General features: G+C 37.7%; 1 protein-coding gene across 2 annotated transcripts; it reads left to right on the plus strand.

The window, feature by feature from the left end:
- Nucleotides 1-7,271: 7,271 nt before the first annotated feature.
- On the plus strand, nt 7,272-35,670 carry LOC137246611 (uncharacterized). 2 transcript variants are annotated; one of them, XM_067777668.1, is made up of 3 exons: nt 7,272-10,211; nt 12,982-13,253; nt 33,642-35,670. In XM_067777668.1, exon 1 carries the CDS (start codon nt 7,984-7,986, stop codon nt 9,118-9,120), a length of 1,137 nt encoding a protein of 378 aa, XP_067633769.1. In that variant the 5' UTR covers nt 7,272-7,983; the 3' UTR covers nt 9,121-10,211; nt 12,982-13,253; nt 33,642-35,670. The 2 variants fall into 2 exon arrangements, with proteins under 2 accessions (XP_067633769.1, XP_067633771.1); XM_067777670.1 differs by having other exon boundaries at nt 7,272-10,176.
- Nucleotides 35,671-72,089: the final 36,419 nt, after the last annotated feature.

Below are 72,089 nucleotides of genomic sequence, written 5' to 3' on the forward strand. Positions count from 1 at the left end.
TTCGCCAGCTAAAAAGGACTACTCCAGTCCTAAGTCCTTTAGGCCTATAAGCCTGACATCCTTTGCTCTCAAAGCAATGGAGAAGATTGTAGACCATGAGATTAGATCAAAGGCTCTCGTTAGAGTGCCACTACATAAAGATCAGCATGCATACAGAACAGGCAGGTCGACAGAAACTGCACTATATCAGCTGTCCACAGAAATCCAAAGTGCGTTCGAGTGCGGGGAGATAACTCTATGCGCATTTTTGGACATAGAGGGGGCTTTCGACAACACGACACACGAAAGTGTGAATCGGGTACTCGAGAGAAGAGAGATACAGCGTCCAATCCGTATGTGGATAAACGCCTTATTGCGTACGAGGATTGCCGAAACCTCAAGTGGGGACGGTACAGTAGAGATTAAAACAACGAAAGGATATCCACAATGGGGCGTCCTGTCACCCCTGCTGTGGAGCCTGGTAGTAGATGAACTTCTACAGAGGCTCTCAGACAACGGAATCCGATGTCAGGGGTACGCGGATGATATTGTTATCATTGTAAGGGGCAAATTTGAGAGCACCCTTTGCGACATAATGCAAAGGGCATTGAGGTTAACGAAAGAATGATGTACTGAGGTAGGGCTAAGCATCAACCCTAACAAGACATCCATTGTGCCCTTCACCAGGAAAAGGAAACTGGAAGGGATTAGGCAAATCACAATGGATGGAGTACAGATGGAGTACACGTCTGACGTGAAATACTTGGGAGTCACGATTGACTCTAAGCTCTTATGGAAGAAACACGTCGACAGCACCATATCAAAGGCCACAAGAGCAATAATGGTGTGCAGACGTATTGCAGGAAGATCCTGGGGATGCAGCCCAAATATCCTAAGATGGATGTGCACTATGATAGTGAGACCTATCATAGTGTACGGAGCAGTTGCATGGGCATCAAGAACAACCATGGTGACCGTACAAAAATCGCTCACCAAGCTTCAACGCTTAGCGTGTTTCTGCATTACGGGAGCCATGCGAACATGCCCGACGGCAGCAATAGAAGTGCTGCTTGAGTTAACGCCTCTACATATAATAATTGTGCACGCAGCCAGGAGTACTTTAGTAAACATAGCTAAAGAGGGATGTGGAAGAGGCAAAGTGATACAGTCACGGAGCATGGCGAAGCTGCAGGAGCAGATTCCACTTATCCAACTTCCCAGAGATGATACGAGGAAGATAATTAAGTTTGAGAAGCGCCTCAAAATAGAGCTGGGGAACAAATGTACGTGGGACACCTCCAGGATTGAAGCGCTTTACCAGGAACACACTATAATATGGTACACCGATGGCACGAAGACACCGGAGGGCATAGGAGCGGGAACTGAACCAAAATATCCCTACCACTCGAAAAATATCCGAGCATCTTCCAGTCCGAAGTTGTCGCCATAAGCGGGGGTGCAGAGATAAATTTACAGCGGGGATATACCAACGAGAAAATCGCTATACTCAGCGACAGTCAGGCTGCACTCAATGCATTAGCTTCGGTTGAGATTAAATCATCAACAGTCCTTGAGTGCGTGGAGAGGTTAAACAATCTAGGAGTCAATAACACCATCCGTCTGGCATGGGTACCTGGACACAGAGGAGTGGATGGTAACGAGCGAGCGGACGAGCTTGCCAAGTTGGCAGCGGCCGGAAAGCCAGTAGGACCCGAGCCTATGGTGCCAATATGGTCACATACAATAAGGGAGGGCTTTATACAAAAGGAGGCGTGCCTCAGAGAACAACACTGGCGCGAAAGTCCAGGACTACGGCAGGCAAAGGCACTAATAGGAGGGTACAACTCGAAGCGATATAAGGCTATGATTAACCTCCCAAAAAGTAGCCTTAGGATTGTAACAGGTATACTCACAGGTCACTGTAGGCTAAAGAGCCATATGCATAAATTGGGCATATCAGCTAGTAGTCTGTGTCGATTCTGTGATGTCGAAGATGAGTCTGCAGAACACATCCTGAAGGAATGTGTGGCAGTCGCGAGACGAAGACTTAGAATCCTAGGATCATCCAAGCTAGAAAATAGTCACATACACTCTCTGAAGCCGGGAACCATTCTGTATTTTCTCAGAGAACTCGGCTTGGATGAAGTGTTGTAAAGAGAATTGAGGGCACAATAGACCAATAGGTCGCAGTGCTTAACCTCACAACATCTATCTATCTATCTATCTACCTTCGCCACCAGAAAGAGTTACTATCGTTTCCTACGCCGATGAGTGCACAATAATGGCCGCAGGCCCAGGCCCACAGATCGATGAGCTTTGTAACAGAATAAACGGCTACCTCCCTGATCTCTCCAGTTTTTTGGCCTCGCGAAACCTGGCATTATCACCGCCTAAATGCTCCGTGACCTTATTTACAACATGGACGTCCCAAAAGTCGACCATTTTGAACATCCTCGTCGATGGCACTACGCTACCGACTCTCCCAAACCCCAAATTCTTAGGTGTGACGTTCGATCAGGATCTACATTTTGGTGAGCATGCAGCCGCAATTGTACGGAAAATCCAGAGCCGTAATAAAATCCTCAAATCTCTTGCTGGCAGTACTTGTGGAAAAGACAAAGAAACGCTCAATGCCACTTACAAAGCAATTGCCCAGCCTATTGCGTGCTACGCGTCCCCTATATGGTCGCCAAGCCTTAAAACTACACACTGGAAGAAGCTACAGGCCTGCCAAAATACTGCTCTCAGAACCGCCACGGGCTGCCTTCTTATGTCTCCCGAACTCCATCTACATAATGAGGCGAGAATACTCCCCATCAGGGAGAGAAATGAGATGCTAACCAAACAGTTCCTGTTGTTGTTAGAGGCGTTGGTTCCACATTACAATTAAAGAGATGGTTGGTGTCATGTGGAGACACATTGCAAGAGGGGCATACATTTTGTATGTCGGGGTTGATTCTGGATATGTAAGAGTTTAACCTGTTACAGTATCCAGAACGAAGTTGAGCCAGAGTGACTCGCGTTTCCCTGGGGAGTATGCGTTCCTCTTTCGCAAGTTTTGGGTACTGTTTCCTGATTACTCCTTAAGTCCCTAGGCGGTATTGGCTCATCAATCAGATGTCTGTTGGGATGCCCAGGTTACTGGGTATTCAACAAGAACTGTTTGGTTAGCATCTCATTTCTCTCCCTGTTGGGGAGTATTTTCGCCTCATTATGTAGATGGTGTTCTGGGGGCATAAGAAGACAGCCCGTGGCGGTTCTGAGCGCAGTATTTTGGCAGGCCTTTAGATTATTCCAGTGGGTTATTTTTAGGCTTGGCGAGCATATAGGGGACGCGTATCATGCAATCGGCTGGCAAATTGCTTTGTAAGTGGTAATGAGCCCTTCTTTGTATTTTCCCAAAGTACTGCCAGCAAGGGATTTGAGGATTTTATTACGGCTCTGGATTTTCGGTACAATTGCGGCTGCATGCTCACAAAAATGTAGATCCTGATCAAACGTCACACCCAAGATGTTGGAGTGTAGGACTATCGGTAGCGTAGTGTCATAGACGTGGTTGTTCAAAATGGCCAACATTTAGGACGTCCATGTTGCAAGTAACTCCATTTAATTTGTTGCAGCTAGCCTGTCATCAGCATGGATTCAGAAAACTCCATAGCACCACCATCGCGGTAAATGCCATTAGCACCCAGATATATTGCGGTTTAAATCAAAACCCCCCCTCACAGAACAGTACTCGTTGCGCTAGACCTATCAAAAGCTTTTGATACGGTCAACCATGGCACGTTACTGCAAGACCAGTAAGGGTCTACCCTTCCCCCATGACCTAAAAGGTGGACCGCAAATTATCTGGGTGGTGGGCAGGCATCGGTGCAATTTAGAAACGAAAAATCAAAACCAAGAAGAATTAAACAAGGGGGTGGTGTCCTATCCCCACTTTTGTTTAACTTCTACATATCAAAGCTACCTTCGCCACCAGAAGGAGTTACTATCGTTTCCTACGCCGATAACTGCACATTAATGGCCACAGGCCCATGCTCACAGATCGATGAGCTTTGTGACAGAATAAACGGCTACCTCCCTGATATCTCCAGTTTTTTCGCCTCGCGAAACCTGGCATTATCACCGACTAAATCCTCCGCGACCTTATTTACAACATGGACGTCCCAAATGTCGACCATTTTGAACATCCACGTCGATGGCGCTACGCTGCCGACTGTCGCACACCCCAAATTCTTGGGTGTGATGTTTGATCAAGATCTACATTTTGGCGAGCATGCAGCCGAAATTGTACTGAAAATCCAGAGCCGTAATAAAATCCTCAAATCTCTTGCTGGCAGTACTTGGGGAAAAGACAAAAAACAGGCGTCGCACCTTTATGCCAGGAATTGCTCGGTGAATCTAGTACTCAAACAACAGTACCCAAAACTTGCGGAAGTGGAACGCACACTCCCCAGGGAAAGGCGAGTCACTCTAGCTCAACTTCGATCTGGATACTGTAACAGGTTAAACTCTTACCTATCCAGAATTAACCGCGACATACAAAATGTATGCCCTACTTGCAATGTGTCCCCAAATGACACCAACCACATCTTTAATTGTAATGTTGAACCAACGCCTCTAACACCCTTCGCATTATGGTCCACCCCTGTTGAAACAGCAAGTGTCCTTGGACTGCCGTTAGAGGATATTGATGAAAATTTGTGATCGGTCGCACCTATTCAATGGAGCGAAGCACTACTACAATAACAAAAAGATAAAAGAGTGATACTGGATGGCATACTGGTTGAAAACGAAACCGATCTGGCTAATTTATTTATTCATTTATTTTAATAGTAATTTGTTGTCTTCAAGACCACCTTTATAAGCCGTGTTTTTTTTACACGTAAACGTCTATATGCTTAAACTTTATATGGACTGCTAAGCGTCAAACTTTAAATACACCTCTGAAATTGCTGCGCATAAAATGTGTACTACTAAATTTCAATACGCATTATACTCAGATGTAACTGAATATGTGTTTTTCTCTCTACACTAATTCTATGTATTCTATGTGTGTCCACAATTCATCGCAACTGATATAGCTATATGTTATACCCTATGGCCATCAGAGGGTTGTTTCTCCGCTTTTCGGTACACCCTGTGGCTGTAGCTACTTATTTAACCACTGCCGCTAGATGGGTCTCCTAAGCTGTATCTAAGTGCGGATAGGCTTTTTTTCACGCGCAAATGTAAACGTATACACGTGTATAAAAAACACGGCTATTATTTTTGTAAAATGTATATTTCACAATTTATATTATATTAAATAATTATACATAGAGTTAAATAATTATACAAAGTTCATAGACCGTATAGCCGACTATTTGAAAACCCATGACGGTTTATCATCAGCGATCCACATATTGAAGGCTTGACGTTTTAGCACATCAGGCCATAAAAACCATATAGGCTGCAACAAAAATCCTCGTCTAAAGAGATAATAGCACCTTATTGGCGCACTCAATTGACGGTGGTAAAGAATATAAACAACAAGGAGTAGAAAACGAGTTATAAATAGAAACATGCAAAGTGCATTGATGGCCTGATGCGTTAAATCGTCAAGCCTTCAATGTGTGGATCGCTGGTGATAAACCGTCATGGGTTTTGAAATAGTCGGCTATACGGTCTATGAACTTTGTTTTTTTTTCTAATTTACTCGTTTTCTATGTATAATTATTTCCTATAATATAACTTGTACAATATACATTTTACAAAAATAATAAAGGTGGTCTTGAAGACAACAAATTAATATTATAATTAATTATTTACAGACCAATAAAACCAAAACATAACATTATATACTTTCAGTCTACGGAAAAAGCACCCTGGAATCCTAACAAAGCAAGAGCTTGAAGGAAAAACCATATGGGCTGCAACAAAAATCCCCGTCTAGAGATAATAGCACCTGATTGGCGCACTCAATTGACGGTGGTAAAGAATATAAACAAGAAAGAGTAGAAAACGAGTTATAAATAGAAACTTGCAAAATGCATTGATGGCCTGATGCGTTAGAACGTCAAGCCTTCAATGTGTGGATCGCTGATGATAAACCGTCATGGGTTTTGAAATAGTTGGCTATACGGTCTATGAACTTTGTTTTTTCTAATTTACTCGTTTTCTATGTATAATTATTTAATATAATATAACTTGTACAATATACATTTTACAAAAATAATAAAGGTGGTCTTGAAGACAACAAATTAATAATGTAGCATAAGTATAATTAGTAGTATAACTATTTACTTTTAGTAGTATAAATGCTCATTCAGTACTATTAGTTGTCAAGGACAACCCTATTAATATAAAAGCACTACAAATCATTCCACAACATATGTTAGTTATGATACACAAAAGCACTGCAATATGGTCCACAATATATGTTAGTTACCATACACATACACACAACATTTAAAATTAGAATACACAAGCTCTTAATAGCAATGTAAAAGCTCAGCACCTGTTGCTATAAAAGAAGCGCTCTCAAGTGGACATCTTTCACTCTGCGATTTTCGTCCACTTGAGAGGTAAGCTAAAATACTAACATATGTGCAATATTAGTTGAACAGTGATAAACTGGTCGCTGGTATTGTTCATCATAAATAATTAATATTAACAGTTATAAACTGGTCGCTAACATTGTTAAATATAAATAAATAATATTAACAATATCTAGTTGAACAGTGACAAACAGGTCGCTAGAATTGTTAACAATAAATTAATAATATTAACAATATCTAGCTAATAACATTTTTAACACGTACTATAACCCTACTTTTGTAATCCTTTTTATTTAAGGTTTTTATGTGTATTATACTACACTGAACTTATACTCCCACAGCCACATCTAAATAAAAATTCATTGTGAACCAAGTTCCTCCACTTTTATTTGGAATAAATAACTTTTATAATTGGCGCCCAGCATCGTGGCAAACCTCTCGAGTAGTTTAAATACATATCGCCGAAGCGATAGAATTGCAAAGCGAACTAATATTAGTAACAATAAAATAGCTAATTTGTCTCCTGAACAGTTTCAAGAGCTTATCAATATTGTAAGCCGATGTAATGAACGTAGTGGTTCGTTAAGCACTTGCACTGCTCGTTATGCATGTGAACGCGATTCCACAAAAGTTGAGGAGTTTATTGCAGCTGTAACTACGTTTAAAGCTGTAGAAAAAATAAGTGATGCTGACGCTATCACTGGTCTTCCCATGATTCTAAGGGGTGACGCAGCAGAATGGTGGCGCGGTGTACAGGCACCTAACACTTTTGAAGATGTGCGTATGTTGCGCGTATCTTTTTTTCCCCCCAAAACCTGACTGGCGAATATATTCCGAAATCGTAGAAGCAAAACAAGCTAAAAATGAACCGACGGACACTTTTGTTCGCAAAAAGCGTGCTCTTTTTTCTCATCTCTCGGATGCTCCGATTGAATCCGTCCAAATCGACCTTTTGTTTGGCATGATTCATTTGCAAATTAGGGACAGGGTGTGTCGTAGGGGCATTAATACATTCGACGATTTTTTAGCCGAAGCTAGAGAAGCAGAAATGACCCTGCGCGAACACAAAATGTCGACCGTGAACGCTGATAAAGCTGTTGCTAACGCAAGTGGTCCGGTACGATGTGCTTTTTGTCGCAAAAAAGGGCATAGCGCAGAAGCGTGTTTCAAAAAGTAAAATGAAGAAATTAAAGTAGCTCAAACACAAGCAATTGCTACCGCAATAGCAACAAAGCTGACTTATGCTTTTTATGGTTGTAACGCACCTGGCGTTAGCCGCGTAAATTGTCCAAAATGTTCAAATAAACCGTCAACTAGCCGTGATTCGGTAAGTTTCAATTCCATAACAGTTCCAGTTGGAAGAGACATTCCGATTGCAAATGTAAGTTTGTTTGGGGTATCTGGACAAGTGTATTTTGATAGTGGCACTCGAACTAGTGTAGCTAGCGTAAAATTAAAGCGCGTAATGGACTTTAAAGGGTGCACATACCGCAAAGTTGAATGCGAAATTACTCTTGCCGACGGAAGTACGAAACTTCAAAAATGCCTGACAACCAATTGCGATATAGTAATAGGTGGGCGTACCTTCAAAATTCAATTTATGATCCTACCAGAATCAGTTGGCAATAAAACGCTAATTGGCACAGATTTCTTGGAACAAGCGGAAATAGTTTTAAATATGGGTCAAAGATACTGGTTCTTTGAAAGTAATCCAACGCAACATTTCGATTTCGCTATCCCATTGCCACTAGAATTAAACATTATTGAAATTATACAAGTAAGCTCAAAAAAACGTAAGCCCGAGGAAGCGGAAGTCAGAGAAGTTGAACAGCAAAAAGTGTATATGTCCGAGTTTGAGTATTATGGTCCTGATTTGCCAAACAATTACTCACCGCGTATTGTTCAAAGCATTTTTAGAGATGCGATTCCACCCAACATGATTACACCTGAAAGGCCAATAAAGCCCAATTTGTTTACTGGTGTTACCTATAACCAAAACATTGCTGATAAGGTAGATATATTTTCTATTGATTTTAAAGTACTGAAGGAAAAAGATGGCTCAGGGTTGGAAGTATCAGAGAAAATTGAACTCGACAATATGCTTCAATCCCACGTAAAAGTTTTTGCCGCTTCGTGTGTACCGACGCCATATACACAACATTTTATTGATACTGGCGAGCACGAGCCGATTGCATCACCAGCGTATAGATTATCATTTTCTAAGTTAAAGGAACTTAAAGCTGAGATTCACAAAATGCTCGAAAATGATGTTATAGAAGAATGTGAGTCAGCGTGGTCATCACCTGTTGTTATGGTGCCTAAAAAAGATGGTGGTACTCGTGTATGTGTGGACTATCGGAAGTTAAATGCTATAACAAAGCCCGACCGATACCCCTTACCCCGTATGGATGACCTATTGCACTATAACCGCACTGCGTTACACGCTTTACGTAACAAAATGCACCCCTGCGTGCAAGTGGCATCGCCGTCAGCTGTGGCTGAACAGCAATGCCAATTGCACTCAGCAGTGGCAACGCAGCGTGGATATACATATAGTTTTTTATACAGCCAGCAACAGTTAGACACGCGAAGAAAATTGTAAGCGAAAAATCTAAAGTGGTAGAAATTAAAATCTGAAAAATAAAGGTAGAAATTATAAACTAAGTGTACCACTAAAAGACTAAAAGCGTGTAGGAGAAAAACAACGTTATAAATAAAAACACTTAAACCTAAAAAAACTAAAAGAACAAACATTTTATTTAAAAAGGAACTGAGAACGAAAAGTAAGTGTGTGTGTGTGTGCACAGCATAATTTTTTGGATGTCCAAAATGGACATCTTAAATGGCGACCGTGACGCCGGGCCTCGGCATTGCGGCCATAGTGGCGAAGAGGCACGAAAAATAAAAAAGAAAAAAAACCAAAAAAATTTAAATCCCAAAAAAAAATGTTTATCAAAAATGAATTAAATTATCAATATTACAAAAATTTTTTCTCCTGAATTAAAATTTATTTACAAAACCACAAAAAAAAAATTACAACAAATATTACACATATACATATATAAAATATTACACATATACGAAAGAAGAAGTTACAAATAAAAATCCAAAAAAATCTACAAAAAAATCATAAAACCAAATAAAAATCCAAAAAAAAATACAAAACTTATAAAAGCCCTACAAAAAAAATATAAACATGCAAAAATTTTACAAAAAAAATTTTAAAATTCCAAAAAAAAACTATACAAAAAAAAACGTTCTTTAAAGAAACTATAAAAATTACAAAAAAATTACAAAATTTAAAAACCATTACAAAAAAATTATAAAATTCAGAAAAATTTTCACAAAAAAAAAATCTTTAAATCCTACAACCTACACAAAAGATATTCTTTCAAAACTTTAAAAATTACAAAAAAAAAAGAAATTTAAAAAAAAAAAAAACCTTTACAAAATATATTCTTTCAAGAACTTTAAAAATTACAAAAATACAAAAATTAGAAAAAATCTCTACCAAAAAATACAAAATCAAAAAAAAAAATTACAAAAAAAATACGAACATTTAAATCAACAACGAAAAATTATTAAAATTAGCAAGGAAAGGCAGTGTTGGTGGTGGATAGCAGTGGCTAGTGAAAAATTATCATAATTTAAAAGACATGTAAAGAACATAATACAAAAACTAATTAAAAACAAGTAAGAACGGGACTGTCTTCGGCTGTGCCGAAGACTTCATACCTTTCATGAATGGGGCTGAACAATAGTCTTATCCCGTTCGTAATCTCCGATTAATTGGATGTATAAGATAAGAAATATACAGTGAACAGATCTGCATACCTTAATGATTTTTTAGATAAATATAAAATAAAAAACAGGTAGGTAATCTGTGTGAGGATGCAAAGCTTCACGTTTTTTGTGGTCTGTATGTAAAAAATATTGGCGGCTACCGTGGTGTGCTGGTAGCGTGCTCCGCCTATCATGCCGTATGCCCTGGGTTCAACTCCCGGGCAAAGCAACATCAAAATTTTAGAAATATGATTTTTCAATTAGAAGAAAATTTTTCTAAGCGGGGTCGCCCCTCGGCAGTGTCTGGCCGATTGTATTTCTGCCATGAAAAGCTCTCAGTGAAAACTCATCTGCCTTGCAGATGCCGTTCGGAGTCGGCATAAAACATGTAGGTCCCGTCCGGCCAATTTGTAGGGAAAAATCAAGAGGAGCACGACGCAAATTGGAAGAGAAGCTCGGCCTTAGATCTCTTCGGAGGTTATCGCGCCTTACATTTATTTTATTATTTTTTATGTAAAAAATATGACTACGAATCACGTATTTCAAAAATATATGACGTAGACGTAACTATTTGATGAAATTTGATGAATTTTGAAGCTTCTAGCCGTAAAAAAGGGGCAAAAATGACAGTTTATATGAAGTATATAATATATATACCACCGATCTCAATGATTTTTTCAGACATCAGTATATGCTATACACGTAAGCATTTGGTGAAATTTGAAGCTTCTAGCTGTTAAAATGGGACCGAAATCGTAAAAAAATATATATATACTATATATACCATCATATATATATTATATATATCACCGATCTCTATGATTTTTTGACACAAGAATACATACTATATACGTAAGCAATCGGTGAAATTTGAAGCTTATAGCTGTTAAAATTGGGTAGAAATTGCGAAAAGTTTCTTATCTGAACAATCGGTTGTATGAGATATATACTATATATACAACCGATCTCTATGATTTTTTCAGACAACAATATATGCTATATACGTAAGCAATCGGTGAAATTTGAAGCTTATAGCTGTTAAAATGGGGTAGAAATTGCGAAAAGTTTCTTATCTGAACAATCGGTTGTATGAGATATATACACTATATACAACCGATCTCTATGATTTTTTCAGACAACAATATATGCTATATACGTAAGCAATTGGTGAAATTTGAAGCTTATAGCTGTTAAAATGGGGTAGAAATTGCGAAAAGTTTCTTATCTGAACAATCGGTTGTATGAGATATATACTATATATACAACCGATCTCTATGATTTTTTCAGACAACAATATATGCTATATACGTAAGCAATTGGTGAAATTTGAAGCTTATAGCTGTTAAAATGGGGTAGAAATTGCGAAAAGTTTCTTATCTGAACAATCGGTTGTATGAGATATATACTATATATACAACCGATCTCTATGATTTTTTCAGACAACAATATATGCTATATACGTAAGTATTCGGTGAAACTTGAAGCTTCTAGCTGTTAAAATGGGGCTAAAATTTGCGAAAATATATATATATATATATATACTATATATATATATACTATATATACCACCATATATATACTATATATACCACCGATCTTTATGATTTTTTCAGACAACAATATATGCTATATACGTAAGCATTCGTTGAAATTTGAAGCCTCTAGCTCTTAAAATAGGGCAGTAACTACGAAAAGTTCCTTATCTGAACAATCGGTTGTGGGGGATATATACTATATATAAGACCGATCTCTATGATTTTTTCAGACAACAATATATGCTATATACGTAAGCAATCGGTGAAATTTGAAGCTTATAGCTGTTAAAATGGGGTAGAAATTGCGAAAAGTTTCTTATCTGAACAATCGGTTGTATGAGATATATACTATATATACAACCGATCTCTATGATTTTTTCAGACAACAATATATGCTATATACGTAAGTATTCGGTGAAATTTGAAGCTTCTAGCTGTTAAAATGGGGCTAAAATTTGCGAAAATATATATATATATATACTATATATATATACTATATATACCACTATATATATACTATATATACCACCGATCTTTATGATTTTTTCAGACAACAATATATGCTATATACCTAAGCATTCGTTGAAATTTGAAGCCTCTAGCTCTTAAAATGGGGCAGTAATTACGAAAAGTTCCTTATCTGAACAATCGGTTGTGGGGGATATATACTATATATACGACCGATCTCATCAATTTTTTCAGGCAACAATATGTGCAATATACGAAAGTATATGGTGAAGTTTGAAGCTTCAATCTGTTAAATTGGGTAAGATATTACAAAAATCCTCCTTTTCTGAAAAATCGGTTGTATGGAGGATATATGCTATAGTGGTCCGATCCGGTCGGTTCCGACAAATGTCTAATCGGACACCCAAATACACCCGCTCACCAAATTTTATCAAGATATCTCAAAAATTGAGGGACTAGTTTGCATACAAACAGACAGACGGACAGACGGACAGACGGACATGGCTAAATCAACTCAGCTCTTCAACCTGATTATTTCGGTATACTTAATGGTGGGTCTATCTATTTTCCTTTAAGGACTTACAATTTTCGGTTTCGTGACGAAATTAATATACCATTTCATTTTCATGAAAGGTATAAAAAACGGAAATAATAAGAAATTGTTTTATTAATAATAGAAAAACTAAACGGCAGCAGAAACAATACATAATTTAACATCTACAGTTAAAACAACAAAAATTAAATTTCAGTAAAACTGTACCAAATTCTTGGTGAAAAAACAAACGGCACTAGCCACGCCACATCAATAACGGCAAACCACCGTACGAACCGAATAGCGGAAAAAATAAGTGACGCCATCTAAATGCAGCAGCATCAGCAGTAGCAGAAATCAAAGGCGGCAGGAGAACAACAAGTACAGCAAGCGGTAAATCTATCCAAGCAGTAACCGGTATGGTGTGCAAAAATTATACATTATTAAAAATAAGCTTAATATTTTCAATTTTCCTAATATTTAATATTTTTCAATTTTCTAAAAACACATTTCATACTATATTCACATTTTCATTTTTGACACTAATTCTTCATACTCATTAAAATGTAACATATTTTATATTATACTCATATCTTTTTCTCTTAAATTTTCAAATATTATTTTTGCAAACTCATTACAAAATACAAATAAAAATGAAATTAATTAAATTAAATTACTCACAATACTTAGTACAAACAAATTTTTCTTGTATTATATTCATACATATTTTTATATGTGTAGGATTATAGGTAGGCACTGCGGGACAGGGTCGGACAAAAACAGAAAAAAACATTTTTTTTTCATAATTGCATTGCTTCAACGTGTTGATTATTAAAACAATTGCCAAAATCAATAAACGCTTTTTTTCTAATTTTAGTCCCACTCTGCCCTACAGTGGGCTCCATAAAGAGAAAAAATAACATGAAAAATATTTTTTTTTGCATAAAACGGTGGTTCCGTAATTAACCAAAAAGATTTTTATTAATCCCGGTGCGTCCGAGGATATTCGTAATACAAATTTGAAAAGATGCGGTGCGCCCGTATCTATAAAAATAAAACCATACAATTTTAATAAAAACGGTGCGTCCGTTATTACTCAAACACATTGAGATCTTTTTAATACAGCGGTGCGTCCGTTATCAACAGCCAAGTCCTTTTATCAAATTAAAATATTTTCCTTTGAAATCAATTTAAATTAAATTACTTCAAGATACATTCAATTTATCATTAAATATTCACTCTTTCATTAAATTGCCGAATAATTCTTTCAATTTCACATCAACATTCAATTCAATTTCAATTTCTATTAAATTTTCGTAAGCAATTTCTACAAATTCGACTTTAGTCAGTTTAAATATTTTTCCTTTGCTTCCTACTACATATGTTCCTTAGAAACCAAAAAGTGGTTCCCAGAATTTCAGAACAAGACTCAGATTCCGAAAATTCCAAAAATTCAGATTCCAATTCCACAAATTTTAATTCCGAAAGTTCCGATTCCGATAATCTTGATTTTAAAAGCCCAGTTTCCGAAGGCTCAACCACATATTCGCCCAATACAATCAAAAACCTTGTTGTTAGACTTTCTTTGTCCGGAGAATTTCACGGATTTGAGGAATTGCCCGAAACAAATATTTCAAATCCTCCTAATTCCGATACAAATATGGCGACTCCTGAAGAAAAAAGAACGTTTATCGGCATATGTGCTGGTATTATGCGTGAAAATTATAGCGGTGAGCCCCTAGGTCTCGAATCTTTTATTACTAAAATTGAGTTAATCGAACAATTTGTCGACGAAAATTTAACTAGCATTTGTATTTCATATATTAAATCCAAACTCGATGGTAAAGCTCGAGAAGCGATACCAACTCAAGTACTTTCAGTTAACGATATAAAAATAGCACTAGGTAACCGTATAAAACCCGACAACTCCAAAGTGGTGGCCGGAAAATTCGCAGCTTTGCAAGTTAATAATAATAATTACACCGATTTTGCAAAACGCGTTGAGGAATTGTCTGATGCTTTAGAGCGTTCGCTCATTATCGAAGGGATTACTCAGACCAAAGCCCGTGAAATGGCCATCGAGCAAACAGTTAACGTTTGCCGATTGAACGCAAAAAAAAACCAGTTTAGTCAAATCAATCCTCGCTTCAACCAATTTTTCTGATTCCAAGGACGTAGTAGCCAAACTGATTGTAGAGCAATCAAATGAAGTAAAAGAACGTCAAGTTTTAGCATTTAGAGCTCGGAACAATAACAATTTTAGAAATTTTCAAAGTAATAACCGAGGTCGAAATTTCCAAAATCAAAATCGTAACTTTAACAATTATAGACAAAATAGACCATCCTTTAGTAACAGTAACTATGGCAACAACTTCAATCGCGGCAATCATAGGCAAAATTTCCGTTCCAGCGGCGGAAATCGGAATCAGCCTAACAATAATAATAATAGCAACAATAGTCGTACTAGCAATAATAGCAGTTCTAACACTTCCAATAATAGAGCTAGAAATGCAAACGTTCGGGCTTTAAACAGGGAAGCCCCTCAGGAGCGAACACTGAGGGAGGACGAGACAAATTACTAACTGATTCAGCACAATTTTTCTTCTAAAAACATTTATTGTCTTAACTTAAATTATTCTGATTTTATACAAATAAATATTACTGGCTCTAACAAACTTTGTACATTTCTAGTCGATACACAAGCCGACATTTCGTTAATTAAAATTTCCTCTCTTAATAAAAATTTGTCAATTAATAACAATGATACAATTAATATTACTGGAGTAACTACAGATACAGTTTCTACATTAGGTACTTTTACAACTAACTTACACTTTTCAAATTTTTATATCAAACATACGTTGCACGTGGTAGACAATGATTTCAACATTCCATCAGATAGAATACTTGGTAAGGATTTCCTAAAAACAAATAAATGCGATATCAGCTATGCAACAAATTGCATTTCCTTCTGGATAGGCAATGAAAAGATCGCACTTCCCATCCATCACGGAATGGAAAGCGATACATTTGTTATTCCACCTCGTTGCGAAGTTTATAGAATTTTCGCCTTGAAAAAAGACTCAGAACCACTTTTCGTGGATTCTCAAGAGATTTCTGACAGCAAAATGTATAGTTGATACTAGTAATCCGATCATTAAAGTAATAAACACCACAAATAGCGTAAAATACGTAAGCAACTGCAACATTCAAACCGAAAAACTTTCTAATTATCACGTTTATAAAATCAATAACCCAGTAAAACAAGATAGTCGTATTAAAGAACTTAAAAGCATTTTAGAAAAACAAATACCGAATTATGCTGAAAATAAGCTTATTAACTTATGTTTACAATATTCCGATATTTTTGCGCTAGACAATGATAAAATGACAATCAACAATTTTTATGAACAAAAACTAAGACTAAACGATACGACGCCAGTATACATTAAAAATTACCGCCTACCGTATTCTCAACGTGAAGAAATCAATAAACAAGTTAATAAATTATTGGAAAACGATCTGATCGAAAATAGTTGTTCGAATTATAATAGTCCCTTGATTTTGGTACAGAAAAAAGACCTAAATGGCCAAAAATCGTATAGAATGTGCGTTGACTTTAGGGCCGTGAATAAAAAGTTAATTGCCGATAAATTTCCTTTGGCACGTGTAGACGATATTTTAGATAACCTTGGCCGAAATTCTTTTCTACATTAGATCTTTTTTCGGGTTTTCACCAAATCCCACTTCACAAAGATTCAAGAGACATAACATCTTTTAGTACTGACCGCGGAGCTTTTCGATGGAAGGTTTTACCATTTGGTCTAAACGTAGCTCCAAATTCATTTTCAAGAATGATGTCAATTGCATTTTCTGGTATTGCACCCAACCAAGCCTTTATGTATGTAGACGATATAATAGTAATTGGATGTAGCGAAGCACATCACCTCAGTAATCTAAAAAAAGTTTTCGAAACCTGTAGAAAGTTCAACTTGCGACTTAACCCAAAAAAGTGTAATTTTCTTAGGCCTGAAGTAATTTTCTTAGGGCATAAATGCTCAGCAAATGGTTTGCTACCAGACGATTCAAAAATTGAAGCAATTAAAAGGTATCCTAAGCCACGCGATAAAGACGCTGTCCGAAGATTCGTGGCATTTGCAAATTATTATAGGAGATTTATCCCAAATTTCGCTTCTTTAGCAGCTCCACTGAATCGTTTGAGTAGAAAGAAGGTTGAATTTAATTGGGATACGGCATGTGAGTTAGCTTTCGAAAAACTAAGAAAAAGTCTGATTTCTCCAAAACTTTTACAATATCCAGATTTCACCAAAGAATTTTTAATTACGGTTGATGCTTCAAAGTTAGGTTGCGGTGCGATACTGAGTCAAAATCATAACGGTAACGACTTGCCAATTTGTTTTGCTTCAAAATCCTTTAGCATATCAGAACAAAATAAAGCAATAATAGAATTAGAACTTTTGGCAATATATTTTGCAATAAAGCAATTTCGTGCATATATTTATGGCACTCACTTCAAAGTTAAATCAGATCATCGTCCACTAGTTTATCTGTTTAATATGAAAGATCCGTCGTCGAAACTTTCCAGAATCCGTTTGGAATTGTCCGAATATAATTTTACCATAGAATATATTAAAGGAAAATCTAACGTAGGTGCAGACGCATTATCGCGAATTTCAATCCAAGAACTTAAAAATTCCAATAATCAAATTTTAGCGGTACAGACGAGGTCTATGACGAAACGTTACGACCAATTACAACAATCGGTTGAAGACATAAACGAAGAAAATGTCAAATTACACGTATTCGACAAGTTTTCATATAATTTTTCCAAGAAAATCCATAAGATAAAAAGCCAAATATGTCATGACAACGACAATGATAAAATCAATTTAAAAATATATGCGCATTTAAAACATAAAAAACTCGAGTTACTTAATATTGTGTGTACTAACAAAATAATGCAATTAGATGAATTACTTTTGAAGCTTGAAAAAGAAGCTGGTAAACACAACGTTAAGAAAGCAGAATGGCAAAAAGATGATCAAATATTTAAATATTTTTCTATTTCAAATTTTAAAAGTACAGGAAATTCAATTTTAAAAAATTTGAAAATATTATTAATAGAACCTGTCGAAACAGTTACAGACAACGACAAAATATTTAAATTAATGGAAATTTACCACAATGACCCGATATCAGGAGGTCACTGCGGAAATAAAAAGCTTTACGCAAAAATACGTACGAAATATTATTGGAAAGGTATGACCCGTGATATTGCCACATACGTCAAAAATTGCAAAAAATGCCTTTTGAATAAAGTCAAGCCAAAAACCAAAGAAAATTTGGTGCTTACACCAACACCCTGCAAACCTTTCGATGTCGTAGTTATAAATACAATAGGACCTTTGCCTGAGTCGAATAATGGAAATAGGTTCGCGGTTACCATTATATGCGACCTAAGCAAATACCTTGTTACAATATCAATCCCTGATAAGACAGCAAAAACAATTGCAACTGCCATTTTTGAAGGCTTCATCTTCATTTATGGAATAATGAAATCAATTAAAACCGATTTAGGAACCGAATATAAAAATGAAATTTTCTCTGAATTAACTAAACTCCTAAAAACCGAACATAATTTTTCTACAGCTTACCATCATGAAACCCTAGGTACAATTGAAAGAAATCATCGGGTATTTAACGAATATTTACGAGCTTTTCTAAATGATAACTTCCCCGAATGGGACGTTTATTTGAAATATTTTACATTTTTGCATAATACAACTCCTAGTACAGTCTTTGATAATGGATTTACTCCATACGAATTAGTATTCGGTAGAAATGTTACCTTACCAAATGAAGTTCAAAAGGAACAAATCGATCCAATTTACAATGTTGAAAATTATGCAAAAGAAGTAAAATATAGACTACAAAAAACGCATAAATTAGCAAAGATTTAATTAATAAACATAAAATTAAAAATAAGGATCTTTATGATAAGAGGGCGCGTCCGTTAGCTATTAATATAAACGATAAGGGAGTAATACAAAAAGAACCTAGAAATAAGCATGAAAGCATTTACCAAGGACCATATATAGTCACAAAAATTGATGGAGTTAATGTTACGGTTTTTGATGAAGTAAATAAAAAGGAAAAAACCGTTCACAAAAACCGAATCAATAAGGTAAATTAAAAATTTTTTTTTTCTCATACAAATTTATAAACTAGCTTGTAACTAATTTTAAATTTTCATTACTTTGTTATTAAAGCATGAAATATCAAATTAAAATTTATATTAATATTAATATACAAAAACAAAAATTTTTTTTAATTTGCATGTAAATAAAATCAAAAATTAATATGCACGCACTATTTGTAATAAATATATAATACAATAATTTAGTGCAATAGAAATTAGAATAAGAATTACATGTAAGTAATTAAATTAATATTAACTAAATTTCATATGTGAAAGGAAAAAAATGTTCTGATTGAACGAATGAGAAAAAAGGGGAGGAACACCCTAATATCATACATTCATTCAACCAAAACAATTTGAAAGTCAGAGAACAAGAGGAATATGACAAATCTGATCAACTTGTCAGATTCTTCTTTTTCTAAGGAAGGGTGGTATAACCGCACTGCGTTACACGCTTTACGTAACAAAATGCACCCCTGCGTGCAAGTGGCATCGCCGTCAGCTGTGGCTGAACAGCAATGCCAATTGCACTCAGCAGTGGCAACGCAGCGTGGATATACAAGTTATAACAGCAGTATTCAGCGGTTGACCCATTTACTCACGTTGCTGAGCATGTGACCGCGCTATGTTGCGTGTTGAAGTTTCGCTGACGCAGCACACGCGCACAACAAGCGGAAGTTAATTGGGACAACGATTGGTGTAGTTGCAGAAATTGTGATGGAACAGCATAATCTAGTTTTAGTTAAGTAAACTATTTTTTATACAATAATTGTTTAGCATAGCATAATTACTTTAACACAAGAACTTAGCTGCTAGGTAAATTACTTGTTCGAGTCAGTTCAATTTGGATAGTGCAAAAGCACAGAATAAATTTTATAACGTTGACGAAATTCTCGTGTTTATTTTAATTCGGTGAACGGACAGTTCACCGCAACTTTAATTTTTTATCGCCTCGCTTGTTGAGAGGCTTAACTGGCGCCCGAGCAGTTCTCGGTGCAGAGTGATAAAAAAGGACCAATTAATAAAAGTCTTTAAATCGAACATAAAAAAGTAAAAGTGAAAGTAAAGTGAAACTAAATTTGATTAAAAAAAAGTGACAATTAACAAAGAGTATTCAAATCAAACACAAAGGGGAAGTAAATTGAAACGGAATAATTAGTAAATCGAGCACGCAGGAAAAACAGCGAGTATTCAAATCAAACACAAAGGGGAAGTAAATTGAAACGAGATAATTAGTAAATCGAGCACGCAGGAAAAACAGCGAAATCATAAAAAACAAGTACCAGAGTGGCAAGAACCAAAACACCAACAGCGGCCGAATGAAATTGTGCTATTTGTGAGTAGATAGCGCAACTGTTAACATCCTTTTTTCTTTTCTGTATATTCCTAGAAACATGAACACTGAGGAAATGAAGAAATCCCTTTTGGAAATGAATGGCGCAGTAAACGCCATTCTCTCGCAACTAAACCGCTTCGAGGAACGCCTAAAGAGTGTCGAAACAAAGAGCAATGTAGAGTCCATTCAGGGACTCAGCCAAAATTTGGTAAGGCTAGAAGAACAACTAGAGGATGTGCGCAGACAATCTGCAGACACCGACCCACAACCAGTAGAGGAGCCACTCGTAAGCCCTCGGACTGAGGGCGAACTGAACGAAATTTCAAAACTTCCAGATTCTGTCAAGGAACTCCAAATATTTGACGGATCACGAGAACACTATTCCTCTTGGATCCACAGCGCAGAAAAAATCGTTAGGGCCATATTAAGGCATATTAGGTATAAGATTAGGGGGGCAGCAGACGCTGCACTGGTATCCCACAATATCCTGGATGCTGATTGGAAAAGTATTAAGGAAATCCTTTCCCTACACTATGCCGATGCTAGAGACATTGAAACGCTCGATCAACAACTAACCCACATGACTCAAGGACGCCAAGAAGTTTCCGAATTTTACGCTCAAATTAACAAGCAACTATCCCTAATGATAAATACTATCAATACGGAAAAATACGAGCATAAGGAAACAGTTAAGGCTTTGGCGGAGACGCACCGAAAAAGGGCACTCGACGTCTTTATAAGAGGTCTAAATGGGGACTTGCCGACGCTGCTCCTCATACAGAAACCAAAATCCTTACCAGAGGCATACTTATCATGCCTCGCATTTATGAACGTGGAAAGCAGAAACGCCATTTATAGAGCCCCACAAACATTCAACAGAAACAACAGAACGTTCACTGATGTTTATCAATCGCGTCATTTACAGCAAGGCAACAGGGATTACCCACCTCAGTACCAATCTAGATATAGGTACACAGCCCCAGCAAACAAAAATCTTATAAATAGAGTCCCAAGCCAGTTAGGACCAAACCCATACCACCCAGGGTCAGGACAATCTCGCGTTAGTAATCAATATTCGCAGAGCTGGCGCAACAACAACAGCCCCTCAGGCGTCACAAGAATGGATGTTGATCCATCTTCCCAAAGCCGGCAATCCAATAGCTCCAATTTCCGAAGAAACGATAGTCTAAAAAGGGGACCTGGTTCTTCAGGGTTTTCAGCAAACAAACAACAAAAATTGTTCCACTTGGTGCCAGTAGATGAAGAGGAGGGCGTAGAAGGCACTATAGAAAGCAATAAGGAACAACACACCGGAGATCAGGTAAATTTTACGGTAGGGGCCTCGTGTCCGGCGTACCGTATTTAGAATACACTACGCAAGGTCAAGGAACACTCAAGTTTTTAGTGGATACGGGGGCAAACAAGAACTATATTAGCGAGCATAGCATAGCATAGCTCAAAATACCATACCGGTGGAGAAGCCTTTCCATGTATTCTCTGCGGGGGGAGAGATAAGAATAGACAGGAAAGTGTGCGGACATTTTTTTAAATTCGTTGGTAAAGATCTACATACCACATTCTTTGTTCTTCCAGGACTCAAATCCTTCGATGGTATCATAGGTGACGATACACTAACAGAGATTAAAGCAGTCTTAGATAGGGAATTAAATCTTCTCATAATAAAACCAGATATTTTTCTGCCCCTTAAGCGGCAAAAGGTACAAGAAGTCAATAGTATCAACGTAGACATTCCCTTTGACCCCAGTATTACTGACTCTATTAGAAAAGGACTGAGAAAGATACTCAACAAATATGAAAACGTGTTCGGTCCAGTCGATCGTAGGATGGAGATCGAAACCAACGTCCGGGCAGAGATAAGAACCGAAACGGAAAACCCCATCTACACTAAAAGCTACCCCTACCCAGTCAACATGCGTAGCGAAGTAGAAAAACAAATTAAGGATCTACTATCAGAAGGCATCATTCGTCCTTCGAAAAGCCCCTACAACTCGCCCATATGGATTGTGCCAAAGAAATCGCAGCCTGATGGTGAGAAAAAATACAGAATGGTCATAGATTTTAAACGTCTAAATGCCGTAACTATTCCTGACACATACCCTATACCAGACATTAATGGCACCATAGCAAGCCTGGGAAATGCAAAATACTTTACTACCTTAGACTTAACCTCCGGGTTCCACCAAATTCCTATGAAGGAAAGCGACATCCCAAAAACCGCATTTTCCACCATGAATGGAAAATACGAATTTTTGCGGCTCCCTTTTGGCCTCAAAAATGCACCCTCTATCTTCCAACGCATGATAGACGACGTGCTCAAAGAATTTATAGGCCGCATTTGCTTCGTATACATTGATGATATCATCATCTTTAGCAAAGATGAAGCTACTCATTTAAAGGATATCGAAGCAATTCTTGCTAGACTCTTAACAGCTGGTCTTAAAGTCAACTTAGAAAAAACACAATTCTTAAGAACAAGCGTGGAGTTTCTAGGATATATTGTGACATCTGAGGGTATACTACCAGACCCAAAAAAAGTGGTCTCAATAAGAAACATGCTCCCTCCCTCCAATTTAAAAGAACTCAAAAGTTGTTTAGGATTAACTTCCTACTACAGGAAATTCATCCGGGATTATGCAAAAATCGCTAAACCACTAACCAACCTAACACGGGGCGAACACGCACAGGTAAGAGCAACACAATCAAGAAAAGTACCAATAATAATGGATGAAGAAGCACGAAAGGCATTCAGTAATCTTAAGGAAATACTGACGACCGCGGAAGTCCTGACATTCCCCAACTTTGAGAAGGCCTTCAATCTAACGACTGATGCGTCGGATTTTGCGATCGGTGCGGTGCTCTCACAAAACCACGATGGCAAAGGCAAGCCTATAGCGTTTATATCACGAAGTTTGACCACCACAGAGGAGGGGTACGCAACAAATGAGAAAGAAATGCTAGCCATCGTCTGGGCCTTAGACAACCTACGAAATTATTTGTACGGTGCAAGGAAGATTCGAATTTTTACCGATCATCAACCGCCAACCTTCTCTTTAAGCAACCGTAATTATAACGCCAAGCTCAAGCGATGGAAATCTAGGATAGAGGAGTATAATTACGAACTCATCTATAAGCCAGGAAAATCGAACGTCGTAGCTGACGCTCTCTCTCGGCTAAAAACTCAGGTAAATCAACTAACAACGACGTCCGAATCTGAATGTGCCAGCGAAAACGCAACCATGGGCTCAACGTCGTACTCGGCAAACGACGGCAGCTCAACCTGCGACACCGTTCATAGCGCGGATCGGGATAACTCGGATTTAATTCCATTCGTCGAGGTACCTCTGAACGTGTTCAGGAATCAAATTGTGTTTGGGGGTAGGTTACAAATATGCGAAGAACCTCATCCTGGTTACCTGCGACACTATGTAGGAATAGAGGGTATAGGCGAACAAGAACTGGTTAATGTGCTTAAGGAAAAGCTTAGACCGAATGTAATAAACGGCATCAAAATGCCAGAAAGTCACTTAGGGTTGCTCCAGAAGGTATATTTAGAAAACTTTTTACATTATAAAATACGGGTAGCTCAAATTCTTGTAGAAGACCTACGAAACCCAGATAGAGTCCTTGAAGTCATATGGGAGGAGCATAGAAGAGCGCATCGAAACCCCACTGAGAATAGAAAGCAAATCCTAGAGCGATACTACTTTCCGGGAATGAGCAATAAGATTAGAACATGTGTTTCATCGTGTGAAACATGTAAACTTAGCAAGTATGATAGGCACCCAAATACGCCAGAACTACAAAGGACACCAATCCCATCACGCCCTTGCGAAATCATTCACATAGACATATTCGAAATTCAAGGGGAAAAGTTTTTAAGCTGCATAGACAAATTCTCAAAATTTGCTAACCTTTTCCACATTAGAAATAAATCCACTCTGCACCTTAAAGAGAAAATGGTGAAACTACTACACTATTTTACGACCCCTACAATTCTAGTAACCGACAATGAACGCGGATTGATAAGCCCGATAATACAAAATTTACTCGAATCGTTAGGAATCAGCCTTTATCGTACGCCATCCCAGAGAAGTGAGGTGAATGGCCAAGTAGAAAGGCTCCATTCCACCCTTATCGAAATATTTAGGTGTTTAAAATTAGACAATCCCACTTTCAAGACAAAAGAGCTGGTAAATATAGCAGTAGATCGCTATAACAATACCATTCACTCGGTAACAAACCGAAAGCCAAGTGAGATATTTTTCAATCGTTCAAACGCCTCTAATTACCAGGAACTCCTAGACAAAAGTAGGAAAATAAATAAATACCTGAAAACACTGCTAACCCAAAAGCAAATTGCCCAGATCGAACGGCATAACAGGAAAAGATCGCTACCGGAGCGTTATGACGAAAACGATGTCATATACGTGAAGGATAGACAGATAAAGGGAAAACATAAACCACCTTTCAAAAAAGAAATAGTTGCCAAAGACAACAAAGTCACAGTAACCACACTTAGTGGTAAAAAAATCCATAAATTTAAAGAAACGCGGCAATGCGCATAATGAATAGAAACCATTTGAAATCATAGCTACAAGAGCGGGCTTATTAGTGGGACCAATCGTGCCTTAGTAGGTTGTGGCGCCATCGAATTTGACAAATGGCTACGCTACTCCCAAAAGGGATACCCACGATCCCCCATAGCTGGTTCGAGAACAGCATGATAAAAAAAAAAAAAAAAAAAAAAAAAAAAAAAAAAAAAACATATTTCCGAATTTCGTTATTACTTGCTACAACCAAAAAAGAAAAGAAAAACCAAAGAAATGTATTTCTGAATTTTGTTATTACTTGCTACAACAAAAAAGAACAAAAAAAAAAAAAAAAACAAAAAATCACCAAAGAAACGAATTATTTATTACTTGCTACAAAAAAATATACAAACTTATACAAACTATTACATACTACTATGTAGCGCAAAAACAAAACCAACAAAAAACAAATATACAAGAAACCGAAATGATACGTACAAGCAACAAAAAAAAAAAACAAGAAAAAAAAAACAAAAAAATTAGAATGAAAAAACCTCTTTTCTAACAATTTTTTCACTCCCACTAACCCTCTAACCTCACAATAACATAAATAACTTCCAACAACCACTAACCCACTAATACCAATAATGTTAGGTATGGTCTTTCCAATTGCAGACTCCCACTGTTGGCGTCGGCCATCAGCGGCCTCCACATTTTCCACTATAAGGCACCAATCGTTAGTATCCAGAGCGGAAATGGGTGGATCATCAGCGGATCCTTCAAACTTATACATGCTATCGACCTCCACCAGTATGCTACTATCATATCGAAGATGGAAAAACTGGCTTACCAACTATTAAAACGAACCGACGACCAGCTCCTGGCACAAGTCTATATCAACCAAACTCTCCAGCGCCTCGAAGAGCTGTAGGGGAACATGAAAAGAATCAGACCCTCCCGATCTATTGACTGGATAGGCTCTGCGTGGAAATGGCTAGCAGGATCACCCGATGCCACTGATTGGGACAATATCCTCCACAGCCAGGGTGAAATCATAGAAAACAATAATCACCAATACAAAGTAAACAAGGATCTATTCACGGCAACCGTAGAAATTTCCAAAAAAATTAATGAAATCGTAAGCCGCACCAATTCGGTAATGAAGGAAGCTGAGGCAGAACAATTCGAGCAGAGCGCCCTTCATAATATCGTGCTTGTCCGAGAAGAGGTCAATGAAGTAGTACGGGCATGTCAACTAGCTAAACGTGGAATTATTAACACTAACCTACTCGACATGGACGAAGTTAATCAGATCCTGTCAGAAATAGAAACACTACCTTACCAAAATATAATTGAGGCAATTGAATACGGAAAACCATCAATATATACAAATGGGACTATGCTCCTATACGTTCTATCAATACCCAAAGTAACAGAGAAGAAGTATAACCTTCTAATTACTCGCGCTGGTATCTACGAGGGCAAACAACTGGACCTTCCATTCGATAAGATGCTCGTCAACCAGGAAGAAACATATGGACTCAAGGAAAATTGCTTGACAATCAGTTCATCTACGGTATGTGAATCAGAGTCCTTGAGCAAATTGGAAGAGATTACCTGCCTACCTCGGTTGCTGAAAGGAGGTGACGCTAGTTGCCAATTCATCAGGCGCAATGGAACCATAATCGAATTGATAAACGATAATACAATTTTTATCTCAAACTACCAAGGTGTAGTGGAAAGTAGTAACGATACCAGCAATATAAATGGCACCTACGTTATCCAGCTAAGTAACGAAACGATAAAAATTGGCAACCAAGTGTTCTCCAGCAACGAAGCAATCACAGCTCAAGCCTTGCCAGCCGTACTAGCAAACGTCAAAAACCACACTACAAAGATCAATCTGGAGTATGTTCATGATATAACGATGGAAAACGTTAGATATCTAGGGTATGTAAATGGGAAAACTAACTACTCGTTGGTCACGGAAGCTGCCTCAAGATTCGCAATAGCCCTCATCGTCACCATGCTATGGAAATGGTATACTAAGAAGCTAAATATTCCACCAGTTCAAATTCTGATGAAATGGGCCACAAACACGAAGATCTTCAAGGGCCAATCTGCCCATGAAATCCGTAACCTGGACGAAAGCGCACCAGTGAAGCCAGTCAGAATCAACATTACGCCAAATAGCCAGATCGACTCCATAAAAAATATATCCACTTCACATATTTCATGCTTCGATCTGCGGGACGCAGATCTTTAAAGGGGGAGGAGTTATAACAGCAGTATTCAGCGGTTGACCCATTTACTCACGTTGCTGAGCATGTGACCGCGCTATGTTGCGTGTTGAAGTTTCGCTGACGCAGCACACGCGCACAACAAGCGGAAGTTAATTGGGACAACGATTGATGTAGTTGCAGAAATTGTGATGGAACAGCATAATATAGTTTTAGTTAAGTAAACTATTTTTTATACAATAATTGTTTAGCATAGCATAATTACTTTAACACAAGAACTTAGCTGCTAGGTAAATTACTTTGTTCGAGTCAGTTCAATTTGGATAGTGCAAAAGCACAGAATAAATTTTATAACGTTGACGAAATTCTCGTGTTTATTTTAATTCGGTGAACGGACAGTTCACCGCAACTTTAATTTTTTATCGCCTCGCTTGTTGAGAGGCTTAACTTACATATAGATGAAGAAACAGTTTTTTATACAGCCAGCAACAGTTAGACACGCGAAGAAAATTGTAAGCGAAAAATCTAAAGTGGTAGAAATTAAAATCTGAAAAATAAAGGTAGAAATTATAAACTAAGTGTACCACTAAAAGACTAAAAGCGTGTAGGAGAAAAACAACGTTATAAATAAAAACACTTAAACCTAACAAAACTAAAAGAACAAACATTTTATTTAAAAAGGAACTGAGAACGAAAAGTAAGTGTGTGTAGGTGTGCACAGCATAATTTTTTGGATGTCCAAAATGGACATCTTAAAGCACGCTGCAAAAAGCACAAAATTTATGACCACTCTAGGTCTTCAAATTGGGTATTTTCAAATCGCTGTTGCTGAAAGAGACCGAGACAAAACATGTCTAATTACGCCTTTTGGTACATTCCGGTTTAAGAGAATGCCGTTTGGTCTCCGCAACGCACCTTCCACATTTCAAAGACTAATCGACCGTTTTAAGGCAACGCTGCCAAATATACACATTTTAGCATATTTTGATGATATAATCATTTGTTCACCATCATTTACAGAACACTTAAATGACATAAAAAGCGTACTCTTCAAGCTGGAAAAGTTCAAGCTGCGCGTTAATTCTAGTAAATGTCGTTTTTGTTGCGCAAGTGTTAAATACCTTGGTCACGTCTTAACGACTGCAGGCATACAAATTTACCCAGAAAAGACTCTGGCGATTACACACAGGAAAGAACCAAGAAATATCAAAGAATTGATGTCATTCATACAAACCTGCTCTTGGTATCGGTGCTTTATTGACCGATTCGCTGAAATTGCCAAACCGCTTACGGAGTTAATGAAAAAGAATGCTGAATGGAAGTGGAGTACACCACAAAGGGAAGCTTTTAACAAGCTTAAACAATGACTCGTTTGCCCTCCAATCTTGAAGCAAACTGAAGACAATTTTCCTTTCATCATTAAGGCGGACGCAAGTGCTTATGCCTTGGAAGCTGTTCTTATCCAGGGGTAGAAACAATGCGAATATCTTATCGAATATGCGAGCCGACTTTTGACAACAGCAGAGAAAAATTATTCAACTAACGAAGGCGAAGCCCTCGCCATTGTATGGGCATGTGCGAAATTCAGAGGCTATATAGAAGGAGCTGAAGTGTTATTGGTGTCCGATCACCAACCGCTAAAATGGTTATTAACCATAAAGTCACCAACAGGCCGCCTAGCAAGGTGGGCACTACAAATACAGCAGTATAATTTCAAAATCGACTACACACCAGGGAGAACAAATTCTGTTGCCGATATGTTATCGTGACCACCCTGTAACGAGGAAGAAATTGAAACAAACTGCATTTATGCTTTTCAAATCGACTTGCCACATAATAAACCTGATGAGCTGCGAGAAGAACAACTAAAAGACAGCTACTTGAAAAATATAATTCATTAATTAGAAGAAACCAACGAAAATGCCAACTTATGGTACACTCGTAGCTATGTTTTGAACAACGGCGTATTATATTGTTACGCAAACGAGGATGCAGATGACGCACAGCTCGTCGTATCTGATCACGAGCGCGGAAGTATTTTGAAAACATATCATGATGACAGCACAGATGGCCACTATGGAGCAGGGCGAACTATAGCACGTATTCTAAGTTGTTACTTCTGGCCAGGAATGCGAGCCGAAATTACAAAGTACGTTAGAAACTGCATTGAATGCCAGCGATACAAAGCAAGAAACATGAAGCCAATGGGATTGCTTCAAACAACAAGTAGCAAACAAAGATTCGAAGTCGTTGCCGTAGATTTATTTGGTCCTTTGCCAAAACGGAAGAACGTACCTGATCACGAGCGCGGAAGTATTTTGAAAACATATCATGATGACAGCACAACTGGCCACTATGGAGCAGAGCGAACTATAGCACGTATTGTAAGTCGTTACCTCTGGCCAGGAATGCGAGCCGAAATTACAAAGTACGTTAGAAACTGCATTGAATGCCAGCGATACAAAGCAAGTAACATGAAGCCAATGGGATTTCTTCAAGCAACAAGTAGCAAACAACGATTCGAAGTCGTTGCCGTAGATTTATTTGGTCCTTTGCCAAAAACGGCTATCAATGGATCCTGATTGAAGAAGATGTCGCTAGTTGTTGGAGAGAATTGTTCCCTTTAAAAGAAGCAACTGGCGAAAATTGCGCAAAAATCTTAATCGAAGAAGTTTTTTTACGATATGGTGTTCCTAGGCGTCTTAAATCTGATAATGGCGTGCAGTTCGTATCCGCGATTATGCAGCAAATAGTTTACTGCATGGGAATTCACCAAGTTTTTACACCTGTTTATTACCCTGAAAGTAATCCAGTCGAACGCAAAAATAGAGACTTTAAGGCTCAACTAGCGATACTTGTCCAAAATCAACACAATGTGTGGAATATAGGTTTACCGTCCATACGATTTGCAATGAACTCAGCTAAGTGTCAATCAACCAGCTATACAGCAGCTTATCTCACTTTTGGAAGAGAATTGCGTACATTCCATGACGTAGAGCATGATATACGCACAATAACAGAAAATGAAAATTTTATTCCACAAATTACACCGTATTTGAAAACAATTGCAGAAAATTTAAAAAACGCTCGAGAGGTAGAACAAAAGAGCCAAGATCGTAACAAGATGTATACTGACAAGCATAGACAACCACAGGCTAAAATCGATGTGGGAGACGAAGTATTGGTTACAACTCACGTACTGAGTCAAGCAACAAAGGCTATTACCTCAAAATTTGGACCAAAACGTGATGGGCCTTATATCGTCAAACGAAAGGTCGGTGCAACCTCATACGAAATTACATCAAAAGCTGATCCAAACGTACCACTTGGGACATATCACGCATCCGCTTTAACATTATACAAAGGTACCAATGCAAACCAAGATCCAACTCCAGTCCAACCTATTCGGAAACGAGGAAGACCAAGGAAGAACAAATAACCGTGTGATGACCGCTACGTTTACTTCACGTTCATCAAGGGGGAGACTGTAGCATAAGTATAATTTAGTAGTATAACTATTTACTTTTAGTAGTATAAATGCTCATTCAGTACTATTAGTTGTCAACGACAACCCTATTAATATAAAAGCACTACAAATCATTCCACAACATATGTTAGTTATGATACATAAAAGCACTACAATATGTTCCACAATATATGTTAGTTACCATACACATATACACAACATTTAAAATTAGAATACACAAGCTCTTAATAGCAATGTAAAAGCTCAGCACCTGTTGCTATAAAAGAAGCGCTCTCAAGTGGACATCTTTCACTTTGCGATTTTCGTCCACCAGAAAAAACTCTGGCGATTACACACAGGAAAGAACCAAGAAATATCAAAGAATTGATGTCATTCATACAAACCTGCTCTTGGTATCGGCGCTTTATTGACCGATTCACTGAAATTGCCAAACCGCTTACGGAGTTAATGAAAAAGAATGCTGAATGGAAGTGGAGTACACCACAAAGGGAAGATTTAACAAGCTTAAACAATGACTCGTTTGCCCTCCAATCTTGAAGCAAACTGAAGACAATGTCCCTTTCATCATTAAGGCGGACGCAGGTGCTTATGCCTTGGAAGCTGTTCTTATCCAGGGGGAGAAAGAATGCGAACATCCTATCGAATATGCGAGCCGACTTTTGACAACAGCAGAGAAAAATTATTCAACTACCGAACGCGAAGCCCTCGCCATTGTATGGGCAGAAGGAGCTGAAGTGTTATTGGTGTCCGATCACCAACCGTTAAAATGGTTATTAACCATAAAGTCACCAACAGGCCGCCTAGCAAGGTGGGTACTACAAATACAGCAGTATAATTTCAAAATCGACTACACACCAGGGAGAACAAATTCTGTTGCCGATATGTTATCGTGACCACCCTGTAACGAGGAAGAAATCGACTTGCCACATAATAAACCTGATGAGCTGCGAGAAGAACAACTAAAAGACAGCTTTTTGAAAAATATAATTCAATCATTAGAAGAAACAAATGAAAATGCCAACTTATGGTACACTCGTGGCTGTGTTTTGAAAACATATCATGATGACAGCACAGCTGGCCACTATGGAGCAGAGCGAACTATAGCACGTATTCTAAGTCGTTACTTCTGGCCAGGAATGCGAGCCGAAATTACAAAGTACGTTAGAAACTGCATTGAATACCAGCGATACAAAGCAAGTAACATGAAGCCAATGGGATTGCTTCAAACAACAAGTAGCAAACAACGATTCGAAGTCGTTGCCGTAGATTTATTTGGTCCTTTGCCAAAAACGGCTATCAATGGATCCTGATTGAAGAAGATGTCGCTAGTTGTTGGAGAGAATTGTTCCCTTTAAAAGAAGCAACTGGCGAAAATTGCGCAAAAATCTTAATCGAAGAAGTTTTTTTACGATATGGTGTTCCTAGGCGTCTTAAATCTGATAATAGCGTGCAGTTCGTATCCGCGACTATGCAGCAAATAGTTTACTGCATGGGAATTCACCAAGTTTTTACACCTGTTTATCACCCTGAAAGTAATCCAGTCGAACGCAAAAATAGAGACCTTAAGGGTCAACTAGCGATACTTGTCCAAAATCAACACAATGTGTGGACTATAGGTTTACCGTCCATACGATTTGCAATGAACTCAGCTAAGTGTCAATCAACCAGCTATACAGCAGCTTGTCTCACTTTTGGAAGAGAATTGCGTACATTCCATGACGTAGAGCATGATATACGCACAATAACAAAAAATGAAAATTTTATTCCACAAATTACACCGTATTTGAAAACAATTGCAGAAAATTTTAAAAACGCTCGAGATGTAGAACAAAAGAGCCAAGATCGTAATAAGATGTATACTGACAAGCATAGACAACCACAGGCTAAAATCGATGTGGGAGACGAAGTATTGGTTACAACTCACGTACTGAGTCAAGCAACAAAGGCTATTACCTCAAAATTTGGACCAAAACGTGATGGGCCTTATATCGTCAAACGAAAGGTCGGTGCAACCTCATACGAAATTGCATCAAAAGCTGATCCAAACGTACCACTTGGGACATATCACGCATCCGCTTTAACATTATACAAAGGTACCAATGCAAACCAAGATCCAACTCCAGTCCAACCTATTCGGAAACGAGGAAGACCAAGGAAGAACAAATAACCGTGTGATGACCGCTACGTTTACTTCACGTTCATCAAGGGGGAGACTGTAGCATAAATATAATTTAGTAGTATAACTATTGACGTTTAGTAGTATAAATGCTCATTCAGTACTATTAGTTGCCAACGACAACCCTATTAATATAAAAGCACTACAAATCATTCCACAACATATGTTAGTTATGATACACAAAAGCACTACAATATGTTCCACAATATATGTTAGTTACCATACACATATACACAACATTTAAAATTAGAATACACAAGCTCTTAATAGCAATGTAAAAGCTCAGCACCTGTTGCTATAAAAGAAGCGCTCTCAAGTGGACATCTTTCACTTTGCGATTTTCGTCCACTTGATAGGTAAGCTAAAATACTAACATTTGTGCAATATTAGTTCAACAGTGATAAACTGGTCGCTAATATTGTTCATCGTAAATAATTAATATTAACGGTGCTTAGTTGAACAGTGATAAACGGGTCGCAAACACTGTTAAATATAAATAAAAAATATTATCAATATCTAGTTGAACAGTGACAAACTTGTCGCTAGAATTGTTAACAATAAATTAATAATAATAACATTTTTAACACGTACTATAACCCTACTTTCGTAATCCTTTTTATTTAAGGTTTTTTGTGTATTATATTACACTGAACTTACACTCCCACAGCCACATCTAAATAAAAATTCATTGTGAACCAAGTTCCTCCACTTTTATTTGGAATAAATAACTTTTATAATATTATAATTAATTATTTACAGACCAATAAAACGAAAACATAACATTATATACTTTCAGTCTACGGAAAAAGCACCCTGGAATCCTAACAAAGCAAGAGCTTGAAGAAAAAATCATATGGGCTGCAACAAAAATCCTCGTCTAAAGAGATAATAGCACCTGATTGGCGCTCTCAATTGACAGTGGTAAAGAATATAAACAGCAAGGAAAACAATGGATTTTTTTCCACTCCATAAAATTCATATTTTACATCAAACATGGAAATGTACTGAGTATTTAAATAATAAAATTAAAGAAAAAAAAAACTTTTTTTAAAAATAAGCTGTTATTATAGGTTAATAAATTTAACTAAAAAGTAAAAAATAAATTGACTGTAAAGAAATATAACACTTTATAAGTTCATTGTAACCTTTAACGATAATTAGGCTTTTTCGTCTGCGACAAAAAATTCCACATTATACATAATTATATATTTTTAACATTAAAACTTTACACCTAAATTATTAAATCTTACAGTTTATATCAAAGTCCTAATTGTTCTAATAAAAAGGGTGTTAAATTTTGATGGTATAATTAAGAACATTTAGGACCTCCTTTTCTTGCTATCACAATGTAACACGCTTATATTAGAACAACTAGGACTGTGATATAAACTGTAAGATTTAATAACTTGGGTGTAAAATTTTAGTGTTAAAAATATATAATTATTTACAATATGGAATTTTCTGTCGCAGGCAAAAAACCCTAATTATCGTTAAAGGTTACAATGAACTTATAAAGTATTATATTTCTTTACAGTCAATTTATTTTTTACTTTTTAGTTAATTTTTTTAACCAATAATAAAAGCTTATTTTTAAAAAAGTTTTTTTCTTTAATTTTATTTTTTACTTTTTAGTTCGTTTTATTAACAAGCAGTAGAAGCTTGTTCTTAGAAAAGCTTTTCATCCTATCCATTTATTTTAATGCACAAACATTACAAGGTTTCTTCGTAGTCAACTTTGAACAGTCAAGTTCTTATATTCGAGTGTTAACTAACTTAAAATCATAATTTGTTGTGACTTTGCCTATGTCGCATTCAGTTTACAACTACTGATAGCATATCTCTGCTCTATTCCATCGCCAAAAATCTGTAAAACAAAATCAAGTGCGCAGAAAAGTATGCCACAAAAAGAATGCACCATTTAGCGATAACAGCCTTAATTCTACGTTTATTGCATACACAAACAAAGCGAAGTTACCTGCGTTCTTGAGGACTTAGGCTTTCATTCCCTTGTGAATACAAATCTTTACCGATAACTCAGTTTTCGATTAATTTATCGAATTCTCGCAAAGTAATATTACATTGTCATGGGAGTTATACATGTGTGCAACATTTCAGCTCAATCGGACACCGGGAAGTGTATCAAATTTAACTCAAGATTTGATTACAGACAACAGCCAAGTGAAAGTAAATAAGAGCTTATAAAAATATGGCATTAGTTGAGCAAACTCACAACATAAATACGAGGAACAAACATAATTTCAAATTGCCGTATTTTAGAACTGAAATTGATAAACATAATATTTTCTACAAGGGTCTAAAAAGTTACAATGTTCTGCCTATGGATACAAAAAGTTGCAACCAAATAAGCCTTTAAAAGAAAATTATATGAATATTGTAAAACCTTAGCTATAGGATAAAACACTGTAATATAATCCAACTTACGAATTAGGCTTCTGGTCGTAATAAATAAATAAATGAAATACCGCTTAAGGAAAAAATAACTATCAGAGGCGACGTGAAGCCACACGAAGAAGTGTACGAAAATGCAGTGCAAAAAAGGCGTCTAGGTTAGAAGGGAATCCCAACAAAATTATACGCCAGGGTTATAACTACCAACAACAACAACAACTCGGCAAAGCTGTGCGGAAAGTTGAGTATTTCCACAATTACTAACTAAAAAGAAAACTGCGATGGCCCAAATTTTTTCTAATTTTTTCAGTACATTAGAGCGCGAGATATTTTAGTTAACAACGCTTATGAGTTTATGCGCGCTGTATCCATAACTCTATCAAAAATAGCGGTTGAAGAAGTAACAGAAAAACAAATTAAACGAACTGATAAATGTGATGGTGGATCAAAAGAAAAATGTGCTTTTATTTAATTAGAAAAAGAAGAAAATGAAGTTACAGAAGTATCGATAATAATAGAAAAGCGATATATGTACATTATTAAAATAAACATAAGACTTCATTTACATTAGTTGAAATTACTTATTCCAATACCACCTCTTAATTTCTACTAACATATAACTTCAATTAGTGCATTTAATTTCATTAAAATAACAAATTTAATGCTTCTCGATGCATTGCAAATGCTATCCGGCCAATTGGTTTGGTCATTATGTCAGCCAACTGATCGGAACTGCATACGTATGCCAGATTTACTTTGCCAGCAGCAATTGAGTCGCGAATAACATTATACTTGATGTCAATGTATTTCATTCGCTTATATTCGCGTGGTTCTTCAGCTACCTTAAACCATGACTGGTTATTTATTTATTTATTTATTATTTAAAGTCGACGACAAACTATGGTCGACTGCATAATATGAAATATATATAAATATACAACTCAAAAGTTAAAATTTAAGATATATAGAGATTTCAACAATGTTATATTACGAACAAAGATATATTATTGAACATTACAGTTTAATTTCAGAATATAATAATAAGAAATATGAGCAGAAATAAGATCTTATACCGAGATCTTATAATGGCGGAATGCATCAGATTCCGCTCAGCATGATTTCGGAATACAGTGGATTCCAATCTTGCTGTTAGAATGCAACAAGTTTCCAATCAGCATGTCATGGGAATCCGGCAGTGCTAAGAGTAGTGTAATGAGGATACTATAAAAGGTTAAAAATGAATGAAACGTGTTGAGACGTTGATGAGTGAATTCCGAATGTGTCTTTATTCAAATATTTCAGCTTATTTATATTAAATTATTCTAAACATATTCTTACGTACATATTTACATTTAAGCATACATACTTACATGCATATCTACCTTACAACTCTACACAAAATATGTACCTACACATCTGTGTTGAGCTGCGACTTCTATGGGAAATGCATACCTTGCCAATTTGCTGGAAATCAAATTTGTTTGTTTGTGTGTTGTACACACCTGTTTTAATGGCTATGTCAGCATTAATTATCAAATGCATATTTATGTGTTGATGAACATTTAGACTATTTTTGTAGAAGGGTAGCATATTAGACTGATTTAAATATTTGGGATTAAATTGCTGGCTGTTTACACTACATCTCCATTTTTTTCAGAATGCTTATGCATTTGGAGAATGCATGAGCATTCTATTTTTATAAATTAATTCTACTTTTGTATTTTATGTTTGTAGGTTGAACATTTTCTTATTCTACTAATTTAAGTCTATTTTTGTGTACTTATATTTTCTTATTATTTATGATATTGCTATTCTCTATGTTACTGAGCAATTTTTGCTTATCCTCATTTCCTTTTCTAGATGGGATTAAAGTGTCATTATTTTTATTATTAGTATTTTCTTCTTTATAGGGTATTAGAGTAAAATTATTATATTTATCGATCTCTTCTTCCTTATAGGGAATTAATGTAAAATTGTTGTTTTCATCGATATTTACTACTCTGAAGGGCCCTTTATATCTACTATCTAACTTATGTCCTGATTCATTTTTTACTAACACTACATCTCCTATATTTATTTCCTTATAGTGAATATTTTTATCATAACTAATCTTTTGTTTTTCTTTAGCCTCTTTTACTAATTTAAAGGCTCTATCCTGTGCTATTTGTAACCTATATTTAATTTCTTTATCGTAAGCCTCATAATTGTACAATGGGCTTACCGTATTTTCTTGTAAAAATTCGTAAGTCTGGGGTTTTTTGCCAAAGATCAATTCGAATGAACAATAGTAATGGACTGTAGATGGCGTAGTATTGTAACAGTATGCAAAATATTTGAGATATTCATCCCAGTCATCTTTGTTAATGGATATGTATGAACGCACATATTCATTGAAAATTCTATGGCTACGTTCAACAGTGCCTAAAGTGTGGTGGTGATACGGCGTAGATGTTTTGTGCTCAATATTGAGAAGATTAGATAGTTCTTCAAACAAGCTATTTTTATATTCAGATCCCATATCCGTTATTATTGTTTTCATACTTCCATAAATTAATATGAAATTCTCGAATATGGCTGTGGCTACTGTTTTTGCATGTTTGCTCTGTATAGGAATTGCAACTACGTATTTAGTCAAATCACATATTAGAGTGACAGCGTATTCGTTTCCATTTAATGATCTTGGTAAAGGTCCAATTGTATCTATTTGTACTGTTTCGAACGCCTTTGGTGGTGTTTCAGTCAAAATCATTGGTTCTTTTACATTTTTATAAATTTAATTTTTATTGAAATTATCGCATTTTTTTATATATTTTCTTATATCATTTTTCATATTTTTCCAGTAATATTTTTGTCTTATTTTATTAGTTGTACGATTGATTCCTGGGTGGCCACCATTAACAGGATCATCGTGATATTTTTGAAGAATCTTTTTAATTTTATCATTTTCCGTCACATGGACAACCTCCGGAGTTAATGCAATAGTTAAATTTTTGAGAACTTTGGTACCTATTTCCTTAAATGTGTCTATCCGAGTATAATTAAACAATTTGTCTCCTAAGGACAACTGTATTTTCTTAATTCCCAAATTGCCGGCTTTTTCCATAAGCCTGGTAAAGAATTGGCCTAAGTCAATCTTCGCCTCAACAATTTGATTTTCTATATTTATTTCACTACAAATTTTCTTTCCTTTTTTGAAATATAATTTCGGAGGATCGAAAACGAGCTGGACTAGTCTTTTTACTTCACATTTATTAAGCGCTTCGTATATTATAGGGTTCTCTTTGTGACTTTCCTTCTCTTCATTTCTATTAATGTTATTACTGGAATTTTTTTAGTTTGCGATCTTGTCGTGACTTTCATTATTTTACATGCCTATACTGACATTTCTTTCAAAACACTGCTATCTATTTGTGACAGAGCGTCTGCCACGTAATTTTCTTTTCCGGCTATGTACTCCACCCCAAAGTCATACTCTTCCAAATCTAACCTGATTCTAGTTAATTTAGATGAAGGGTTTTTCATTGAGAATAAATACGTTAAAGGTCGATGATCCGTTTTCACTGTGAATTTTCTGCCATAAACATATGGTCTAAAGTATATAATTGCCCAATGTATGGCCGCTAATTCTTTTTCAATCGTGGCTTTGTTTATTTCGCCTTTTGTAAATGATCTTGAGGCATAGGCAATGGGTAATTGTTTTCATATTCTTGCTTAGCACAGCACCGCAAACATAACCACTTGCGTCGGTTGTAATAAAGAACTATTTATCAAAATTGGGATATTGTAGGATATTTGGACTAACTAATGCATTTTTTAGGTAATTAAAAGATTTCTCGGAGTCGTCTGTCCAATTGAAAATTACATTTTTCTTACTAAGTCTTGTTAGAATCTTGGCGTATTCCGCGAAATTTGGTATGAATCTTCTATAATAATTACAAAATGCGACAAATCTTTTTGCTTCATCGGCATTTTTGGCAGTTGGGTAATTTTGAACAATTTTAAATTTGCTTGGGTCTGGTAAAATTCCAGTACTTGGCTGAAAAATAGACATTTGTCCGGATGTAATTTTAAATTATATTTTCTACATGTGGAGAATACATCCCGTAAATTTTTAATCATATGTTTTTCAGAACATCCTAATACGACTAAATCGTTCATGTATAAGAATGCTTGTGATGGTTTTAGACCTGCGAATGCCAATGTCATCATCCTCTGGAATGAGTTTGGCGCTACTTTGAGGCCATAAGGTAATCTCTTGAAACGATAAGTACCGTTGTCCGCTGTAAAGGATGTGATATCTCTTGATTCTGGGCTGAGTTCTATTTGGTGAAACCCTGAGATTAATCTAGGCATGAGAAATATTTCGCTCTTCCCAATTGATCCAGAATATCATCTATTCTAGGCAAAGGGAATTTACAGCTGTTAATTTTTTTATTTATTTGTCTGAAATCAACAACTAATCTCCACCTTTTTTCTTCTTTGCCCGGAAGAGATTTTTTAGGTACCAATAAACTAGGGCTGTTGTACTCTGAGGTTGATGGTTCAACAATATCATCTTGAATTAGTTTATTTACTTGTTTATTTATTTCATCCTTATGTGCTTGGGGTAGTCTATAATTTTTAATATACACAGGAGTGTTATCCTTCAGATGCAACTTTTGTTTGTAAAAGTTGTTGGTCGTAATTGGTTCTGTTTCTAATGAGAATATATCAACGAATTCTGAGCATAATGTGCTGTGTGATTTACTAGCGAATGGTGGGAAATTTTTATTCAATCTTTCTAACTTTTCTTTATTATTAGCTTTACAGTGAGGTGTATTTTCAATTATTACATAATCCTCTAAACTTTCTGTTTTGATGCCATAATCTTGAATGATTGCATGTTTATCTGTTGTATTTATTATTCTTATTAAAGCTTGATTTGAGTTTACTATCGTGTTGGCTACAAAAATACCATTAGCCAATTCTTGATGAGGTACTAATAGTTCCTTATTGTGACTATTGATATGAACCTGTCTAATTTCTTCGGCTCTTGCTGTCCCCAAAATTCCATCACATGGGATTGGGAAATTGTCTTCTACTATGTGAAATTTATGTCGTATTAAAATACTATCATCTGTTAGATCTGCTTTTACTGTTCCAAGTGTGCTTGTTATGCCTCGGCCAATACCTTTTAAATCTGTGATCTGTGAGTTATTTATTGTGACATTACTGTCAATTTGACCCTTCTTTATTATTGAGATATCCGCTCCTGTATCTATCAGGAACGTCGAAGTTGACTTATTTAGGGTAGTATTGGAAGATATGTAGCTGTTTAGATGCAAGTTGAATGTGCATATTTTATTACCGTTAGAATTTACTGTTGGAGTGGTGTTTGGTGGTTTTCCTGTTGGTTTATATTACGGAGATTGCTTGTGTTACTCTGATTGGATGATCTTGACTGACCTCCAAAATTACCTATTTGTATATTATTATTTTGTCTATTACTATTGTTGTTATTATATCTGTTAGTGTTACCGTAATATCTTCGGTTTTGGTTACTTCGATAATTATTATTTTGGTAGCTTCTTCGGAAGTTACCTCGGTAATTACCTTGTGAGCGCGTCAGGCGTAACACTGTATTTGGGTTACCCGTGACTTCAGTACAGCTATTCGTGAATTTTGAAATAGCCTCGTTCATAGATGTGAACGTTCCTACTTGCATTATCAGTTTTACTCTTTCGTTAGCCGAGTTCTTACACATGGCTTTTACAGCTGATTGTGTGGCATATTTGGTTGCCACATCAGGTGCAAGACCGTCTGATATGTAAGCACCTTCCAACGTTTTTGTTAATTTTTAGATTTCGGCAGTGTACTGGTTAGCTGTTTTACTGCGTTGTTGGATGTTTAGGAGTTTTGCCGTCAAAACTTCTGCAGATTCACCTTTAATTTCTGAACTCAACTTTTGCCTTATTGCTAGTATTGAATTTTTAGCGCTCAAAAGGTGTCTAGCTGTTCCCTTGAGCTTTGTTTTTATCATGGAGACTGCTATGGTCTCGTGAGTATCCTTAATTTGTTCTAGGATATCTAGTGCGTCTAAGAAGCTATGTAAGTTCTCATGTTTACCATCAAACTCAGGTAGAATCGACGAAGCCGTTTTTAAGAATTCTACTGTGGTTTGAGCCATTTTGTCTTTTCTAGTTTGGTACTTTGGCGTCTCTGTTAAAATTTCTTTTTGCTCCTGTTTTTCTTTTTCTTTTTGTTCTACTTCTGGTTCCCCTTCTAAGTCGGATGCTGACTCCAGAAGGAATGTGCTATAGTCTATTCTATTTCCTTCTTGAAAATCGTTGGTACTATGAATTCTATATCATATCTTGCCACCATATCATATCAGGACATCAAATTGTCTCTAATGCTGGAAAAAATTTGATATGCTTGGTCTTTTCGATTGCCGTCGAGTTTACCATTTAACTGTTGAATTATTTTTCCTATTTTGTTAAATCCTTCAACTATTATTTTAAGATGCTTTACTACTGTTTCTGCCTTAAATTTTGTATTTTAATTAATACATTTGTAAGATTTTTCTCCTATCGTTTTTTCTTCTATGAGTAGTTTAACGATATCTTCCCATTTGTCCATTGGGGATGGCAGTTAAAATTTAGTTAAACCTTATCTAAACTGTCTGCGTGGCTAGCATATTGCTTTTTTAGGAATTTATTATGGGTTGAGTAGAGTTTCAGAAACAAACTGACTACGCAGATTATTAGAAGCATGATTTTGATAGTATCTAGTGCCTGAGTATGATCTACTACTTGGACTGGGTTTACAGCGTTTGCCATTGGTTTTTCTATTTTTGATTCTTGGCCTCCCATCGTAAAAAATATGAAGACAGGATTTTTTTTTTGTGGTTTTTTTTCTTGTATTAAAAAATTTTTCCAATATTTTAATCTGTTCTTCCCATAAATTTTACTTCCCATCTATATATCTCTTCAGCTGCTGTTGCGAGTGGGTTCCTAACATTCCATATTGTTGGTTCCCCAGGCATCTCAATAAGTTTCCAATGACTTTTCAACCAAATCAGAGTTGTTTCCTCATCTACAATTTTAATTTCATTTGTAAGGTCCTCAAGTGGGCCTTTTACATAACTTTTAATTTTTCTTGATCTTTCCATAATTTTAAAATCTAAATTTTTTAACAAAATTGTATTTTTTTTCAACACCCTAATGTTTACATTGTTGGATTCGGTTTTTTATTTTTGTAACTATTTTTCCTTACTTTGGTCAAACTGATTTTGATTTTGTATGTCCTCTTCTGGGAACATAATTCAATAAGTAGGAGAGAAAAAAAAAATTTTACAGCAAAAATATAATTTTTGCTTGTCAATAGGCAGCCGTTATGTTGCCCGAATATTTTCCTGCCTAACAATAATTTTCAAATTGTTAAAACTAATCTAATATACGTATTATACATAAGTTGCCAGTTTATTCCTAATGTGGTCAGTTCTTTCCAAGGTAATATCAATATTTTTACTGGTCATATCCACTGCTCCTGCATTATTTCGATTATAAAGCCCGTAAATTATCATAAAAATTGCTAAATGGCGTCATTTTTGAGTGCTTCAAATTGGTCGTATTCACTGCTCCTGCATCAGTTCGATTATAAAGCCCATAAATTGCTAAATGGTGTCATTCTTGAGTGCTCCAAATTGGTCATATCTAGTGCTCCTGCATCAGTTCGATTATAAAGCCTGTAAATTATCTTAAAATTGCTAAACATCATTTGCTACTTTTACAAGGCTTAGGTTGTAATCAGCCAGTAAAATCCTTGCCAGCTATGAAATTAGGCTGAAAATTCAGCCAGTAGAATCATAGGCAGGATCGCAATATAAAAGGTTAAAAATGAATGAAAAGTGTTGAGACGTTGATGAGTGAATTCCGAATGTGTCTTTATTCAAATATTTCAGCTTATTTATATTAAATTATTCTAAACATATTCTTACATACATATTTACATTTAAGCATACATACTTACATGCATATCTACCTTAAGCATACATACTTACATACCTACATACAACTCGACACAAAATATGTAGCTACACATGTGTGTTGAGCTGCGACTTCTATGGGAAATGCATACCTTGCAAATTTGCTGGAAATGATATTTGTTTGTTTGTGTGTTGTACACACCTGTTTTAATGGCTATGTCGGCATTAATTTTCAAATGCATATTTATGTGTTGATGAACATTTAGACTATTTTTGTAGCAGGGTAGCATATTAGACTGACTTAAATATTTGGGATTAAATTGTTGGCTGTTTACACTACAATACGCCATCACAAGGCATAAAAAAGTAACATGACTTGTGTTGTTGGAATGCATTGGATTCCAATCAGCTCGATGCCTGACCCATAAGATTATACTGCCGGAATGCATACGAATCCGGTCAGTGACTCATGAAATCTTCGAATATTGTAAACGAAGTGCTTGATTTGTAGCCGATTTCACCAAGTAAACTTTTTAACCATTTCAATTCACAAATGCCATAAGCCAGTGCGATGTATTCTGCTTCGGTTGATGACAAACTCACAATTGCTTGCTTCCTTAATGTACAGCTGACTGTATTATAGAAATTGTTAAATAAGTATGCGGAAACAGATTTTCTATCGTTCTTATCGTTGCCCCAGTCAGCATCTGTATAGCCAGTTATCAATTCAGCATTCGTTGATTTGTGATAAATCATCCTTGCATTTAATGTGATATAACGCAAGATTCGTTTTGCGTGGGTAAAATGCACAACCCCATAGCAGCTTTGAAATGTGCTAAAATAGTTGTTAGCAGCACACAAATCTGAACGAATAGTGAGCGTTGCATAGGTTAAACATCCTATTAATTCCCGATATGGTATATTAGGCAAATTATTTCGATTTCCCTTCTTCAGATTCAAGCCTACCTCCGTTTGTGTAGCTGCGCCTTTGCAGTCATTAATTCCGAACTTTGCCAAGACTTTCTTTAAATATTGAATTTGATTCATAGTAACTTCGCCCTTTTCTATGTTTTGTTCTATATGCATACCAAGAAAAGTATTTACTTTGCCAATATCCGTCATCTCGAACTTTTTAATTAATAATTTCTTGATGACAGTAATTTTATGTTCGTTACTACAAAAAATCAATATGTCGTCGACATATAGTAGTATGTATGTGCAACATACAGTATTTTTTCAGTCTTCATATATAAACATGAAACTGCCGCGCATTGTTTAAAACATACATTCAACATGAATTCGTTGAGTTTTTCATTCCATGTTAATATTACTATCAACAGTATCCTCTAGCTCATTTCTATCAATGATGTTTTCATCAGTATTTTGATTTTTATTTAAAAACTCAACTCTATGCTCTACTTTAATACCGCTGTTTAAAGATGGTTTGATGCCCACCTCTGAATCGATATAATCAATGGTCATGTGCTGTTTCATCATTGCAGCCTCATTAAATATTACATTTCGTCCGATGATTAATTTGTTCGAATCTAAATCCCAAAGACGATACGAACTATTCGAAGCATATCCCATTAAAAGACACTTTGTGTATTTATTATCTAGTTTGGTTCGTTTTTCAACCGGAATGTGATTGTAACAGCTACAACCCCATATGCGAAAATTTGATATGTTTGGCCTTTGTTTGAACTAAATTTCAGCAGGTGTTCTGTCTTTAAACTGATCCCTACGGAGGTTGTAGGGCTTCGATTCTTTAGATAATTTGCAGCTATAATTGCCTCAGACCAAAATTTTCGATCCAAACCACTGGCGCTCAACATTGTCTTGCTTTTTCAACCAATGTACGGTTCAGTCGTTCAGCAACTGAATTCATTTCAGGATTGTACGGCACCGTATATTTCAATTAAATGCCTTTTTCACAACAAAAATTCTTAAATTCATTCGAAGTGTACTCACCCCCATTATCTGCATTCAATTTTGATATTTTGCATCCATGCAATGCTTCTGCCATTGCAACAAATTCTTTGAATTTCTGAAATACCTCGCTTTTCGCTTTATGCAATACACACTGCTTGCACTTGAATAATCATCAGTAAAAGTGACAAAGTATTTTGAACCAGCATGCGCCAGTGTACTCACCCCCATTATCTGCATTCAATTTTGATATTTTGCATCCATGCAATGCTTCTGCCATTGCAACAAATTCTTTGAATTTCTGAAATACCTCGCTTTTCGCTCTATGCAATACACTGCTTGCACTTGAATAAAATAATCATCAGTACAAGTGACAAAGTATTTTGAACCAGCATGCGCTGGAACTGGCATTGGCCACAAACATCGCTATGTATGATTTGAAGAATTCTATTTGATCGTGACTTTCGTTTTGATTCAAACGGTAAACGCATTTGCTTACTAATGACACATGTTTCACAAAACTTGTCATTCAAATTTACTTTGAGCTTCTCTAAGCCAATGACCATGATTCGGTCACTTAGTTTCTTTATATCAGCGAAATTTAGAGGTCCCATACGAAAATGTCAGAAATTATTTACTGAATTGTTCGAGCTTTCCTTCGCTAAGCCAACAAAACTATTTTTATCTGTTTGAAACTTTACTTCGTATAATCTACCCGAATCGTTGCAGTAAAAACTACATCACCATCACGCATCACCATTGCCATGTCATTCTCAAATAGAAATTGATAACCATAATTTGTCAAATTTGCCATTAAACAATGTTTTGACTAGAGCATCGCCGCGTTGGGTTGAAACCATTGTTTACTATATAGTTTGGCAGCTCAATTCGAGGTTATGTTGCGAATAGAGTGGAAGGCACTCGCAGGCCGTGAAAATAGGCACTCGAATGGAGTGGAATGAAGAACAGTAGGAAGACCAGAGTTGCATTGGATCAATCATTGCATCGATATTAAAGATAAATTTAGAAAAAATAATTACATACTTGAGTATAAGCAAACATTTTCTTTCAATTACTGCAATTAAGGTGTCCTAGATGCTATATATTCCAAAATTATAACATTTTATGTCTGTTTAAAAATTTAACTTCAATTTCCCTAAGATTTCCGTAATATGGCCATTAGTGATGTTTGTGTGTGTGTCCAAATTTTGAGCGATCAGCTGTTAGTTGCGTTACTTGGTAAAGTTTACAATGGTTGAAACTAAGGCCCCTATTATGAGCATCTTTCGATCTTCGTTGGCTATCGAAAATCGAATTTGAAGTTGTTATTATGACACCTCATCTCTGTCGAAACTTTCGTTGTGTACCGAATTTTGAAGCGAATATTTGTCTTCTGATTTCTTCTGCTTACGAGTTGGTTGTGGATTAATTTCGGCGAATGGGATATCATGGTCATGCTCTTCATTGCATAACTCTTCTACAGAAATTTGTACTTTGTAAAATATGCAAATATTGTGCAAAGCCGCACACACGCTTATAATTTGTGTAGTGAAGGGTTCTTGCCTGCAACAAGCATCTAAACCTATTTTTCAAAACTCCAATTGTTCGCTCTATGATGTTTCTACCTTTCGCGTGCTGTGTGTTGTATATACTTTCTGCAGAACCATCTTCAGGATTTCTAAAAGGCGTTAGTAAGCATGGCTTTAAGGCATATCCAGCATCGCCTACAAATGAAAAATAATGTATTATATGTCTACATTTCAGAAATATGTACATAAACACATACCAAGAAGCCATGTATTGCGAAGCCCGTCTTGATGTAGCTGTTCCAAATGTGATTTCAAGGCCGACATATTGAGCACCAAAGAATCATGTGTTGCTCCCGGATATTTTGCATTTATGTATCGTATAGTCATAGAATGGTCACAAACCTAAAAAATATTTTTAAAAGGATAATATACTTATGTATTTACAACCTGAAACTATTATCAAAATGGTATACTTACAATCATAGCACTACTGCTGTAGAATCCTTTTCTGTTGTAATATAAATGTTGTAATTATTTTTATGAGCTACAATTTTAATGTGTGTTCCATCAAAACAGACCAATAATACCTGGAATTATGCTAACATTAGCCGTGTTTTTTAACACGCGCGTATACGTTTCGTTTGCGCGTGTTAAAAAACGCCTATCTTCGCTTAGATAATGCTTAGGAGACCCATCTAGCGGCTGTGGTAAAACAACTAGCTACAGCAACAGGGTGTACCGAAAAGCGGAGACGCAACGCTCTTATGGCCATAGGGTATAACATATAGCTGAATCAGTTGCGATGAATTGTGGACACACATATAATACATAGAATTAGTGTACAGGGTGAAACAAAGACACATATTTCAGTTACATCTGAGTATAATGCGTATTGAAATTTAGTAGGACAAAATTTATGCGCAGCAATTTCAGAGGTGTATTTATAGTTTGTCTCTTAGCAGTCAATATAAAGTTTAAGCGTAAACGGATATACGCGTGTTAAAAAAAACGGCTAATATAGATATGAACTTTGCTCATGTGCATTGCTGAAGCAGTTAATCTGTACTGGACAACAAGTCCATGAACGCTTCTTTGGACAGTCTGAAATTTTGAATAAATCTATAAACGAAACTTATAATTTCAACAATTTAACAACTTATTTAGAAAGCTACACTTAAGTGGTGGAATCCGTTTCCAAAGGATTTCAAGCATCTCTCACCCGTCTTCTACTTCTGGAAAGCTCCAGTAAGCTTTCCTCTTCATCTGACGAATCGTCAAACCACAATTGATAGCCATAGAATATCGAAGCCATCGAATATCGAATAATGCTCATAATAGGGGCCATACTTTTATTTTTAATATTGCATTTAAAAACTACTTCTGCTTTTGTTTATTTTATTTTATTTGACGGCTGATGGAAATATGCTATTGTTAACTTTTGAATTTATCGAAATTCATAATAATGCTTGCCTTCATCGAACGCGCGTCATAATACCAAATGAAAATTCGTTCGATCAGCTCTTTCGACCACAGTCGAAGATCGAATTTGTCTCATAATAGGGGCCTAAACTTGTTGCCTTCTTAGCAACATCAATGTTAACTTTTTCCATGTTTTTCAGCTTACAGAAGAATAATTCATCATTTATCATATGATTTGTAGCGCCCGAATCCAAAATAAATATTATTTGTGATACGTTATTTGTTTTCTCTTGATATGCTTTGTATACACAGACACTTGCCATTAACGTTTCGCTCATTTTCAACACTTTTACAAACCATCATAGACGCTGTGTAAGTAATGTGCGCATATAGTATGATTACTGATTTTTATTACATTTGTGTGCCAACATCGAAGTAGCACATGTTGTCTCCGCATTATGAGCGCGGCTCTTATCTGACTTTTCGTTCTTTTTAAAATTACTGTTCGTCTTTCTACGATGCATTTCTCTTTCTTTTTATCACATTGAGATTTTATATGGCCTACCTGTCCACAACCATAGCATGTAACGGAAGCATGCATAGCACTAGACGATGATTTTGCACTCGAAATATTCGGTGTCCGCTTTTGATATTCATCCAGTAGCCTACTCTTTACAAAATCCAATGTAATTTTGTCCGCATCCCTTGTTTCGATTGCTGTTACCAATGTGTTGTATGTTTTCGGGAGCGTGATGAGCAAGTGACACACAACATCCAGATCTTCCATTTTTGCATCCATGGATTTTAATTCGTGGCTTTTACAATCGAACTTCAAAATATGATCTTTCATATCATCCATATCATTGCATTTCATTGTTAGTAATTGACGACGTACCGGCAATGCTCTTACGCTCAAAAATGTCTTTCGCATACGCCTTGTCTTTTATGTTCTCTAATTGACAATCGTGTATACTACGAACAATAAAATTCTAGCATTGCTTTTCTTCTCTTCTAATTCTTAGTTGATCCCCTGCCTCGGCTACACCAGCCAAGTGATCCTCCAAGTTTTTATTGATGTACGTCCCCCATTATTGTTCCTCTATCCGCAATTTCAATCCTGAATCGACAATTATTAAAATTGGGTCCATCAAATAACGGAATCCCCGTTTTCTGCTGCAGGACGTCATTCATTATGGCGCAGTATATTTTAATCAGTTAATATAATCCAGTTTAACCGATTTTCAATATCGCTGGGCCCATAACCTGATAAATGTGATGGTGCTTTTATTTAATTAGAAAAAGAAGAAATTGAAGTTACAAAAGTATCGATAATAATAGAAACCAAAAAGCGATATATGTACATTGGGTGTATTTTTTTTAAGCGAGCTTGAAGAAAATGCTTCAACTAGCTACCCTACAAGACAGGTACCCGTTACCTAATCGATTACCTAATCGTCACCAATAACTTGGTCACCAATTATCGTCTTAATGACTTTTACATTGCTGTCGTGAAAAAGGTAACGCATGCGTTCTCTCAAAATAGTGTACGTGTGACTCGCTTTATCGCTCTTACCTATTGTGTTTTCGACATTCCTTCTCGCTCGATGTTATTTACATTTTTAAGTTACTTCATTAGGTATGTTTTCGTTATCGCTAACCAAAACATATGCAACAACAACAACACGGGTAACTGGCCTATCGGTTACCCGTACCGGTTACCTTCTGTCAAATCGCTTTTTCCATGAATGAAACGGGTCATTTTTGTTTAAATAATATTTAATTAATAAATAATGCATGTTTAAAATGGTTTTTACATGTGCTATTATACTAGTAATTTTTACATATGTGCATTTTTATATTTCTAAACTATATAAATACATTAACGTCTATTCATAGTCGTGCCCTTTCCGAAACCTTGTTTTGAAGTTCTTATTTTTCCTGCGCTGGTAGTGTTGCTCATCAGTTTGCAGAGTCTTATTAGTTTGGTAGGTATAGTAAGATCAGACGTAGCGAAATTAGGAAGCATGTCAGGAATATCACCAGAATACAAAGAAGCATGGTGATTCTTTTCGTCACCTCCGTTTTCTTCCATATCCGGGTTCATTCCATACTAGTCATTATAAATAGCATGTAGATGCCACATAGATGTAACCATACCCTCAAGATCTTTCCGTTCAAATCTTGTGGTGTACAATGAGCAAACTTTTCATAAACATGTACACTTAAACTTGTATTTCACCACATTCTAAATATAGAAAAGATGTTCTTTCATCCACTGATTTCTCATGTTCCTGTATTAAGTGTTTGCGTAAATACCATTGTGATTACAATATGGACAAACAGTTAATTCTAAACTTTTCGTTGTTACATCAATTGTTTCGTAAATAAAAATTCATACTTGAATGTATTTTAGTCTTCCAATCGCATAATTTACATTTTAAATAATGACTATTGGGCATATGAGAAATCTCATGGTCCACTAATTTGTTGAAGCTTAGTGTAGCTGATTGAAAATCACAAAATTTACATTTTGCACCACGTTCGTTATATTTAAATTGTAAATGTTCTGGTTTCTCTAGACGATGCATAAAGTTTAGATGCTTTTTCCAGCCATGTGCTGAATTTAATTGAGATTTATACATTGGGCATTGTCTCATGAAAAATTTTCCTTAAATAGTCATTAATTGTTTAGAAGTTTCAACTTGTTGCAATTGTTGTTGTTCTTGCTGGCTGCTGATGTGCTGTTAACGTTTGTTGTACAATTTATTCGGGTGCTTGTACATATTGTTGGTGTTGTTATGGTGCTGGAAAACCTTCCGATATTGAAAGTCCTTGATTAGAGTAATCCCACGTAGTGACCTACTCCTGTAACCGCGCCCGCGGTAACTATTACATCTGAAGGCGCCTAAGTTATAGGCATAGCTGATATACGCTTATATAACCGGTTGACTCTAAAGTAAAAAACCAAAACAAAATATTAGAATCAGTGTTTATGAATAACATATTTAAAATAAGCTCTTACAACAACGTGATCGGAGGCTACATCCCCGTGAAAGTAGTGTGGTGTTCCTCCTTGTATAAACGTAGGTACTGGATGTGCTCAACCATGCAGTTTTCTTCTAATTTGAGCAAATGTATGTTCTTACAGCCACAGCTGGAATATTTGGGATATTGCTATCCGCACATCGTCAAAATCAAATTACCTAGATTGAAAAAGAAACTCATATCAGTAAGAAAAGATTAAAAGCAGAAAAGTGTTTCATAAATAGGGCTCCACAATTAGCTCTTTTCTGAGAGGCCAAAGGCACAAGAGAAATTTCAGATAACTAGAATGAGGACCTGGTAAAGTAACTTCAATTGAACCTCCACCATGCCTATGCATCTTCCAATGGGAGGGGTACCCAAATATACTTTGCTGTTGCATTCATAGAGAACATAAAATTATAACAAGGAACAACTGATTGATGTTACAAAGTAAATTCGACGTGTAACTCCAAACAGTTCCAAAAACTAATTTCGCTGGAATTCGGTATTTTCAGCCGATATTTACTGTTGCTGATCGGAATCACTCGCATTCCGAGAGCATTAATATAACAATAAAATTTTATAATGTGTAACGAAAATAATGAAAATAAGTCCAACCAAAAGTTGGAGCAGGGGCAATTGGAAACACGTCCTTTTCAAATAAAAATAACCTCCCATTATATGTTGAGCTGTGCTGATCGGAATCTTCATGCATTCCGACAGCGCCTTTACTAAATAATGTTGCGGGGTGATTGGATACACGTTATTTTCTATTTCCAACACTCAAAGACATGTTTAGCTGTGAGACTAATACATTCCGACAGCTTAAAATGGAAATATAATTGAAAAATATAAGTTCCAATTGTTGTTGCCTTAAGCTGGGAGCACTGGAGGATTGGAAACGCGTCCTTTCCAACCTTCCTTAAATGAGTGGCTCCCAGACTCGTCCGTTTATCACGCTAGTAAATATGCTGATCGGAATCATTTGGCATTCCAACAGCATATTCAATAGAAATAAGCGATTATAAGAATGAATTGTACTTAGCAGTTTAAGTTTTAGGCCTGTAATGTACCTTAACTTTGGTACAAATTACTTTTGTTAAATAAAATAGAACGATTGAGAAGGCACGTGTTTTATTATAGTTCGTGTCTAGAACAATCTTTAATAATATGTATATTCAAAGCGTGTACAATAAAAGTGGTTGTGTAGTAATATGTATATATAGGAATGTGTATTGTGAATCGATTGTATGTGTGTTCCTGAACCGATGATAGGTGTGTTCCTGACATCCCTCCTTTTCAGCGGTACCTTGCGGGTGTCTTAATTACACGTCCAGACGAGTGCGTGGTGTATGATTGAGGCTAGCTGCATCCTGTGGTGTAGCGGACGTGGAAGGTTCAGCTTCACGAGGCATGTCATCTGGCGAACACTGTTGTGTTGTGGTTTCTGTAGGTGGCTGTGTTGGACTCGAAGAACTTTGGTTTTTTGGTTCAACAGTAGGACGATCTGTGGACGAGTTAGGATCAACGTCGAGGGATGAAGTGGCTGGCTTGAGATGCCATGTGTTTCTTCTGTATATGGCGCCATCCTCGGTTTGTACTCTGTGTACTCGAGCGGTGTCCTTCCGGTCTCACTATATAAGCTGGAACCCAGTTATTATGGCTTTGTCTAAGCAGTACTTTCTCTTGCGTTGTGTATTCTCTACTCTGTTTTTTATTTCTATCTGCTGTTTCTTTCTCACCTTCCTTGAGTTTTGTTAGTTTTTTGCTTACGTTTTTTTTATTATTTTTGTATTGAGTAGCTTTTCATTGGTAGGTAATAGCGTTCTGGTTCTTCTGTTCATTAACCGTTGAACTGGAGACCCTAGGTCCATGCGTGGAGTATTCCGATGATGTAGCAACGCTAGCTATATGTCCGTGTTGTCTTCGAGCCATTTTTTCATCAGGTTTTTTGCCTCTTGTACATAGCGCTCGGCTAGACCATTTGAACGTGGAAAATGAGGGCCCGAAATTCTATGTTCAAATTCTATTCTTTCTGAAAAGCCCTGAAATCGCTGCAATCAAATTCTTTACCACCATCTGATAATAGTACTTCCGGGATGCCGAAGGTAGCAAACCATGTCTTAAGTTCTTTAATGACGTTGAAGCTGGTGATATTGTTTAGTTGTTTAAAGTCAAAGTATCCTGAGTAGCTATCTGCAATAAGGATGTAATCCTTTCCTCTTAAGTGGAATATGTCCGAAGCGACAATATTCCATGGCCGTTTCGGTGCTGCTTGTAAATTTATTTGTTCCATCTGATTATCTTTTTGTATTTTGCTGCATGCACTGCAAGTTTTTATGTACTCAGTTAAATCTTTGGTCATTGTTGGCCAGAATACATTGTCACGGGCCAGTTTTAGCGTCCCTTGTTGTCCTTTATGACTAAAATGGCAATGTTTCATTACTAATGGCACCATTGAGTTTGGAACCAATACTCTGTGATCTTTAAAAATTATGTCCTCGTAAACGGTGAGAGCCTCTCTGTAGTACCAATATTTGTTGAGATTTACCGGCACTTTATTGATGGTCTCTGGCCATCCTTATAATATGGTTGGCTTTAAATCATTAAGTTCTTTACTTTTTGAGGCCTCTGCTTTAAGTTCGTTTTTCGCGTTTTCGTGAATGGTACAATAGCACATATTTGTAAATTTTCTGTATTTAAATCTTCACTATCTAAGTTTTCGCAGTCTCTACTCAGTAAATCTGCTACATACAATTCCGTACCTTTTTTATAAGTGACTTTTGGATTATAAGGCAGGATTTGATACATGATTTTTTGCAATCTCGGTGGTGCATTTGTAATTGGCTTTTTAATATTGTCTCAAGAGGTTTATGGTCAGATTCGATCGTTAAATCTTTGCAACCCCAAATGTACATGTGAAATTTTTTACATGCAACTAGAATGGCGTTTGCTTCTTTTTCTAATTGGCTATAGTCCTGTTCAGTTTTTGTGAACGATTTCGCACAGTAAGCGATCGGCTTCTGTTTTTGTATTAGTACTCCGCCACATGCATAACTACTGGCATCTGACAGCAAAATTGGCGCTTTAGTGTCATAATACCCTAGTACTGGTGGATTCTTCAACAGATTTTTTAATTTATTGAATGCTTCATTACGTTGCATATCCCACACCCACTCAACATCTTTTCGCAATAATTGTCTTAGTGGTTGGGTGATATCTGCCAAATTTTTTATAAATTTCGACTCGTATGTTACCATACCCAAGAATCTTTGCAACTCTTTCACGTTTTCCGGTTGCTTAATTTTCGTTATAATTTCTATTTTTTCGGGATCAGGTTTTACCCCTTCAGCGGAAACTATATGTCCCAGAAACTTTACTTCTTGTGTATTAAAAACGCATTTTTCTTTATTAAGCTTAAGGCCTGCTTTTCTGAATTTGTCAAGTACCTCTTGAGTGATCCTCTCTAGTTCTAGTTTGCTGGTGGCATTCAAGAGAACATCATCCATAGACACCTCCGCGTTCTTTACGTCCGCTATCAACGAACTCATTACTAGTTGGAAAACTTCCGGAGCCGATGCTAAGCCAAATGGCATTCTTAAGCAAGAGTATCTTTCGAATGGGGTACTGAATGTCAGATATTCTGAAGTACGGGGTGTTACTTGCAGTTGCCAAAAGCCTTTTTTACAATCGAGTAACGTGAACCACTTAGAGCCGTGGATGCGGGCTGTAATTTCTTCTAAAGTAGTAATTGGATAATAAGGTCTTTTGAGATTTTTATTTATCTCCGATGGATCTAAACAGAGTCTAATTTTATTATTTTTACTACTACGACCATGGGTGACACAGCCGGTGTCGGCTTGGTTATGGGTTTAATTATTTTTTGCGCTACCATACTATCAAACTCATCTTTAACCTGCTGTCTAATAGCATGCGGGATTTTTCGCGCAGGGCATATGCTTAGTTTCGGATTTTCTATTAAGTCTATGTCGTATTTGTATTGCTTAAGGCAACCAATTCCTTCAAACAAGTTTTCATCAACAATTAAAGTTTCAATACGCTTCACTAGTTTCAATTTCTCACATGTTGACTTACCAAGCACTGCTGTAACATCCGCTTTGACAACTAAGTATTTTATGGGTACCTCTTGTTTTTTAATAAGCGTGTCTATGACCACTTCACCCAGTTAATTGCTTTGTTGGCGATGGACTGATGTGAACGTCTATTTTCTTTATTATTTCGTAGTTTAAAACGTTGCACTGGCTACCTGTGTCAAGCTTAAACTTTACCATTACGTTTTTGGCCAGCGTAGCTTTTTCATAACAATCTTCGACGTCCACACTGTCTAAATCCGTAGACACTAAAAATTGTAATCGTTGCTTTCTCGGTCTTGGACCAGTTCGTTGGCCTTTTCTTTTGCATTTTTGGCAAACCTTTTTGAAGGCCGGACAGTTACGGCGACCGTGCGTGGTATCACACCTATTGCAGCGAAAGGATTCATCTTTTTTGTTAGTTTGTTTGATGTTTCTTTTATTTTGCGTTTTTGTTCCACGTAACGGCGTCAACTGTGGCCGCTTGCTTCATTGTTGTTACCTGCATCTTAACTTGCTCTGCAGAGTGACATATATCTATTGCTTTTTCCAGGGTTAATTTGCTTTCCGCTAGTAGTTTTTCTCTTGTTGTATCATTTGTTATACCTACTACTATTCTGTCGCGAATTAAAGTGTCTTCTAACGTCCCGTAGCCACAAATTTTTATTTTGCTTCTTAGATCTGTAACGAATTCATCAAATGTTTGACACTCCTTTTGTACGATGGTGTTGAATACATATCTTTCGTACGTTTCGTTGATTTGGGGTGTAAAATATTCTGTAAATCGCCTTTTGATTGTGCTGACGCTTTTTTTTTATCACTTTCTGTTAAATTAAAAGTATTGTAAATTACTGCTGCGTCATTTCCTACCGACGACATGAATACTGCGACTTGCACTTCTGGTTTCTTAGTACCCAGTTCTGTCGCGATCGCGTACCACTCGAATTGTTGAAGCCACAATTTCCACTCGTTTGCCACATTTTGGTAATTGTTGATGACAAAACTTTTTGGTGGTCTAATATTGTGGTCCGGTTTTTCGCTATTAGTTGCTGATTCTGGCATTTTTTCGCTTTAATTCGGGTTTCGGTACCAAGTAATGTACCTTAACTTTGGTACAAATTACTTTTGTTAAATAAAATAGAACGATTGAGAAGGCACGTGTTTTATTATAGTTCGTGTCTAGAACAATCTTTAATAATATGTATATTCAAAGCGTGTACAATAAAAGTGGTTGTGTAGTAATATGTATATATAGGAATGTGTATTGTGAATCGATTGTATGTGTGTTCCTGAACCGATGATAGGTGTGTTCCTGACAAGGCCTAAACAGCCGTAATAATAAATTAATTAAATTTAAAAAATAAATACTCTTGTAAATGTTTCACGTGAAAGGGATGGTTGCATCGGACAGGTTGCTTTGGGCTAGATCCCAAAATCCAGCGTCCTCGTACCTTTTGTAAATCTTTTGTGGCTCTTGTTGTTCACGCCCTCCTTACATTATGAGGAAATACGGCAACTGAGAACACAGCCGTATGAAGCTAAAACACACAAGCATGTCTTCAGTGAGCTCCACAAAAAGGCGTCGGACCTCTATGTCGGTGATTCTTGTACTCAAAGAACAAAACTAGCAGAGGAGGAACGCACTCTCCCTAGGGAAACGCGAGTAGTCACTCTCAACTTCTATCTGGATACCATAACAGGTTAAACTCTTAACTATCCAGAATCATTGTCCTGCTTGTAATGTGTCCCCACATGACACCAACCATCTCTTTAACTGTATTGTGGAACAAACGCCTCTAACACTCCTCTCATTATGGTCCACCCCTGTTGAAACGGAAAGTTTCTTTGGACTCCCGTTAGAGGACATTGACGAAAATTTGTGATCGGCCGCACCTATTGGATGGGGCGAAGCACTGCTACAACAACAACAGCAGGCGGACAATACGGAAAGAGAGGCAGCAACTGAATGACCCATCGATCCCGAGCCGTTCCTGCCAGTTGGCTCACAGGGGCATTTATTAGCAGAAGGGAGGGAAAAGAGAGAACACTGGCGCAATATGCCAGGCCTGAGTGAATCTAAGTTACTGTTAGGGGGTTTCCTTCCGACAGGTGCTTAGAAAGTCCTACTTTAGTTAAATAGTTTAAAAGGTATGCGCAAAATCAATGTACTTTGCGGTAAAAGTCTAGTTGAGGGGTCGACTGCCAATACGCTACTAAAAATATCGATAGAGGTGTCAAAAGACGCGTATTGACATCGAAAACAATAATCCGAAGGCGGAAAAGAAAATTTTTATATATGTCCGGAGATATTTGCAGTTGAAGTTGGCGATTTTCATGTGGTTGTTGTAATGTTGCTGTACCCACAAAAAAAATTGTGAACATAAGGGTTTTGCGCGGATCTAGTTTTGGTCTCCAAACCGGTGTTGGACCCACCTAGGATAATTTTTTTAAAGCGCGGCCGAAGGCCGCCAATACAGCAAGGTGTTCTGCGCAAAAATACTATGAATAACACACACGGTTTCGGAGGGACCCGCGGGTCATTTTTCGGTTTATCGTTAATATCTTTTGAACGAGTTATAATTTTTATTTTCTGCCTTCGGATTATTGTTGTCGAGGTCAATGCACGCGCTTCCCAAGGCAGTCGGTTCTATGTACCGGAGCGACTCGGGATTTTTCCCGACCAAGGACTGTCATTTCAGTGTAACCCCATTTAATTTGTTGCGTCCCTCCCACAAATTGTCATCCTCCCAGCAGCTCCTTGCAGCGGGACTGCTCCATATTCTCTTGCTCCGTGAAGGTATCGAATCCAATCCGGGTCCGTCTCCTAACCCCGGTACTGAGAAATGGTTTTGCTGCATCTACCGGAAAATAATCTTTTTAGGACGGTCACACTCTGTTCAGTATATCTCGTGTAACGGATGGTTGCATCGGACAGGTTGTTCTGGGCTTGATCCCAAAACCCGACGTCCACGTAAGTTTTATAAATCTTTTGTGGCTCCTTGCTGTTCACATCCAAGGGCGTCCTGTAGTCTACGCCTTAGCGCCCTCACTACCTTCCAGCAGCCCAGCTGCTCAGCAAGCCACAACTAGTACCCGCTGCGGCTCGCGCCCCGTGGCGCCAACAACTCAAACAGCTGCTACCACTCATAACTACTATCTTCGTAGTAGAGTCGGTAGCAATGCTGAGCATCAGCCCCTGCCCCCGTCTTCTCCCCCCCCCCCCCCCCCCCTCTTTTCCGGCAGCAATCGTGTAGGTCAGAGAAAGAGACTCTTAGTCCCTAACCCCGTTTGCACCGCTTGCCAGCACAGAATATATATGTTTGCGACATCCGCCCAATGCAGCTCCTGCCTTGGGCGGTGCCACTTTCCTAGATGTTCTGGTCTCCGCGACGGCAACCCCGACTGATTTCATTGCGCCATGTTTCCAGGTCGCAAACCCCAATGCTTGCCCAAGGACTCTCAGTCCCAGGGCCACAACAGCAGTTGCGTCCTGGCCTTCCTCAACCCAGGCGTAGTCACCCGTCACTTACTCCCAGAGTGGCGACGTCTCCCCCTATGCACTTCAGAATTCTGCAGTTAAACTGTAATGGAATAACTGGGAAGATCACGGAAATAGTCAATTTCATGAAGCGGCACAACATCCGCATTGCTGCGATTCAAGAGACTAAACTCACAGCAAGACCAGCACTTCAAACCTGTTCTGGGTATAATGTCCACAGAAAAGATCGCATGAGCGGAAATGGAGACGGCCTCGCGTTTATCATACACCACTCTGTGCAATATCATATATTTGATCCTGGCATCGACCGCAGGGACAATGTCTTAGAACGTCAAGGCCTATCTGTCCGGTCAGGCGGTGCAAACCTAGAAATCATCAACATCTACATCCCTCCTGCCACCTGTTGCCCCAGGGGATACCCGAATAATATTAGCGCCTTACTCACTGGCAACAATCGCATTATCTTAGGCGACTTTAATGCCCATCACGATCTACGGCATTCAAACTTGCGGGCAGACAGTAGGGGTGAGATGTTGGTGGATCAAATAGAAGAAACGACGTTCTACACAATAAACGGAGACGCCCCCAAACGTATGGTAGGAAGCTGTCACAGTTCGCCGGATATCTCAATCGTGAGCGCAGAAATCGTAAACTGCGTCAACTGGCAGCCGATGGTAACATTGGCATCCGACCACCTGCCTATACTTATTTCGTTCCAGCGTACCGCCGACTTCATCGTTACAGAAAAGCGCACTTTCATAAACTTTAAAAAAGGAAAGTGGGACGAACACAAATCTTTTACAGACAACCTCTTTGCTGCCCTCCCTATCCCGGCTGATGCCCGCCAAGGGGAGCGTGATTTCCGCAAAATCATTGAATCCGCCTCGGCACCTTTCATTCCCGCCGGGAGAATTCTCGAAATTCGGCCCCACTTCCCTGCGGAGGCCGCAAATTTAGCGAGAGAACGTGAGCTTATAAGACAGCTCGACCCAGGCGACCCCCAAATAAGGGATATAAACCAACGCATCAGATTGCTTGTGGTTGAACACAAGCGGGCGAAATGGGAGGAGCACCTAAGAGGTTGTAACCTCTCTGCCGGTGTGGGTAAGCTTTGGTCCACCGTAAAGTCCCTATCGAATCCGTCTAAGCACAACGACAAAGTTTCCATCGCCTTCGGCGATAAAGTGCTGTCGGATTCGAAAAAATGCGCGAGCGCTTTCTGCCGTCAATATGTAATGCATTCTACGGTCGACAAAGATAGACGGAAGGCCAACAGACACGTACATAAACATAAATTCAGCGCGTCACCGAAAAATGGAAAATGGCCAAGGTGGTCCCGCTACGAAAGCCTGGGAAGCCAGCTAACATAGGAGAGTCGTATCCTCCGATATCTCTCCTATCGCCAGTAGCAAATACGCAGCCATTTTGCTCCCCTACTTCCAAGCAAATTTGCAGCTAGCCTGTCATCAGCATGGCTTCAGAAAACTCCATAGCACAGGCCCAGGCTCACAGATCGATGAGCTCTGCAACAGAACAAATGGCTACCTCCCTGATCTCTCCAGTTTTTTCGCCTCCTTATTTAAAATATGGACGTCCCAAATGTCGACCATTTTGAACATCCACGTCTATGGCACTACGCTACCGACTGTCCTACACCCCAAAATATTGGGTGTGACGATTGATCAGGATCTACATTTTGGTGTGCACGCAGCCGCAATTGTTCCGAAAATCCAGAGCCGTAATAAAATCCTCAAATCCCTTGCTGGCAGTACCTGGGAAAAAGATAACGAAACGCTCATTACTACATACAAAGTAATTGGCCAGCCGTTTACGTGCTACGCGTCACCCATATGGTCGCCAAGCTAAAAATTACCCACTGGAAGAAGCTACAGGCCTGCCAAAATACTGCTCTCAGAATCGCCACGGGCTGTCTTCTTATGTCCCCAGAACACCATCTACATAATGAGGCGAGAATACTCCCCATCAGGGAGAGAAATGAGATTCTAACCAAACAGTTCCTGTTGAAATCGAGAAACCTGGGCATCCAAACAGACATCTGATTAATGAGCCAACACCGCATAGGGTCTTAAGGAGTCATCTCCGTAAGCATTTTGAGGAAATACGGCACCTGAGAACCCAGCCGTATGAAGCAAAAGAACACAAGCAGGTCCTTGGTGAACTCCACAAACAGGCGTCGGACCTGTATGCCGGGAATTGCCTGGTGAATCCAGTACTCAAAGAAAAGTACCCAAAACTTGTGGAAGAGGAACGCATACTCCCCAGGGAAACGCGTGTCACTCTTGCTCAACTTAGTTCTGGATACTGTAACAGGTTAAACTCTTACCTATCCAGAATCAACCCCGACATACAAAATGTATGCCCCGCTTGCATGACACCAACCATCTCTTTAATTGTAATGTGGTACCAACGCCTCTAACACCCCTTTCATTATGGACCACCCCTGTTGAAACAGCAAGTTTCCTTGGACTACCGTTAGAGGATTTTGATGAAAATTTTTGATCGGTCGCGGCTGTTAGGTGGGGCGAAGCACTGCTACAACAACAACAACAACAGGTCAATGCGCGTGAAATCAAAAATTTTATTTCTGTGAAAAGATATTTTCAAAAAACCGAAAAATGACCCTGGAGCGCCCCGAAACCGGGGGTGGGATCCATAGTATTTTTGCTCAGAACCCCTCCTGCACTGGAAATATGAGTCCAAAAATATCGACACGCGTATTGATCCCGACAACAATAATCCGAAGGCGGAAAATAAAAACTTTGGGTCTGTCAAGAGATATTTGCAAAAGAAATTGAAAATTTGCATGTGATTGTTGTAATTTTGATGATTTTGGTGTACCCACAAAAAAATTGTGTTTATAAATGTTTTGCGTGGATATAGTTTTGGTCTCCAAACCGGTGTTGGACCAACGCAAGGCCGCCAATGCAGAAAGGTGTTCTGCGCAAAAATACTATGGATCCCTTTTCCGCCTTCGGATTATTGTTGTCGACAACTCTTTTGACACATCTCTCGATATTTTTGGACAAGTATTAGCAGCATCATGCTGTCGTATAGAATTACCAAAAGCTAACGTTTTACGAGACGGTACACCACCTAATTTAAAAAAAAAATTATCAAAGTATCAAAAGACGCGTTTCTATCAAAACATCAGTTCGAATTTTCAATTTCGAAATTTGGAATAAAAAATTGCGCGATTAAAATACATTTTTTATTTATACATATTTTGAAGCACCATATTTGCTCAATTCACTGGGTTTTCTTGCATTTTTTTGGTAAGCTTATGCATTCCAGTAACATCGCCACTATCAACTAATATGTTGGGTTTATAAATATGAAGGAACTTCGGACTTGGCAATTGAAGTTTATTTCGCCTTGCCCATTCACATACAAAATTTCGCAAAGGACTGTTATAATCATTCCCCCTATACAACAAAAATACTTGCAAACATATTTTGTGCCGTATTCATTTGTTAAATTGCGAAAAATGTTAGAAAAGTTAACGAATGGGATAAATAATTTCACTTGCAAAAATACGCGCAATCTACTGATAGTGCATAAGATTGTGTAAATCGCATCTATATGAAAAACTGCTTATGTGACGGAGCTATAAAAGGCAGCAATTTAGCTTAGCACCCCCCGAGTTCAGGGTTGAACTTAATATCAAATGAAGGAGGGAGTCCTCTCGATCACAAATATATATATTTAAAGTGCGCAAACTTATAGTTTAAAAGTTATTTGTTATTAAAGTTAGCAAATTTTGCAAATTTCTATACCATTTTCACTTACATATATATATATATGTATCATTTATAAACCTGTGCTGCCACATCTAAAAAAACACCAAGTAGAATAAGGCCGAAGGCCACTTACGCGGAAAGGTGTTCTACTCAGAAATACTGTGGTTCACGAAGCCGGTGTTGAACCGGCTAAGGGTTATTTCTTGGAAGGACTCATTGGTAGTGCCGGTTGAAAAAATCGCTACAACAAAAAATGTGAAGAGTTTCATCCAATAAATACTCTTGAGATATTTGAAAAAATAATTGAAAGCATTGTGAAAAATTAACTACAAACGTACCTTGAAACTAATAATATATTGCAGGCATGCTTAACCAACGAAACGATATCATTTCGTTACGATAATCAACGTTAATAAACGAAACGAAATGAATTCGTTTCGTTTTCTGCGATATCAAAACGAAATCAAATCGTTTATGTTGATTATTAATTTCAAACTATGCTGGCAAAGCTGATTGATGGTGGAGTCATTAAAGGTGAAAGCATTATCCAAGCTGATTGCAACTTTTCTCATGAATTTTGACAGTGCGAACATTTCTCAGAGTATTTTTGACATTACCACCAACGAATTACACAAACAAATTACATAGAGTTTGTGTGTGTATGTGCGCTCGTTGTTGCCACCTTACGGCTTCACCATGGCTATAGCATTGCCAGCACAATTCAAACATAAAGTATCACGTTTTCGTTAACGTTTTTAACGTTAACGAAAGCTTTTCGTTTCGGTTAAAAACGAGATACAATTTATCTTGATAATTTCTTTATCGATAATATTTCGAAGTGTTTCAACGGAAACGGTGGAAATTTTTTGATAAACGATTAGCTTAACGTTAAGGTGCATCCCTGATATATTGTCTCTAAACCAGTCCGGATTTCGTAAGAATCGTTCATGCGAAGGTGCAATAAACTTCGTTGTAAGTGAGTGGAAAAAGCGTCCACGAAAAACAATAATAGCAGCGCTATTTCTTGATTTTAAGAGAGCATTTGAAACAATAGACAGAGGTATTCTTATAAAAAAGCTGCATAGGTATGGAGTAAGGGGAAAACAGCTACTTTGGTTTAAGGACTACCTTACAAATCGTAGACAGCAAACAAAAATAAAATCCACAAAATGGACTTTTTCCTAACTAATATATGTATGTAAATAAGGATTGATTCTGGGAACAATTCTGTTTATAATTCACATAAATGATATAGGGAAAGTGATATTAAAATCCAAAGTGGTAATGTATGCCGATGATACATTGGTATATACAGAAGCAGAAACAGTGGAAGAATGTAAACGACAGTTAGAATGTGATATAAATGAAATTATGAAATGGCTTAAAATGATTAGGGCCAAATTGAATGAACAGAAAACAAAAGTAATGGTGATGAATACAAATAGCGAAATAAATTTAGATGTTGTTGTTGTTGTAGCAATGCTCGCCCCACCTAATAGCCCCGACCGATCACAAATTGTCATCAATATCCTCTAACGGGAGTTCAAGGAAACTTGCCGCTTCAACAGGGGTGGACCATAAGGAAAGGGGTGTTAGAGGCGTTGGTTTCACATTACAATTGAAGAGATGGTTGGTGTCATGTGGGGACACATTGCAAGCAGGGCATACATTTTGTATGTCGGGGTTGATTCTGGATAGGTAAGAGTTTAATCTGTTACAGTATCCAGAACGAAGTTGAGCAAGAGTGACACGCGTTTCCCTGGAGAGTATGCGTTCCTCTTCCGCGAGTTTTGGATAATTTTCGTTAAGTACTGGATTCCCCGGGCAATTCCCGGCATAAAGGTCCGACGCCTGTTTATGGAGTTCACCAAGGACCTGCTTGTGTTTTTTCACTTCATACGGCTGGGTTCTCAGGTGCCGTATTTCCTCAAAATGCTTACGGAGATGACTCCTTAAGCCCCTAGGCGGTGCTGGTTCATCAATCAGATGCTCAGGTTTCTGGGTATTCAACAGGAACTGTTTGGTCAGCATCTCATTTCTCTCCCTGATGGGGAGAATTCTCGCCTCATTATGCAGATGGTGTTCTGGGGACATAAGAAGACAGTCCGTGGCGATTCTGAGAGCAGTATTTTGGTAGGACTGTAGTTTCTTCCAGTGGGTGATTTTTAGGCTTGGCGACCATATGGGTGACGCGTAGCATGTAATCGGATGGCTAATTGCTTTGTATGTAGTCATGAGCGTTTCTTTATCTTTTCCCAAAATACTGCCAGCGAGGGATTTGAGGATTTTGTTACGGCTCTGAATTCTCGGAACATTTGCGGCTGCGTGCTCACCAAAATGTAGATCCTGATCAAACGTAACACACCCAAGATTTTGGGGTGTAGGACAGTCGGTAGCGTAGTGCCATCGACGTGGATGTTCAAAATGGTCGACATTTGGGACGTCCATGTTGTAAATAAGGTCACGGAAGATTTAGTCGGTGATAATGCCAGGTGTCGCGAGGCGCGTAAACTGGAGAGATCAGGGAGGTAGCCGTTTATTTTATTGCATAGCGCATCGATCTTTGGGCCTGGGCCTGTGGCCATTATTGTGCAGTCATGGGCGCAGGAAACGATTGTGACTCCTTCCGGTGGTGAAGGTAGCTTAGATATGTAGAAATTAAACAAAAGTGGGGATAGGACACCACCCTGTGGCACACCTTGTTTAATTCTCCTTGGTTTTGATGTTTCGTTTCTAAATTGCACCGATGCCTGACGACCACCCAGATAATTTGCGGTCCACCTTTTAAGACATGGGGGAAGGGTAGACCCTTCCAGGTCTTGCAGTAACGAGCCATGGTTGACCGTATCAAAAGCTTTTGATAGGTCTAGCGCTACGAGTACTGTTCTATGGTAGGGGTATTGATTTAAACCGCAATTTATCTGGGTGCTAATGGCATTTAGCGCGGTGGTAGTGCTATGGAGTTTTCTGAAGCCATGCTGATGAGAGGCTAGCTGCAAATTTGCTTGGAAATAATGGAGCAAAATGGCTTCAAGCGTCTTTGCCACTGGCGATAGGAGAGATATCGGACGATACGACTCACCTATGTTAGCTGGTTTCCCAGGCTTTATTAGCGGAACCACCTTGGCCATTTTCCATTTCTCAGGTATGACAAAGGTGGAAAGAGACAGGTTGAAGACATGCGCCAAATATTTGAAACCCTCTTTCCCTAGGCTTTTAAGCATCGGCATGGCTATGCCGTCTGGGCCCACTGCTTTGGATGGTTTAGCACGACAAATGGCGACCTCAACCTCTTTAGTGGTGATGGTGATTGGTGACGCGCTGAATTTGAGTTTATGTGCGCGTCTATTGGCTCTCCGTCTATCTTTTTCGACCGTGGGATGCATTATATATTGTCGGCAGAAAGCGCTCGCGCATTTTTTCGCGTCCGACAGCACTTTGTCGCCAAAGGCGATGGACACTTTGTCTTTGTGCTTAGTCGGATCCGATAGGGACTTTACGGTGGACCAAAGTTTACCCACACCGGTAGAGAGGTTACAACCTCTTAGGTGCTCCTCCCATTTCGCCCGCTTGTGTTCATCCACAAGCAATCTGATGCGTTTGTTTATATCCCTTATTTGGGGGTCGCCTGGATCAAGCTGTCTTATAAGGTCACGTTCTCTCGGTAGGTTTGCAGCCTCCGCCGGGAAGTTGGGGCGGATTTCGGGAATTCTCCCGGCGGGAGTGAAATGTGCCGAGGCGGATTTAATGACCTTACGGAAGGTACGCTCCCCTTGGCGGGCATCAGTCGGGATAGGGAGGGCAGCAAAGCGGCTGTCTGTAAAGGATTTATATTCTTTCCACTTTCCTTTTTTGAAGTTTATGAAAGTGCGTTTTTCAGTGAAGATGAAGTCGGCGGTTCGCTCGCGAAATAAGTATGGGCAGGTGGTCGGATGCCAATGTTACCATCGGCTGCCAGTTGACGCAGTTTACGAGTTCTGCGCTCACGATTGAGATATCTGGCGAGCTGTGACAGCTTCCTACCATACGCGTGGGGGCGTCTCCGTTTATTGTGCAGAACGTCGTTTCTTCTATTTGATACGCCAACATCTCACCCCTACTGTCCGCCCGCAAGTTTGAATGCCATAGATCATGATGGCCATTGAAATCGCCTAATATAATGCGAATGTTGCCAATGAATAAGGCCCTGATATTAGGGCGGTATCCACTGGGGCAACAGGTGGCAGGAGGGATGTAGATGTTGATGATATCTAGGGTTGCATCGCCTGACTGGACAGATAGGCCTTGACGTTCTAAGACATTGTCCCTGCGGTCGATGCCAGGATCAAATATATAATATTGCACAGAGTGGTGTATGATAAACGCGAGACCGCCTCCATTTCCCCTCTCGCGGTCTTTCCTGTAGACATTGTACCCAGAGCAGGTCTGCAATGCAGATCTTGCTGTGAGTTTAGTCTCTTCAATCGCAGCAATTCGGTTGTTGTGCCGCTTCATGACATCGACTATCTCCGTAATCTTCCCAGTTAGTCCATTACAGTTTAACTACAGAATTCTGAAGTGCATAAGGGGAGACGTCGCCACTCTGGGGGTAAGTGACGGGTGACTACGCCTGGGTTGTGGAAGACCAGGACGCAATTGCTGTTGTAACCTTAGGACTGGGCGTCCTTGGGCAAGCATTGGGGTACCCGGATGATTTGGGTTTGCGACCTGGCAACATGGCGCGATGAAACCCGTCGGGGGTTGCCGTCGCGGAGACCAGAACATCTAGGAAAGTGGCACCAACCAAGGCAGGAGCTGCATTGGGCGGATGTCGCAAACCTATATATTCTGTGCTGTCAGACGGTGCAAACGGAGGTAGGGACTAAGAGTCTGTTTCCCTGACCTGCACGATTGCTGCCGGAAAAGAGTGGGGGAGAAGACGGGGGCAGGGGATGATGCTCAGCATTGCTACAAACTCTACTACGAAGGTAGTAGTTATGAGTGGTATCAGCTGTTTGAGTTGTTGGCGCCGTGGGGCTCGAGCAGCAGCGGGTACTTGTTGTGGCTTGCTGAGCAGCGGGGCTGCTGGAAGGTAGTGGGGGGGGGGGGGGGGGCGCTTAGGCGTAGACTACGGGACGCCCTTGGGCGTGAACAGCAAGGAGCCACAAAAGATTTATAAAAGTTACGTGGACGTCGGGTTTTGGGATCAAGCCCAGAACAACCTGTCCGATGCAACCATCCCTTGCACGAGACACACTGAACAGAGTATGACCGTCCTAAAAAGATTTTTTCCGGCAGATACAGCAAAACCATTTCTCAGGACCGGGGTCAGGAGACGGACCCGGATTGGATTCGATGCCTTCTCGGAGTAAGAGAATATGGAGCAGTCCTGCTGCAAGGAGCTGCTGGGAGGATGACAATTTGTGGGAGGGACGAAACAAATTAGATGGGGTCACACTGAAATGACAGTCCTTGGTCGGGAAAAATCCCGAGTCGCTCCGGTACATAGAACCGACTGCCTTGGGAAGCGGAATAAATTTAGTGATAAATAATACTATTATTGAACAAGAAACCAATATGAAATACTTATGTGTAATAATAGACAATGAGAAATGAGAGTGATATTTTAAATTCATTGTGAAATCAAAAAATATGTAAACATATTAATAATATTGATTTTTTGCCGGCTCAAGGTCTAAAAACCCAATTGTAAAAAAAAGTTTTTCGGTTTTTTTATGCCAATATATTTCGGCTACACTGCGGTAACCTTCCTCAGGGCCACTGAAGACAACATAAAAACATAGAAAACAAACAATTAACAATCACATATTTCACTAATAAAAATTAAAAATTAGCAAAATGTTTACAAACAAAAGTTTTAACAAAAATTCACAATTACATCATTTGACATTAACATACATTGTTTAGTGTTTACGTCTGCACCGTCTAGTCAGGTGTTGGCTACTGTCTTATTGTTGTTTAGTAGATGACGATACGCATGAGCACATCCATCACAGTCCGTTTTATAGTTCATTCGTATTTTTGTGGGCGTGTTAATTATGTGTAGCATTTCCAATGTGTATCATTTGTTGTAGTTTTGTTCTTGTGCGAGAATCTCTGCTGCATCGAAGTTTGGTGAGTGCCCACTAGCCGCACAGTGTGTCATGAGTGCAGTTTTTTGAAAATTAACGTGATGACATTGCTTATAGTCTGATTTGTGCTGGGACAATCTCGCTTTTAGTTTTGCTTTTGTTGTGCCTACGTATATACTTTCACAAGCTTCGTTCGAGTTTCCATTACAAGGTATTTTATATACTAAATTACTTTTTTCGGTTGTTGGTATTTTTGTTTTTGTTCTGTTGAATATTGTGTTTAATGTGTTAGTCGGTTTGTGTGCCATCTTTACTTTTTCTGTATTATAGCAATCCGACTTCGCTAAACGTTCCGATAGCTGAGGTATATATGATACCGTCTTAAACATTGATTTTTGTGTGTTTTCTGGATTTTGTTTCTGGTGCTGTATTAAAGGCCGTTTTAGTAAATTTTTGATAGTAGAATCCGGAAAATCGTTGTTTTTTAATAATTATGTAATTTCGTTTTTAATTTCTTGGTGGTACATTTCGTCAGAAATTTGCAGCATTCGTCGTATACAGCCCATTGCTGTATTAATTATCATCTAAGAAATTGGTAAAAGCAAAGTCAAATTTAAAATATATTTTAAAATGCAGAAAATCAAAATTAATCCCTAGCTTTATAAAAAATTCCACTAGATGTAAGCAAATATTTTTGTTTGACTCTGGCACATATCCAGATATATACAAAGCTTTAGACAGGCACACACACTACTACCACTCTAAAATATTAAACTTAATTATCAAACATAAGCATAACATATTAAAAAGACAACAACAATAATAGAAGAAAAAACAATACAACTTAAAAATCTGCTGAACGAGGAGGACTTGTTGGAATTTACTAAGAGGGAAGAAAATATTTCAAATAATCTAAAGACAATACTAAAAAGGCGGCAAGAAGAAAAATATGAGAAACTGAGGAACGCACGAAACAACAATTTTGTGAACAATAACAAACGCGAAGATTGGTTTGTAAACAAAACCAATGTTGAATTCCCGCCAGATGTTAAAGCTCTGCTGGCTAAGGGTCCAAAGCTCGCTTTGCCAGTAGAAAATTCCAAATTTCCGCTGTTTCAATACATTGCCGATGGTGAGGGCTTAATACAGACACTGGAAAATAAAGAAAAGCAGGAAGAAGTACGTACCAAATTCTCTCTCTTAATAAAAGATCACACAGCAACAAACCGAAAAACGATATTAGACTGTGCCATAATTGATACAGTGAAGCAAACTCGAAAGTTCCTTAAAGAAAATGACCATATTAAAATTCTAACATCGGATAAAGGAAGTAAAACTGTGGCAATGGAGACCAAGGAATACAACGAAAGAATGGAAGATATTTTAAAGGACTTAAGCACGTACAGAATCCAAAGGCAAGATCCTACTTCTAGACTACAAACCAAAAACAATAATTTAGTAGACAAACTTTTTAAATTGGATATAATTACGAAAGCTGAAAGAAATAAACTCGTGACAACCACTGCGCTAGCCCCAAGGATCTATGGGCTCCCAAAAATACATAAACCTGGAATGCCACTCAGACCCATATGTTCCGCCGTTGGGTCTCCGTCTCACGGTCTATGCAAGTATATTGTAAATATCCTAAAGAACGTAACAGCCAACTCAGTATATAATGTAAAAAACACTATCGATTTCAAGGAAAATATTAATAATACACCCATTTGCGACGACGAAAAACTCGTTTCTTTTGACGTGGTGTCACTCTTCCCAAGCTTACCAATACAACTGGCGCTGGACGTTATACGAGAAAAATGTGCAATAATAAACGAACATACGAAAATATCGAAACAAATATTTATGGAGATGGTGACGTTTTGCATCCAAGATAACAGGAATTATAAATTCAACGACAAAATATATACACAACTTAAAGGATTACCAATGGGATCACCAACCTCGCCTGTGATCGCCGATATTATAATGGAACAGCTGTTGGACACTACTATTAAAAAGCTAGGGCAACCCAGACTTATCACCAAATACGTTGACGACTTATTTACGATAGTACAAAATACATTGGACGCGCTTAACCCGTTTGATAGACAAATAAAATTTACAACGGAGCTCGAAGAGGACGGCATATCTTGACTCGATCAGAATCAGAAGGGAAAACGAATTAAAAGTAAAGTGGTATAGAAAACCTACTTCATCTGGACGAATAATCAACTTTAACTCAAAGTATCCAAAAACGATGATAATTAATACAGCAATGGGCTGTATACGACGAATGCTGCAAATTTCTGACGAAATGTACCACCAAGAAATTAAAAACGAAATTACATTATTATTAAAAAACAACGTATGCCCTGCTTGCAATGTGTCCCACATGACACCAACTATCTCATCAATTGTAATGTAGAACCAGTGCCTCTAATACCCCTCTCATTATGGTCCACCCCTGTTGAAACAGCAAGTTTTCTTGGACTCCCGTTAGAGGACATTGATGACAATTTCTCATCGGTCACACCTATTGGATGAGGCAAAGCACTGCTATAACAGCAACAACAACAACGCCTATGCGGAAAGGTGTTCTACTCAGAAATACTGTGGTTCGCGAAGACGGTGTTGGACCGGCTAAGGGTTTTTTTTGATGTGGCAGCACAGGTCTGTAATGTTATAAATAAAATATATGGCCGAAATCGCGATAAAGTATAGCGAACTTTTCATTTTCTTTTTGCCAATATTGCGTAAAACACTATTTGCTATGAAACTTTATTTCGTAATCACCTAAAAACACTATATATCTTTGATTTAAATTTTTCTATATTTGATACATCACCCATTTAAAAAAACTCTGAAGTGGAAAAATGAAAAAATCAGCATCGGAGAAAAAGGTGAATAATATTTTAATGAATTATTTTCTTCGTACAATTTTTAGCTTAGCATAAAGAAAATAGTTTAATTGAAGTCAAATAAGTGGTAAGTCAATTATGTCCGGTTTTGGCTGCAAGGATTAAGGCTGCATTTTTATGTAGCGTGGCAGTGCAAAACCCGTTAGTTTTTTTTTTTTTTTTGTAATTGAGCTATTTTTTAATGACGCACTGATAAATTCTCTTACCGTGGTTGATGGAAATTTGGTATTTGTTGAAAAAACGTTGAATTATAACAGGCAACATGGAATAAAACTGGTCAAGCATGTGTAGCGTGGCAGTGATTTTGCAAAAAGTGAATACTAGTTTTTTCAATAAACTATAAATTTACAGATTCGCTTAAACAAAGCTCAGCAAAATAAAAATATGTGGCTAAGCTCAAAACTGCAGGAAAGTATGAAGAATACAAGCAGAACAGATCTGCTTAAGCAAGATTGTATCGAAAAAAAAGAAGGCTGAAGGAAATGTAAAAAAAAACACAGGATAGGGTATTTTTTTTATTTTTTTTTGCGGGGAGGCTGAAAAATGCTTAATGTACCATAATTGCTCCCGTCGCAGCAACCGTGTGTCCGTAGACTAAAAAACAGCCCCGTTCTGGAACCGTCGCTTACCCCGG

This window comes from Eurosta solidaginis, chromosome 3 (genome assembly GCF_040869045.1).
Source record: "Eurosta solidaginis isolate ZX-2024a chromosome 3, ASM4086904v1, whole genome shotgun sequence".
NCBI lineage: Eukaryota > Metazoa > Arthropoda > Insecta > Diptera > Tephritidae > Eurosta > Eurosta solidaginis.

Coding starts and splice junctions, on each gene's coding strand:
- LOC137246611 (XM_067777668.1), top strand. CDS start 7,984: ATGGACTTTAAAGGGTGCACATACCGCAAAGTTGAATGCGAAATTACT.